Source organism: Gymnoscopelus braueri (genome assembly GCF_963280865.1).
Source record: "Gymnoscopelus braueri genome assembly, chromosome: 6".
In the NCBI taxonomy this organism is placed as follows: Eukaryota; Metazoa; Chordata; class Actinopteri; order Myctophiformes; family Myctophidae; genus Gymnoscopelus; species Gymnoscopelus braueri.
The window spans coordinates 45351703-45423791 of record NC_137607.1 but is presented as its reverse complement, the minus strand read 5'-3'; the positions used below and the strand labels follow the sequence as shown (position 1 = coordinate 45423791).

The 72089-nt window shown below is 43.8% G+C and overlaps 3 protein-coding genes across 3 annotated transcripts; 1 reads left to right on the top strand and 2 right to left on the bottom strand.

The window, feature by feature from the left end:
- Nucleotides 1-43657: 43657 nt before the first annotated feature.
- On the bottom strand, nt 43658-44404 carry LOC308086968 (V-type proton ATPase subunit D-like; the record flags this gene model as incomplete). The annotated part of the gene is made up of 1 exon (XM_080430610.1): nt 43658-44404. The coding sequence occupies one exon, from the start codon at nt 44402-44404 to the stop codon at nt 43658-43660; it is 747 nt and encodes a 248-aa protein (XP_080286736.1).
- A 700-nt stretch (nt 44405-45104) lies between these two features.
- On the bottom strand, nt 45105-45479 carry LOC308086967 (mitochondrial import inner membrane translocase subunit TIM14-like; the record flags this gene model as incomplete). The annotated part of the gene is made up of 1 exon (XM_080430609.1): nt 45105-45479. The coding sequence occupies one exon, from the start codon at nt 45477-45479 to the stop codon at nt 45105-45107; it is 375 nt and encodes a 124-aa protein (XP_080286735.1).
- A 1380-nt stretch (nt 45480-46859) lies between these two features.
- On the top strand, nt 46860-47969 carry LOC308086965 (fructose-bisphosphate aldolase B-like; the record flags this gene model as incomplete). Its single annotated transcript, XM_080430606.1, has 1 exon — nt 46860-47969. The coding sequence occupies one exon, from the start codon at nt 46860-46862 to the stop codon at nt 47967-47969; it is 1110 nt and encodes a 369-aa protein (XP_080286732.1).
- Between the last annotated feature and the right edge of the window lie 24120 nt (nt 47970-72089).

Genomic DNA, 72089 nt, shown 5'->3' with positions numbered 1-72089 from the left:
TGAGCAGCAGGCCAGAAGGGCCCTCTACTGATTACAAAAGACTGACCTGTGATTCTGTCTTATCCCATTCAATCCTAGAGCTCATCTACAAATGTACATTTTTTGAAAAAAACTTATGTTGCTTTATCAGTGGTTCTCAAACGTTTTCATGTCAAGGTGTTAAAGGAGCATTACACCCCTGGAAGAACTTGCAGTCACTCAATGTTAATCATATATATATTAATGATCTATTATAATATAGTAGATAACAGTAGCGAAATTTCAAATTTGCACCCTATGGCCAGAAAAATATAGAAGTCTTGACTTTGACTTGATGACTGGGGTTTGGCTGCATTACTACAATGACCACAATGCTTTGCGGCACTGCCCTTCCTTGAGGGGAGGAGGCTGCGTGGGGGCGTGGTCTACATTGTAACTTTCCCCTCCCAGTTCTCACTACAACAACATCAACAAACACATTGCAGACATTGGCCAGTGTTGCCATGTCTGCTTATTATAAGCGGCTGGTTTCTAAAATGTAGTTGATATTTGGGCTTGTTTCCAAATGTTTTGATTGTTGTTTAAACCAGTGGTTCTCAAACATGTTCATGTACTTTTCCACGGACCCTCATCTGTGCACTGCGTGCCAACATATTTGCCAGGGAGACCCTACCAAAAATGTGTTGTTAAAATGTTCCACATTTTGCACTTTTTCCCCCTCAATTTTTTTTGGAAAATAGCAGATCTATACAAGCTCACACTGCGTCACATCGTTACGCGTTGTGAGCTTGTAGATCGGCAATTTTCAAATAACCCATGTCTAGGTTTCAAGTGCTCCTGGCACAGGTATTTTCTTTTGGGCTTGTTTTCATATACCTGGTTGCTTATTTCTCTCACAAGATCTGGCAACACTGAATGCTTTAGAATGATGAATGTTACAACTTTTCCGACTTTTTTGTCTACCTTTGGATCACAAAACACGAGAAATCTGCCTCTGTTGAACCAGTACAGTTGGACCAGTAGGCCTACATTGCAAGTTTGCTATATACCAGGATGTCAGTATCATCATCACCGTGTCTTTGTTGCGCCAGCAAGGTGAAACTATAGTCTTGGCTGCTGTTGTATTGTGTTCTGTATTGATTTGATTGTATATTATAGTAAACTAAATATATCATGTATAAATTAGCATAGTAACACTAAACGTGTGTGTCTGTGTGCGCGCACGCGTGTGCATCCATTTTTTTTTCTACCACCATGTAGACAGTCCGGTGCTGGTGACGTGACGTCCATCTTCTACTTGGGAGTCGGGACATCCATGGAGATGCAGCATATATAGTCAACAACAATATAATAATAAAACAAAACGTTTCATACTCATGTCATGTGTGACTCCTTATCTCTGAGAGCATAATGTTTCACTGTCATTTCCAGTTATATTCTTTGGACTAAACATATAGAAAACATGGGCATTACTTTAGAATGACATGCTAATGTTCAAATACTCTTGTCATACACAGTGTAATCGTTTTTTTTCTCTTTTGTCAAATGAGACCGTTTCATGCTTTCAATTGGTGTATATGGATAATATTAGATTTTACTATAGCCTATTGTATCTAAGACTAGTGAAGTTGAATCCAATGTGCTGGGGTCCCCAGAAAAATTATGATTACATGTAGAAGTAAATACTAACAGAATGTACAAGAGTTTTTCACTATTATATCTGTAATGCTTACAGTCATGTAATTATGTACCATTCTGCCAAATGAAAGACCATCTCCTATCATGAAACAGTTCAAAAGAACCCTTATAGAATTGGGTGTAAATACATTTTGTCATTATACATGCTTACACAATGTAGAATATACCAATGAGTAGAGCAAGCAGTGTGTAAATGTAACCGTTTTATTTAGAAGACAAAAATATGGCTGTAGTGTCCCAGGTCTTCATCTGCAGTTCCTTCATTTTTGCAGGCTGATGACAACTTTCTGTCCTGTCATTGGAAAGAACACATTAGATTAGATTTAGTTTACATGGATATCATCCGACGTGATACCTAATTTATTCTTAGTTGCATGTGCACCAAAAATAGCATACCTACAAGCTCACAAAGTGTCGAGTCCGCGACGCGTTGTGAGCTTGTAGATCTGCTATTTTCGGGAACTGACGTCGTCATGTAGGCTACTGAGTAGCTCTGAAACATGTCAGTCATGGCGGAGCTTCAACCTGGTGTTTGCAATTTCTATATGTACAGACCTTACATCTACATAAACGTTCATATTTCAAATATAAAGTGCTGACCTCATGCCACGGATGTTACAATTTGAATCAGGTGGGTCTAAGTACCAGTATCTTCCGTATTGTTTAATAAAAAGCATTTTAATCCAATCGGTGGCCATTTTCTCCTTATGCTTTCAATTACGCGACCCTATCGGTTGGGATGTATATTGCACTCTGATACATTATACATCTAAGAGAAAATGGCCACCGTTCGGATTTAAATGTTTTTTTATTGAAAAGTACGGAAGATACGGGTACTTAGACCCATCCGATTCCAATTGTAACATCTGTGGCCACGGGGTTATATTTGAAATATGAACGTTTATGTAGATGAAAGGGTTGTGAATGGAGAAAGTGCCAAAACCAGGTTGAAGTTCCGCTATGGGCAGCAAAATCGGCGAAGTTCCCCTTTAAGACTGAGTTGTGTTCAGAACCCAAATGCAACCACTCAGGAGACAGGAAAGGGTTAATGCCTTGCGAGGCGTTTTAATGTCCAAAATAATACACAAAACTGAACATGTATAGATATATCTATATAAATCTACATGGATATACATATATAACTAGTGGCACAAATATATATGTATATATGTAGATATTATATAATATAAAACTATACTTAGGGAGAGTCCATGAGAGTAGTCAGAGTCCAAGCATGTGGTCGGTAGCCAAACAAACGATCCAGAGGAATGGTGGTGGCAAGCGGGGAGTGGCACTGCAGATCTGGAGTGAGACAAAAAACAAGCGATCAGAATGATTGCAGCAAAACCACAGAAAATAGCTCTACAGGGTACGGACAGCAACAATGTAGCTTCAGCTATACTTGCCAGGTAATTCTATGGGAAAATCTGGCAAGGGGCGGAGTCAAGGCAGGGTTCTTGAAGACTCTGGTGATGATGGGAAAATGGAAACAGGTGTGCAGTGCCACACCCAGTCAGCTTGCCACAGGGAGGAGAATGATGAGGTGAGCCTGAGTGTCTAGGTGGAAGAGTGAGAACGGCGCACTGGATTGTGCACAGGAACTCCAGACGTGGAAGGTGGAGGTGAAGGGTTCGAAACCGTAACAGGACCCCCCCCTCTACGGGAGCCTCCTGGCGACCTGCCAGGCGCATCAGGATGGTCTCGGTAGAACTGCCGCAGAAGCTCAGGGCTCATGATGAGTTTCCGGGAAACCCAACTACGCTCCTCCGGCCCATACCCCTCCCAGTCGACTAGGTATTGGAACCCACGACCATAACGGCGCACCCGAAGTAGCCTTCGCACCGCCCACTGAGGATGCCCATCGACCATCTGTGGGGGTGGGGGTTTAGGGGGTGGAGGTGTCAAAGGGCACGAGGAAACGGGTTTGACCTTGGAGACATGGAAGACTGGGTGGACACGCCGCATGGAGGAGGGAAGTCGGAGACGCACTGCAACCGGATTGATGATGCGCTCAATAGGGAATGGTCCTAGGAACCGGGGCGCCAGCTTCCGGGACTCCACCTGCAGCGGAAGGTCAGAGGATGAGAGATACACCTGCTGACCCACTCTGTACTGCGGGGCCTTGGTGCGCCGACGGTTGGCTCCTCGGCAAGCACGGGTGTTGGACCTTAGTAGAGCTGCACGGACAGTCTTCCATACTCTGCGACATCTTTGAAGATGGGCTTGCACAGAAGGGACGGCAACCTCAGACTCCTGGTCCGGAAACAGTGGAGGCTGGTATCCAAGGGAGCACTCAAAGGGTGACATGCCAGTGGCAGAACTGACATGGGCGTTCAATGAGTATTCCACCCAGGGCAGGTCCTTACTCCAGGAGGACGGATGGAGAGCAGAGGCGCACCGGAGGGCGGCCTCCAGGTTCTGGTTGGCCCGCTCTGCCTGTCCGTTTGACTGGGGGTGATATCCCGAGGAGAGACTGATGGTGGCACCGATGCCCTTACAGAGAGCCTTCCAGACCTGGGAGGTGAACTGGGGACCACGGTCACTGACGATGTCAGCTGGGAGTCCATGAAGGCGGTAAACATGTTCCATGAGTAGCTCAGCTGTCTCCTTGGAGGAAGGGAGCTTGGGGAGAGCCACAAGGTGCACAGCCTTGGAAAAACGATCTACCACCGTGAGGATAACGGTGTTGCCCATGGAGGGGGGAAGACCGGTAACAAAATCCAAAGCGATATCCGACCAAGGCCGACAGGGGACAGGAAGGGGACGCAAGAGACCAGCAGGGGACTGATGGGATGACTTGCCTCGAGCGCACACCGTGCAGGCAGTGACAAACCTCCGGACATCTGCCGCCACTGTAGGCCACCAGAACCGCCGGCGTACGAAGGAGAGGGTGCGAAGAACCCCTGGATGACAAGTAACTCGGCTGGCATGGCACCACTGGAGGACCTGGGATCGGACCGCATCAGGAACGTACAGTCGGTTGGGGGGTCCAGTTCCTGGATCAGGTTGAATGCGCTGAGCCCTCCTGACCGCTGCCTCGAGATTAGTGGTGACCACTACAATCACTTGGGAAGCAGGGAGAATGGTATCCGGAGTGATAGGATCTCTCTCCTCCGAGTGAATCCGAGACAGTGCGTCAGCCTTAGTATTCTTCGAACCCGGACGGTAAGTGAGAGTGAAGTTGAACCGGCCGAGGAACAGGGCCCAGCGTGCCTGACGGGAGTTCAACCGCCTGGCCGCCCTGATGTAAGTAAGATTCTTGTGGTCGGACCAGACAGTGCTGGGGTACTCAGCCCCCTCTAACCAGTGCCGCCACTCCTCGAAAGCCTCCACAACAGCCAGGAGCTCCCTGTTGCCGATGTCGTAATTCTCCTCAGCCGGGGTAAACCGGCGAGAGAAGAAGGCACAGGGATGCAGCCTCTCGTCGGAGGCAGACTGCTGTGCGAGAACTGCCCCAATACCAGTGTCAGAGGCATCCACTTCCACTACAAAGGGTCTTGAGGGATCAGGGTGGAGCAAGACCGGTGCAGAGGTGAACCGCTTCTTGACGCAAAGAGGACGTAAGAGTTGTGAGGGGGGCTGCCACCCTACTGTAATTTCGAATGAAGCAGCGATAAAAATTGGCAAAACCCAAAAAACTTTGTAACTGCTTCCGGTTGGCCGGTTGAGGCCACTCAACAACAGCCTGGACCTTCCGTAGGTCAGGCCGAGTCTGCCCACTCTCTATGATGAAACCCAGAAACTCCACAGAGGAGGCATGGAAAGTGCACTTCTCTGCCTTGATGAAGAGGCGGTTCTCCAGGAGGCGCTGGATGACTTGGCGGACGTGTTGGATGTGTTCCTCAGCACTCCTGGAGAACACCAGGATGTCATCCAGGTAGAGCACTACAAAGATGTCCAGCATGTCCCTCAGCACATCATTCATCAATGCCTGAAAGACTCCAGGGGCATTGGTAAGGCCGAAGGGCATGACAAGATACTCGTAATGCCCCCGGGGAGTCTTGAATGCAGTCTTCCACTCATCCCCCTCACGTATCCGGACGAGATGGTAGGCGTTCCGGAGATCCAACTTCGTGAAGATGGAAGCGCCCTGCAGAGGTTCGAAGTTGGAACTGATGAGGGGGAGAGGGTACTTGTTCTTGATCGTGATCTTATTAAGCTCCCTGTAGTCGATACACGGCCTAAGGTCTCCTCCCTTCTTCTTGACAAAGAAGAAACCTGCTGCCATCGGGGACCGAGAAGGACGGATGAGGCCTTCGGCCAGGCACTCGGAGATGTATTTGTCCATGGCTGCCTTCTCAGGGAGTGACAAGTTGTACAGTCGACTGGCAGGATAGGCTGCGCCCTTGAGGATATCAATTCCGCAGTCGTACAGACGATGAGGAGGCAGAGAACAGGCTCGGTCCTTACTAAACGCCTCACCCATGTCGTGGTAAGTAGGAGGTACCAGAGACAGATCAGGAGGAGAGGGAGTGTCTGTAGGAGGCTGCGAGGTGGAGTATGCAGCAGCACGGAGACAACGGGCATGGCAGGCGGTGCTCCAACTGAGGATACGCCCTGTGCTGTAGTTGATGTGGGGGACATGCAACTCCAACCAGGGTCGGCCTAGGATGAGAGGAGTGCCAGGGGAAGGTAACACATGGAAACGAATCTCCTCAACATGGTTACCGGACAAAGTCATCTTGAGGAGTTGAGTACGGTGAGTAATAAGGCCAATCTTGTGTCCATCAAGAGCAAAGGCAGGAATGGGTTCAGTCAGGGCAATGAGAGGAATGTTAGCCTGACTGGCCAATTGGAGGTCGATGAAACTTTCATCGGCACCAGAGTCAATGAGGGTGCCGACTGAGAGTGCTCCTCCCTGCCAGGAAAGATGGACCTTGAACATAGCCGGGCCGGTGGAGGTGGGGGAACGAGAAATTCGGCTCACCTGGAATCCCCTGGTCTCCGGTGAGCCTAATCTTTTGGCAGCTTGGGACAGCCATCCCTCAGGTGCCCCTTCTGCCCACAATACATGCAGAGGCCTTGTGTCCTCCGGTGTAACTTCTCCGCAGCAGACAGACGCATTCGGCCCACCTCCATTGGCTCTGCGACTGAGTCTGCGCCTGAGTCTGACACGAATGTCTCAGAAGGATGAGAGGGACTGGTGCTCTGACTGGGGGTCAACCGGGAGGGGCATTGAAGTGAATGTGCCCTGGTCTTCTTACGCTCACGGAGACGTTCGTCGACATCAATGGCGAGACTGATGAGCGTATTGAGATCGGAGGGCTTATCTCTAACTAGCTCGTCCTTCAGCGCCTCCGTGAGGCCCTCTCGAAAGATGCAGCGCAGTGTGGAATCCTCCCATCCCGTGCAGGCCGCGAGCGTGCGGAACTCGATTGCATAAGCAGCAACTGGGCGGGAGCCCTGCTTGATGTGGAGTAGACGTGAGCCTGCATCCTGACCAGCAACGGGGTGGTCGAACACCCTCCTGAACTCCTCCTCGAAGTTGGCATAGTTGTGTCGTGCCCCCGGGTTGGAGCTCAAGAATGACTGGACCCAACGAAGAGCCTCACCGGTGGTATGGGTGGCAATGTAAGCTACCTTGGCTGCATCAGTGGAGAACATGCTGAGCTGCAGTTCAAAGACAAAGTTGCACTGCAACATGAAGCCCCGATAGTCCGTAAATGCCCCGTCATAAGGCTTGGGGCTAGCCAGGTGAGGTTCCCGGCCAGGCTGGGCGACAGGCCCAGGAGTGGGGGGTGGTACTGGAGCGGTAGCTACTTGAACCGGCTGGGCTGGTGGAACTGCGGCAACCAGAGCAGCCAACTGGGCAGACATGGTGTGCATCTGTGTTAGCAGTGCCTGCTGCTGTTGCGACTGGGTCTGCTGCTCACCAGCAATGCCTTGCATCATTGTGGAGGCCTCTTGAAGTAGGCGGGCGTGGTCAGCAAGCACTTTGTCCTGGCGTTGGATAGCAGCACGGGCAGGGTCAAGGAGAGGCCCAGGTGGAGAGGTTCGCACTGGGGCCTGGCCTCCTGAGGGTGCTGGGTTCATGTTGGCCAGATTTTCTGTTAAGACTGAGTTGTGTTCAGAACCCAAATGCAACCACTCAGGAGACAGGAAAGGGTTAATGCCTTGCGAGGCGTTTTAATGTCCAAAATAATACACAAAACTGAACATGTATAGATATATCTATATAAATCTACATGGATATACATATATAACTAGTGGCACAAATATATATGTATATATGTAGATATTATATAATATAAAACTATACTTAGGGAGAGTCCATGAGAGTAGTCAGAGTCCAAGCATGTGGTCGGTAGCCAAACAAACGATCCAGAGGAATGGTGGTGGCAAGCGGGGAGTGGCACTGCAGATCTGGAGTGAGACAAAAAACAAGCGATCAGAATGATTGCAGCAAAACCACAGAAAATAGCTCTACAGGGTACGGACAGCAACAATGTAGCTTCAGCTATACTTGCCAGGTAATTCTATGGGAAAATCTGGCAAGGGGCGGAGTCAAGGCAGGGTTCTTGAAGACTCTGGTGATGATGGGAAAATGGAAACAGGTGTGCAGTGCCACACCCAGTCAGCTTGCCACAGGGAGGAGAATGATGAGGTGAGCCTGAGTGTCTAGGTGGAAGAGTGAGAACGGCGCACTGGATTGTGCACAGGAACTCCAGACGTGGAAGGTGGAGGTGAAGGGTTCGAAACCGTAACACAAGGACCCCCAAAATGATATGTATTTGGCCGCGGACCCCCATCTGAAAATATTTTGTTCCAGGGACCCCCGGAAGCAAAGATTTGAGTAAAAAAATTTCCTTTAAAAAAATATATATATTCATAGATTTGAACACATTTTCACGATTATTCAAAAATTGCAGATCTACAAGCTTGAGCTTGTATATCTGCTATTTTTTAATAGCTAAAGTATAAAATAATGGCTTATTTTAGCTAAAATCTAGAATGACACAGATGCATTCTCTGATTGAATGGTTTAAATAAGACTACATGAGACCTATCATATGCAGATATTTCAGATCAAAAGCTGCACCATATATACAGGTAATCACGCTGCATGGTCTCTTTTCTCTATATGCTGCGGTGGAAGTGGCTCAGGAGGCAGAGCGGCCATCTTGGATCGAATCAGAAGGCCCCCGGTTCATTCCCTGCATGGCTCCGTCTGAGTTCATGAGCAAGACCGAGCAGTTACTGTAGGTTGTGAATGACTACATGTATAGTACATTGTACGAGTGCGTTGGGGTCTACAGTAGTTAACTAGAAATGTGCTATGCTATATCGTCTCCAAAACTGTTACTTTTCAGGATTCAAATGCAAAAACAATAATAACGAAAACTAATTGTCGCAAAACGAAGAGAGGTTTCTGCCCGACAGCAACGATTTACATCACTGTTTGGTGATGTGCCACTTTTCTACAATGTTCCTACATGTGGAGATATGCATTTGAGATGCAAGATTGTCTAATTATTACTTCCTGTGTACATAATATGAGAGTAAAATGCTTTCATTTTGGTGACTCAAAACAGCCTTGTTGCAGCAATAATAAAACATCCTGCTCTCAAACATACAAGCTCTCAATGCATCTGTGACCCATTGAGAGCTAGTAGATTGGCTATTTGCGGTAATTATATTAAGATCAGAGCATTTGGAGTGGTCAAACGATAGCAATATGTTCAGAAGCATCTTCCATTAAATCCTAATAGTCTTGGATATTTCATATAAAAGCAACGGTTAAAGCCTCAATCTGTGATTTCAGTATGTAGACCAGCAGGAACAATATGACTAAAACATCATCATTTTACATATTGTGTTAATTGTTTAGGTCACACTGTTTCACACATTGCACATATAAGACGGAAGGCCATTCAACGTTTTTCAGATTTTATTTTGCTTTTATCCATGGCTACTGCACGCACCACGCCAGCATCTACTGTACGTACAGTATATCACGATGTATTTCACATAGTCAACACATAGCATGCTGGGTAGAATGTGTTGTATAATTGGCTGCACTTGTCTCTCTCTCTCTCTCTCTCTCTCTCTCTCTCTCTCTCTCTCTCTCTCTCTCTCTCTCTCTCTCTCTCTCTGGCATTGTGCTGGGGGGGGCTTTAACATAGCACGGACGAGGCCCTTTAAAGCAAATGCGATGTGAAAGGCAGGCAAAGGCGAGGGGACACAGCTGTCGGCGAGGCATGTCTTTTTTAAAGGCTGCCCCTAATGATTGGAGACAGTTGGCAATTACGTAAGTGCTCACTTTTAGGCCACTGGGCCGTGCACTGTGTTGTCCAGCCCCCTGGACCCGCCTGGCACGCACACGCACACACGCATGCTATGTGCACACCACACACAAACACACACACACACTCATCGTTGCTGTCGGGTGGTAACCTTGTATGTCCAAAACGTACTTTTCACAAACTAAGAGACGAAAACAGAACCTGTGTTCCACTGGATGTAATTTATTTATTATTTAGTCACAAGCTTGTGTTAATACTTTTCAGTGGCTTAATATTCATAAAATCCACAGACAGACTTACTTAACCACGTAAAAAAAAGGGGGGGGGATCTATAAGCATACAACAAGCCGCGATGTGACGCGTTGTGACCTTGCAGATCAGCTAATTTTGCTATTTCTGTGGGCAAGAAGTATGATGATACGAGGTTTCTGCCCGACAGTAACAACATGCAACATGGGAAGAGGAGGGTTGGTGGGTGAGGGGGGGAGGCAAAGGAGCGCCAATCTGGCCAAGAACCAACAGGGGAACGCATGATGCGCATGCCAACAGAGAGAGAGAGAGTCAGAGAGAGAGAAAGAGAGGGAGAGAATGAGAGAGAGAGAGAGAGGAATGGGAGATACAGTAGAGAGAGCGGGGATGGGGGGGGGGGGAATAGAAGGAAAGAACAAAGGTATAAAGTGTAAAGGAGAGACGCAGCGGAAGCAGAGATGAAGATGAAAGGCGGACGATGAGACAGAAAGACATGAAAGAGAGACGCGCGGAGGAGGAGGAGGAGAAAGGGGGGGAGGGGGGCGGGAGGAAGAAAAGGGACGAAGACGAGGGAATGAAATCCAGGGCATCTGGCTGTTCGCATGCAACTGTTGTATACAACATTTCCTTGTCAAGGAGAACCCCAACGTTTATATGTACTTGGCTGCGGACCCCCGTCTGAAAATATTCTGTGCCAGGGACCTCCCCCCATATGGGGCGGCAGTGGCTCAGGGGTAGAGTGGCCGGGTAGAGTGAACTGGAAACCGCAAGGTTCCCAGTTCGATCCCGGCCTGGGGGGCTCCCCCATGTTAGTGTCGAAGTGTCCTTGAGCAAGACGCTGAACCCCTAATTGCTCCTGATGAGCAGGTTGGTGCCTTGCATGGTTTCCTCCGCCATCGGTGTATGAATGTGTGTGTGAATGGGTGAATGTAATGCACAATCTATGTAAAGCGCTTTGGATAAAAGCGCTATACAAATGCACCATTTACCATTTACAAGATTTGTGTTTGAAAAATATTAAAAAATGTAAAATCTTGTCATGATTCTTTTCAAATAAGCGATGTAAAGGCGTTAAAGTGGCTAAACCGATTTTGACACTATATTATCTAACTTTGCTGGGGACCCCTTGAACCCCCCCAAGGACCCCTGGGCGTCCCCCGGACCCCACTTTGAGAAGCACTGTGTATACCTGTAGGTGAAGCTGTGGCCTTTGCTGCCGTATAATGTGAGATTGAATTAGACTTATACAGAATCAGTCATCAGATGTAGTTTAGCATGTTGTTATTAGCAACATGTCAGCCACTCCCTTGTTTTGCTGTTCTCCTCTAAGCCCGGAGCGCGTGGGGTCCCAACACCTGTTTCTCATCGGGACCTGGGAGGTAAACAGCTGTCTGAGACAACAAGATGGACACACGTCACACACACACACACACACACACACACGCACACGCACACGCACACGCACACACACACACGGATGCATGCTTACCAGTGTATGAACTTGTATACTTGCAATCACACACACACACACACACACACACACACACACACACACACACACACACACACACACACACACACACACACACACACACACACACACACACACACACACCTGTACACATACTGTAGTACTCAAGTGATTCTTCACCTTTTTCTTTTTTTTTCAAGGACAGTTTGATATGCATTAAACCCCCATTTGATGCACTGTTGTTACATCTCTCGGAACCCAATCTACACTGTAAAATCTCCTGAGAGTGTACAAATGGAACAAAACCGACCAGTGAGGGTCCACTTGGTTCCATTTTAAAATGAATTTGAAGTGTTTACTTCCAAGATAATATAGCCTTGCATTGTTCTGAACAGGAAATCATTTTTGCTCCCTTCACATATGAAATTTACGATGTGGCCATCACTGCTCACGTATGTCAATGGCTCCTTTACGGTGGCATGTATGTTGAGCAATACATCCCTTTGATATGTATTTTTTAGGTTAAAACAAAACGTTTTTTTTTGTGTGAAAAAATGTAAGCTCTATATTCTGATAATGATCATTGCTATAGAGTGTTTGTTCAGTGACTCCTGGTCTCTCCCGCTCTTTAATAAACAGAAAACACATTTTATAGATGGGTTACCAATTTCATCCAATCAGGAGAGAGTACCCATTTATCAGTGCCGTTTATGGTAAAAAACAAAACAACAACAACCAAAAAGATGTGGGGAGTTAGGTTTACAATTAGGAAACCTAACTCTAATGTAAAATGTTAACTTCCTGCTGATTTTACTATTTGAAGATCCGGATCCGGATCCGCGAATCCAGTCCGGGTTTTCTTCTTAATAAAAATAGCAAAATCAACAGGAAGTTAACATTTTTATATTAAAATAAAACAGTACTGGGTTTGGTGATGTTCTATAGTGTCTGAATGAACTTGGTTTGCGTTTGTTTAGGTGCTAAAAGAGTGACTTTGAGAGCTGTTTTACCGTACAATGTAAGTCAATGAGGAGCATATTTTGAATTATCAATTTCTAATCAATGGAGCAATTATTTTTTATTTCTTGTCCACCTTTGGAGTTACATCATGGCAAGGTAAATACACAACCCAAACCTCCACCAAAGTGGTCTTACCCTTTAATGATCAGATGACTCCCCGACCACTTTTAAAGTCCTACAGTGTGTACCTGCCCTTAGCAATCATCATGCTTTGCAATGATTGCAGAATATAGAGCTATTGAACACTGGATTGAAGCAAAAACAAACAAAAACACAAAAATCACTTTAAAGGACAACTTTGTTTTTTTTACAACAAGGGTTATTTTATTAGTTTGTAATATAATAATTAAAAGATGAGTGTTAAAAAAAAATCATGTATTGCTTTCTATCGTTATAGTGATTTTAGTGATTTTTAACTGGGGGGCGGGGGCATTCTGTCCATTGGTAAATAGTTATGAACGCAGCCTCCGATTTCCGTGAAACGTTGTACGCACATCCCCTCTAGGTCAAGGAAGAAATGCCACCCTAGTACCCTACATTTTTCAAATCAGCCTCATGGTGTCGCTGTAACAGGCAGATTCACGTTTTGGCCTATACAGTTCAAGGGTTATAGGCCAAAACGTGAACCGTGAACAAACTAATGAAATAAACCTTGTTGTAAAAAAACAAAGTTGTCCTTTAAGAAATCAGAGGCAGCATTGTAGATGTTGGTGGTCATACCTTGTATACAAGTTCTCGCACAACCTCTCTTCAAAAAGTTCTGCCACTTAAAGAAGATGTATTTGTCACTGACCCCGCAATTTCCGGGGCCTTGGTGCTCTTCCAGCTCACACAATAGATGGTAATAATGGTATGTCAGTGTCTGCTTAAAGCTGCATTCCGTAAGTTGTATGTCCTCTCCCCTCCCAATGGAGAGAGAGGTCATTTCAACTGTAACACCCAGGATTCGAACCCAGGTCCAATGCGTGGGAAAGCAAACATCTACCGCTCATGCAAGAGGGAATCCTCGCTCGGCATACAGATTGGTTAAAATAAGGTTTATTCATTCAAATAAGTTCCGGATTGCAGCTTTAAAAAAAAAAAAAAAGAACTGAAGAACTTCATTTACAGAGCTGCTGAGTTTTCAGTAAATGGTCGAACAGCCTTGTCATTTCACTCTACTATTGATTGTCATGTCTGGCTTTCACAGCCCAAACAGTCTCTCATTACCTCTCCTCCTTACTGTGTGTGTGTGTGTGTGTGTGTGTGTGTGTGTGTGTGTGTGTGTGTGCGTGTGCGTGCGTGTGCGCGTGTGTGTGTGTCAGCCTGTATGAGTGTCTGCATGTATCTGCGTGTGTGTGATTCACCTCAAGGGTGGGGTGGGATTTGGCAATGACCACATGGTGCCACCAGTACGACACATCTTCAGTTGTGTACCACGACCTCATCGGGTGTTTTGGCCGTTTATCACTTCCGTTCGTATGCCTCCTATGGAACTGTCAGCTCAACGATTTATTTATTTACGTACTTACTTACTTACCAAGCTATGAAAAAGTTGAAATCTGCAACACAATTTTATACAATGTAGTTGGGGGGTCCCTGCTTCATATCTCTCTCGTAGCCTGAAAAACGTTGAAGACCCCTGCACTAGGCCATCCCATCCAACTCCTGTTGAAGATGAGTGAGCCAGATGCGCACTGGAGGCTATATAGCCTACATAGCTGGAGGTCCGGAGCTTTCAAGAAAATGGGACTTGGTCTCATTCCTCAAATAGAATGTAGCTTATTATATTAATCTTACCTCATGTGGCTAGCCGCTGCTCCGGATCAATCGCCTCTCGGAAATTAGTCCTCTCCTTCTACATTCTAAAGTATTGCCTGTATCGGCTGTGGTACAATTTGAGCTCCTGGATAGTAGTGTGGAACTCATCCATTTCTGTTCTCAAGGTCAATATTGGGTGTACCCAAACACTTTCTTTTTATTATTCAATACATTTTCGGGTCGTTTATTTGCGTTGCGTCGCCCCCCAATGTGTAAAGACCTTTAGACTTAGTCTTACAACCCACCAGGATGTGTTTGAGTCCTCTCCATAGATGTGAGTTGGTTGGAGAGGGCAGGACATAATTTGTGGCTCTAGTGATGAAACGTAGCCTATTAGACTCCACGCTCCACAGCTCCTTCCATGTGATTTTCCTCCTCTCCACGCCATCCCACTTCATCCAGCGGCCTTGGGAGACTGCCTTGGCACACCTGACTGCTTCCTCCTGGTGTCGCACCTCCTCCACCACCATGTGCCGACGTTCGGTTGGAGTACGTAGCCTTTTGCCAAACCAAGGCCCCCTCTGTCATATTGGACATGCCCCACTGTAATGGCTATTTTGTTGGCTCCCAATTGCTCATCAAAACCCACTGATGCACCTATGTGGTGGCTCTACGCAGGCGAAATAACACATTTTCCACAGGTTTGAGTTGTAGTTTTTGTGTTGCTTTTACTCCAAAACATGATACAAACATTTCTCTGTCATAGCATTGTTCTGTGTGCTGCTGTGTGTGCTGTGTGTGCTGGTAAAAACCATTTGTCCCTCAGGTGCATCCTGTCTCACAATCACTTGTCTCCTGATGTGCCCTAGAGGCGTGCCCTTGGTGCCCACAAATCTATACCAATTAATCAATCAACTAATAAAACTAAACATGCTAAAATAACAACTACAATAATGATAATAAACAAAAACTGTGAAATGGCTTCTACACTCCGGCCCCTAATTGTGCAAAATATGAACACAATTACAAAAATACATTTCTAAAGAAGCCATAAACAAGAAAATTATTTTTCATTGGTATGTAGTATGTGTGTAGTATTTACGCTTGACTGAATCTTCTTTGTTGAACTGCAAAAAAGAAAGAAAGAAAGAGAAAGATGTTGAAAATAAAAGTTCTCTTTCACAGTCTAGTCTGTTGCCTCCAAGAGCAAACAGAGCTTGTTGACAGGTCTTTCCAGTATACTGGTTTTCGTCTGAAGACGTGCAGTGCGCACTAGGCCTTTGGCATCTGGTTTAGCCTCCAAAACTCTGCCCATTATCCATGAGCCTCTGGGAGCAGTAGCATCTGCAACGAGGACAATGTCTCCAGGAGTGAGGCATCTTTTTGCCTTTAACCATTTTTGTCTCTCTTGCATCAAAGGAAGATATTCAGAGACCCACCGCTTCCAAAAGAGATCAGAAATATATTGAACCTGTTTCCACCTCCTTCTGGCATACAGATCTCCTCGATCAAACAGTCCAGGGGGCAAAGCTGGCTTTCCTTTTAACAGAAGGATGTGGTTTGGTGTTAGAGCTTCCAGATCATTTGGCTCATCTGAAGCTGTTGTGATGGGTCGACTGTTCAAGATTGCTTCTACCTCACAGAGGACGGTTTGCAAACCTTCATCATCCAGTGTCTGTTGATGTAGAACAGAATTTAGCACATTTCTCACCATGCGTATAAGGCGTTCCCACACGCCTCCCTGATGGGAAGCTGCTGGAGTATTGAAATGCCATGTCACTCCATCTTGCAGTAGAGCACCTTGGATTTTTTCATTGTTTAAGGCAGCCAGGGACTCTTTTAGTTCTCTATTGGCTCCAACAAAATTAGTACCATTATCGGATCTTATGCTCGACACTTGACCCCTTCTGCAGATGAATCTTCTTATGGCATTGATACATGAACTTGTATCCAGACTGTATGCCACTTCGAGATGCACAGCCCTGCTAGTGAAGCAGGTGAAAATCACTCCATATCTTTTAATAAGACTTCTTCCTCTTTTTATGTCAATGGGACCAAAGTAGTCTACCCCCACATTGGTAAAGGGTCCTTTGTCCGGCAAAACTCTCTCCTTTGGCAAATCAGCCATTTTTTGCTCACCAATCTTTCCTCTTTGACGTTTGCATATGACACATTCTGAAATGATTTTCCTTGTTGCAGAATTAGCATTGGTGATCCAATATTTCTTCCGCAGATGGCAGAGCATGTGATTTCTTCCTCCATGTCCCAGCTGTTGATGAATGTGTCGAAGAATGAGTGATGAAACATAAAGATCCTTAGATAAGATAACAGGGTGTTTAGTTTCTTCTGGCATGGATGATCTACACAAGCGACCACCAACTCTCAGGATTCCATTTTCCAATACTGTATCCAGTTTATACAGCTGACTGTCCTTCTTGACACTTACAGCACCAGCTGACAATATGGCAATTTCCTCTTTGAACATTTGACTTTGTACAAAACAAATAATTGCCTTTTCTGCCTCGGCATGGTCTTCAGGATGCAAACTGTGCCCTTTGATTGTGGTTTTGAAGTTGTACATTCTTTTTGTTACTTCAATCTTTTGTTTTTCCAGATCCATTTCATCGACGCATACTGCAGCATGGATTTCCTTTCTTGTCTGTCGCAGCAACATGAGACACTGCTTGATTCTCAGAAACCAGGCTACAGCAGTCTTCAGTTTTGACCAAGTCGAAAAGTAGTTGATCAAACAGTTGGTATGATTCTCTGTGTTTGTAGCAATGAAATTGACTGTCAGGTCCCTTTTGACCTCTGGGTCTTCAGCAGCAATTCCATGGAATTCCAAGTCAGACTTAGGCCATTCCCCCCCTGGCCCAGAGAGAAAGCCAGGTCCATTGATCCACCTTTTGCTTGTCAAAAAGTCAGTGGCCTTCATCCCACGTGTAACGTCATCGGCTGGATTATCCTTTGTGCCAATATACCTCCACTGTTCAACACTGGTAGCTTCCCTTATGACTGCTGTTCTATTCGCAACAAAGGTATGGAACCTCTTGGTTTCGTTGCTGATGTACTTAAGTACTGTTGTACTGTCCGTCCAAAAAACGGATTTTTCCAACTCCAGCTGCAACTCTTTTCGCAGCATCCCATCAACCCTTACTGCTAGAACAGCAGCTGTAAGCTCCATCCTCACAATTGTGGTCTGTTTCAAAGGTGCAACTCTGGCTTTACCCAAGAGAAATGCAACATGCACCCTTCTGTCATCATTCTCCATCCTCAGATAAGACACAGTACCGTAGCCATCTTGACTGGCATCAGAAAAGTGGTGCAGCTGTGCACTACTGGGCTTGCCAAAGTTTCTGGGTTTGAAGCAGCGATCCACCTTTAACTCCGCCACCTTTTCAAGGCCGTTTAGCCATTCTGACCACTGCTTAGAGAAGAACTGAGGAATGTCTTCATCCCACGCACACTGTCTTTTGCAAAGCTCTTGAAGAATCATCTTGGCTGACAAAGTGTAGGGTGAAAGAAATCCCAAGGGATCATAAAGTGAGCTGACCACTGACAAGATGCCTCTTCTTGTCTGTGGTTGTTCTTTCATGATGGTCATAAACTGGAACCTGTCAGTCTCAACACACCACTGCAATCCAAGTGCCCTCTCCAATGGGAGACTGTCCTTATCCAAATCCATCGCCTTGATTTCCTTTGCTCTGCTCTCTTGTGGGATTGATAATAAAACTGATCGGCTGTTGCTTATCCATTTAGAGAGATTAAAGCCTCCTTTGCGGCATATAGCAGTTAGATCCTTAACCAGCTGTGTTGCCTCCTCCTCAGAAGGCATAGACTTAAGGCAGTCATCTACATAGAAATTGTGGTTTATGGTACTGACTACTTCTGTAGAAAACAGAGCTTGATTGTCATCTGCAGTCTTTCTCAGAGCATAATTCGCACAGCTTGGGGATGACACTGCTCCAAACAGATGTACCTTCATCCGATATTCAACCAGAGGGCGCTTAATGTCACCTTGAGGCCACCACAGAAAGCGAAGAAAGTCAATATCCTTTTCTGTGACTTGGACCTGGTGGAACATGGCCTGTATGTCAGCCATCACTGCAATGGGTTTCTGCCGAAATCTAATAAGGACTCCAATGAGGGAATTTGTGAGATCTGGACCTTGTAGAAGTTGGCAGTTGAGTGATGTCCCCTTGTACACAGCTCCACAGTCAAACACGACTCTTAGTTTTCCTTTCTTTGGGTGATAAACTCCATGATGCGGAATATACCACACTTTACCATCATTTCGATTCAATTGATCCTCTGGCACCATCTCAGCATAGCCTTGATCAATTACATCACTCAGAAAGGATGTGTATTCCTCATGAAACATCTCATTTTTTCCAAACTTTCTTTTCAAGCTCACAAGACGCTGCTCTGCTATGCAGCGGTTGTTTGGCAATATGGGGTTTTCATTCCTGAAAGGCAGGTCAAAGGAATAATGACAATTTTTCAACACAGAGGAGCTGCTCACAATGTTCATGAACTTAACATCCTCTCTTGACATTTCAGTTTGTTCTTCTGAGGTCTTCTCACTGAAGTCATGATTATACTGTTGAATGATCATTTCCTCCAGGTGTACAATAGAGATTCGATTTGTGGAAATAGTGGAGCAGCCTGTCTTGCTCCTACTGTCACCTCGAAGTGGACCATTGAGAACCCATCCCACTTTGGTCCTTATCGCATAGGGACCATTTCCCTGGCTATTTATGACTTCCCAAGGCTCTATAACTTTTGGGGCATTCGTTCCAATGAGCAGCTCAATTTGAGAGTCAATTTGATGTAATTTGATACTACCCAAATATGGCCATTGGTCAATATCCTCTTGCCTGGGAATGTTGCCCTCAGATACCGGCATGCTGCTGTGGGTGAAAACGTCAGGCAAGTCCACAAAATCATTAATGTCAAGGGCAGACACCTCCAATCCAGACACTATATGGGTAGAAAGTGTCTTTAACTGCCCCATGGTTCTCAACATAATGTTAGTTCTTTGTTTCCTGACATTCAATCGTTGGGCCAGGCCATCTGTGCAGAAAGTACCAGAACTACCAGGATCCAAGAAAGCATAAGTTTGTAAGATTTTATCACCTTTTTTGGACTTAACCTGGACTGGCACAATCGCAAAAGTACAATCGTCCTCACAACCGGCCCCAATATGGCCACATGATGTCTGAGGTGCAGCAGCTGCGTTGCTTACTGCTGGTTCATTGGATGGCTCCACTTGTTCCGAGGATTTTCCTCTATCCTGATGTTCAATATGGAGAATTCCTGGGTGCTTTTGGCTACACACATTGCAAATTAATCGATTTTCACAGTTTTTGCTAATGTGGCCCTCCTTTAGGCAGCCAAAACAGATCCTCTTCTCCTTAACGAAGTTGATCTTTTCCCGGTGTAATTTTCCTTTGAACTGGTAGCACTTGTCCAATAAGTGATTGCTCCTTTTGCAATACAAACAGCTTTGGTAAATAGGGGGAGGGGAGGAGTGTACTTTCTTCTCCACCACAGCAACATTTGTGGCAAAACTGCTTCCTTTGTGCCCCTTCAGACCCTTTATCTGACTGGGAGTGGGAGCTGCACTTCTATTTGAGGAAGCGAGTGGGGTGTCCTGTATGTTGCCAAACAATGGATCTGAAGCTATTCTGACTTGCTTTTCGATGAATTGAACCAGATCCTTAAACATTGCCCTTTGACCCCGTCGATCTTGCAGGTCACAGGCAGTGCTTCTCCATTTCTCCCGAAATTTATATGGCAATTTCAAAACAATGTTCCTCATGTTACATGGCATATCCAATTCTTTCATATGCATGATTTGCTCTGTTGCATTACAGCACCCACGTAAAAAGAGGGAAAATGCATGCAATGCCTTAATGTCATCACCTTTAATGGGTGCCCAACTCAAAGCTTTTTCCATATATGCGGCAGTGATTTTTTGTTCATTTCCAAAGTGCTCCTTTAGCAGATTTTTTGCTCTTTCATATCCCTGTTGAGGAGGCAGATGTTGACAGCTGTGCACTATTTCCTTTGGTTGATCCCTGGTGTATTGTTCAAGGAAATGCAAACAATCACCAAAGTTATCAGTTTTCAACTCAACACCATTTTCAAATGCTCGCATAAAAGCATAATATTGAAGAGGATCTCCATCAAACACAGGAATGTGTCTCACTGGAAGAGCAGATGAACGATTCTGTTGAACTAATAAAGATGTTATTTCATTTTGTTTTTGCATAATATTGACAATGTCATTCTGTTTGCCATCACACAACACAGGTGTTTGAGAAACTTGGCCTGACACTGGCTCTGCCGAGTGTCTTTGCATAGGAACCCTGTGCAACAGTTGTGTGTCATTGATTGTTCCTTGAGTCTGGGCATCAACCTTTTGTGAATTTGACATTTGTGTATTTGTCCTTTCTTTTGGACGAACAACCTGAGATGGCGCTACTGGTTCAATTCCTGTCATGTTATAGTTCACTGTTGCAGGATTATAAACGGCTGCATTGGGATTGAGCTGGTTTGTACTTTGAGCATGTTTTTCCAAATAAGATTGCATTCCATTTGATGCTCTTGAGCCACTCCTTGATACATTGTCCTCCAAAACATTGATTTTAGCATTGAAAGCTGCCAATTCTGTGTCCAGTGCTAGCTGTTCCCTTTGTCTTTTCACTTGTTCCCCTTGTCTCCTCAATTGCTCCTCCTGTGCCTCCAGCTCATGTTGTTTCTTTAAAGCGACAGCGCGCTCCATCAGAGCTGCCTTCTCAGATTGAGCTTTGACAAGTGCAGAGGTTGTTGTTGAAGTATGTGAGGTAAGGTTTGAGACTTGGTGCGGGACTTTGTCCGGCTTGCGACATTAGAAATACTGTCCTCAGGTCTTATTTCCTCATTTTCTGCCACATTTAGGCTAGCAGGGGTTTGTGCTGGTTGACCAGCCTCAAAAAGCCACTTTTTTACATCTTCTTTAAAACCACAATACAGTGTCTTTTTTGTTTCAAACCATTTCGCTTGTTTGGCAACCTCCTCCTCAGGCAGAGAAAACCTGAACAATGCATCATGTTTATCACTCATTTCATCCAAGCACTCTTTCATAATTTCCAGCTCAGATTGTACTTCTTTGACATTTTCATTAGAACTCATTAGCACTTTCAGTTTTTCCATGCACTGGCCAGCCTGTTGGCTTTTTAATTTTCTTATTTTCTGACATTTTTCTATATGCAAAGCCAATCCTCTCTGTAAATGTTGGATTCCTTTTTTCAGGTTGTATGGCTCCATCGCCCACTGTTTTCATGATGTCTGACATTTTGGCTTTTTACCACACAACTAAAGTGCAGTGCAATGCACAGTTCACAGGGCACAGTGCAGATAGCGACAGATCAAAAATAAAACGGCAGTGGCAAAACAACAGGCATGTCACAGATAAAAGTCCGACAGTGACAAAACTTGAATAATAATAATGGACAGCAATGCAAAAAACGTGTCACCAATAAAAGTCCAGCAGCAGTGACAAACACGAAAAATAATTAATTTTTTCCAATAGTTAATGCTGTTTTCCTGTACAGCTTTAGTCGTGCCTCGTTACATACCGCAATCTCCTTTGGTCTTGTTACAATGTAAAGCGATCTCCTTTGATGCGCTTCCAATCGTTCCTTTTTTGAGTCCTTTTGTCCTTTTGTCCAATCTTCCATAGGACATGGGTTTTTACTTGTGTAATGGCTATTTTGTTGGCTCCCAATTGCTCATCAAAACCCACTGATGCACCTATGTGGTGGCTCTACGCAGGCGAAATAACACATTTTCCACAGGTTTGAGTTGTAGTTTTTGTGTTGCTTTTACTCCAAAACATGATGAAAACATTTCTCTGTCATAGCATTGTTCTGTGTGCTGCTGTGTGTGCTGTGTGTGCTGGTAAAAACCATTTGTCCCTCAGGTGCATCCTGTCTCACAATCACTTGTCTCCTGATATGCCCTAGAGGCGTGCCCTTGGTGCCCACAAATCTATACCAATTAATCAATCAACTAATAAAACTAAACATGCTAAAATAACAACTACAATAATGATAATAAAAAAAACTGTGAAATGGCTTCTACACCCACTATATCCCGATGTCTGAGGGCGGGCTTTGCCACCGCAACTGCTGCAGCTGGCTTCCATTTCCTCCCTGTTGTCAGGGTTGGAGCAGCACCTCTATAACGAATGGATCCCGGGATTCTGTGAGAGTAATTTCCAGCCTTGATTTGGCACATTTTGCACTCCTCCACCAGGCTTGAGGCCGGAGAGGACTATGTTGCCATACAGGCCTATGCTGCTGAGGCATCTCGGCAGTCCAAGCCACTTCTTCACTTGTGCATTCACCAGTCTCTCCAGCCGATTGGCGTGGGATAGAGTGACCTCATAGACCTCATAGTCCGAACTGAAAGCACCAAAGCTTCAGCTTCCCTGGGAGAGCAGTGTTGTTGATCTGCTTAACCCATTAAGGCCGATTCTACAAATGCCGTCTAAATCAGTAGTTCTCAAACTTTTCGTGCCAAGGACCCCCAAAATGATATGTATTTGGCCGCGGATCCCCATCTGAAAATGTTTTGTACCAGGGACCCCCATAGGAGAAGATTTGTTTTTCAAAACCCTTTCAAGATTTTTCTAAAATCTTCAAAAACAGCAGATGTACAAGCTCGCAGCGTGGCACGAAGTGAACATTTAAAGTATGGATAAAGGGGTTAAAAAATGATTGCAATGCTGTATTAACACATTTTGCTGGAGACTCCCTGGAACCCCCTCACTTTGAGAACCCCAATTTGAGAACCAGTTCTAAATCCTGAAAAACGTATGTTGCTATAATATATACCTAAATTCTAAAATGTCACAGATACTTTCCCGGTTTTAATGGGTTGTTAAGGCCACTGATTGTATCTTGCCTGAGTTGTTCCACCTATACTTGGGAGTCTTTGAGGTCTGCGCTGTACCAGCGGCCAAGGCTTTTTAACCCATTCAATCCGGGAACGCATCTCTGTCATTTTAGATTTCTTTGGCTATTCAAAAATAGCAGATATACAAGCTCATAGCACGGCACCAAGTGCCGCACTATGAGCTTGTAGAACTTGTAGAACATGTAGAACATGTAGAATATTTTGTGCAAATCTTTGAATATATATTTTTTAAAGCGAACATTTGTAAAATATTTTGTTCCGGGAACTCCAGAGGCAAATATTTGATTTACAAATGTTCGCTTTGAAAATATATATATTCAAAGATTTACACAAATTTTAGATTTTTTTCAAAAATAGGAGGTCTACAATCTCGTTGAGCTTGTATATCTGCTATTTTTGAATATCCCAAAGAAATCTTAAAATGTCACAGATGGATTCCCGGTCTTAATGGATTAATGGGCTTCTCCAGAACTCTTGGTATTGGCTCGTTGTTGACGTGGAACCTCTCATTGGTGAGCTGGCCTTGGACAATGGAGATACTGAGGGATTTGCATGGGTTTAATCTCCAATCGTGGCCATTTGATGTTTCCCTGGAGTTTATCCAGCAGGCGATTGGTGCAAGCGTTTGTTGTTGTTATTGTCATAATTTCTTCACAAATATGAATAACATAAGATGAACAACATAATTTACTGGAATAAAGGTTACATATAAACAACCATAATAGCATAACGTAATTTCTTCCTGACTATTAAGCCATGTAAGCCTTAATATACTGTAATTGCCCTCTCCTGTCTGTCAGTGTCTGTCTGTCTGTGTGTTTCTATGTGCAGGGAGTTGCTGAAAATGAGCACTTGTGCTCAGCTACTACCCTGGGTAAAAAAAAAAAAATAAATAAAAATCCTACTAACACAAAACATACTGTACAAAACATATGAAAGTTTTTTTCATTATTATCCTTCTTTCAGGGCGAAAGATTAACTTTTTTATTAACATAATGAAAACATTTCATATCATCGTTTGTCGGGTGAAAACCTCATATGTTCAAAACTTACTTTCAGGATAAAAAAATTAAATAAAAATAAAATAGCAGACCTACAAGCTCAGAACATGTTGCATCGCTTGTGTTTTGACCATGTAAATTGGTTATTTTTAATAAAGCAGGGTATTAATTTACGAAAAAAAACGTAGTTAGTTAAAATATGGAGATACGAGGTTTCTGCCCGACAGCAACGATATATTTTGTATGTTTTTACTTAGTAGGAGAGGGCAATTATATCATACTAGGCTTAATAACCAGGGTTCCTTTTATGTGTCGTGCACCTGTGCATTCTTTGTACAGTGTAGCTACAGGGCATTCATGCATGTGTACATGTGCACAAGCACAAACACAGTACACACACATGCACTCACACTTCACACGCACGTACATACTGTACTGTCGGGTATATCGAGTGCAGGTCCTTGACACAGGAAGCTCTGATGGCTTTTGGCTTTATTAGCCGAGTCCTCCTCTGCGGCACTCGGAAAGGCCCCCCGCGGAGCCCACTCATCTGTTGTCAAATATTTATAAATGTCACGATGCTGAAGCCGCCATACAGTATAATGCAGAACCAAGGCTGCCAGGGGTCTCAGCTCTAAACCAGCGGGACGGCCGGTGAAGTCTTGGTGGTGGCTGGATAAAACTAATTAATGCTAAACCACATTCAAAGTTAAAAGTCTAAGCATTTATGTTAAAACAAAATGCCACCTACTGTAGCATTCCTATCCTGGACATGTAATAATAATACAGTATAGGCACGCATCCGGTGAAAATAGGTGAAAATAGCCAATCTACGACACGCTCACAACCCGTTGCAATATGACACGTTGTGAGCATTTAGATCAGCTGTTTTCGGTTAAAAGATTTGGCGTAGAGGCCCCAAAAAAAAAAGGAGGGGCCCAAGTACAGACCCCTGGGGGACCCCAATCAACGGAGTATATAGAGTTTAAGTCAGGGATGGCAAACTCATTTTAGCTCAGGGGCCACATGGGGGAGGGCCAGAGGGCCAGAGGGCCGGACCGGTACCGGACCGGTACCGGACCGGTACCGGACCGGTAAAATCATGGCATAATAACTAATAATAACAATAACAACAACTTCAGATAGTTTTCTTTGTTTACTTTACTTAGTCTTAGTTAGTACAAGCACATTCTGAAAATGTAAACTTCACAAATAGGTATGGCCAAATGGAGACATTTTATTAACCGTTTACCGTTAGGCCTTACCGATTAATTAATCGATAACCGTTAAGATTTTTTTTTTTTTGTGCCAAAATACATTTTATTTCAAAGGGGCAAGTCTACACAGTTTGTTTTGTGTCTCCAGCAGAGTTTCTAGTGTCTCTATCTCTCTCTGGAAGAGGTTGCACATGAACTCTGCAGCCGCACTGAGGCGCTCCAACACAAACAATACCAATACAAAGACGAGGAAGAAGAAGAGGAAAGTGGAAGTTACGTGTGGTTGCAGGTGTAGACTTGGCCAAAAAACAATTAAAACATTTTTGGCACTAAAAAGAAAAAAAAAAAGTTTAATTTTTTTTTATTTATTTTTTTAATGCTTTGCAAAATCATCTCGCGGGCCGGATTAAACTAGTTAGCGGGCCTGATCCGGCCCGCGGGCCGTATGTTTGACATCCCTGGTTTAAGTGGTTAACACACATTTATTTTAGTACATTTGAGGTTGTATTTACCTTTCAAATTAAACTAGATATCTGCACGTATAATATAATTCAATATTCATTCACCCATACTACCAATCCGTGTAGGCTACTACTGACATCTGTACTACTTCCATTGTATTTAATGTTATATTTATTGTACCGTTATGTTTATTGTACAGTACCTTACATGTACCTGTGCCCTTCCTGTCTGACACCTACAGTTCCCTCCAGGGATCAATAAAAGCTGATCTTATCTTATTTGAGTGGCAGTAGCTCAGGAGGTAGAGCAGCCGTCTTGGAATCAGAAGATTCCCGGTTAGATTTTCAAGTGGGCCCTGATCCAGAAAAGTTTGGGAACTGGCTGCTGTTTAAGGGAATTCAGGTTCTAACAGACTTGCTGTGTTAGCTGATGTAAGTGAGCGGGAAGGGGAGTGGTGGTGTCGGATCTGAAGGTGATTCACGTGCAGTATGTGATGGATAGTTTTATCAAAAAAAGATTTAAATCTGTTTTATAAAAGCAACTGGACCTTGTGTAAGTACTAGTGATGTGCGGGTCGGGTTTTTTTCATGACCCGCCCCGCCACGGAACCCAACCCGCCTCAACCCGCCCCGCGAACCCATATATAAATCTATGGCACAACCCGCCCCGCAACCCGCCCCGCGACCCGCGGTGGGAAAAAAAAGATAATCATCATCATAATAGCTCAGATTTATATAGCGCTCTTTCAAGTACCCAAAGTCGCTTTAAATGTCTACAGTAGCACAACATTGTCATGGGCTAGATAAACAAGCACGTTGTTCAAAATAGTTTTTTTCTTTTTTTTTTCTTTTTGTGAGAGTGGCTGACCCGCTCACCCGCAGCCCGCATAATTGCCTCTGAAATCCTGACTCGACCACCCGTGCCGCGGGTTGACCCGCGGGATCCGCGGGTTACGGGTCGGCCCGCTCATCACTAGTAAGTACCGTTTTAATCAGTGTGATCAGGGAGAGGTACAGGTACAAGTGGTGGCTTGTGTTTTGCTTGTATGGCATGACTTCACCACTTTCAACAATGTCATTTTAGGTGAAGATTTAGATTTATTCCCCCGCGACAAATTACGGATCTTTGCCACTGTACGCCGTCATACGACAAAGTATAAACTTAAAAACACTGTCCAACAAACAAGGAGCTTGCACTTATTCACTCAGACAGCCCGTGTCTCATTCAGTTTTGTACGAGGGGAGAGATTATCTCAAAAGATAAAAGTTTTACCCGAGGTTGAAAAGATTTGTCAGAGGAAAGAGCGGAATGAGACGTTTTGATCGAGATCAAGATTAACTTCAAGATTATTATCCCATTATACAAGTAGGAGAGAGTCAAAGTCTTGTGTTTCGGGTCCTTGACATTGCAGGGAAAAAAAGAAGAAAAAAAACAACACAGGGTCTAATAAGGCCGTTGCTTCCCTGTGCAGTCAGGAACATGGACAGGTGTTGACCCAGGCAGATAGACAGACACACGCACAGATTCTGTGTATTTATAGATGATTTACAGTATATGATTATATTATTCCATCTCTACGCATGTGTGAATGATACATCATACTGCAGGTATTGGACATCACTTGATTCTATAATCCAGGGATCATGAGTAAATCATAAATCATAATATTTGTTCTCTTAATAGGGCCCTTTGAACAAGGTGCTCCATCCATCATAAAGGAACAATGCCTGGGCCACTCACGCAGACAGCTGCGTTTGAGAAGCCCTGGGAATCTCATTTGCATGTTTACCCACTCATGAGGGCAAGTGGAACCAAACGGACCCTGACCCTTAATTTAACTGGCGAAGAGTGTACTACAGTATCTGTTTGTGTTTTGTCCATTTGTACACTCTTCTGAGCTAAATTACACTAAGGATTTTATATGTGTAGCCCTTCATCCCCCCCCCCCTCCCCCTGTGACAAGCCCACATTTCATCATCATTATCATCATGGTCATTATCATCATATCATCATCATCATCATCATCATAGCTTGTAAAATAATTCCAAACAGATTTACTGCCCCTCACTCCAATGAGGAGAGGCAAGAAAAAAGGAGAAAAAAAACAGATGCTCCAATTTTCAAATAAGAAACGGAAGACGAGAAAGAAAGTGGCAAGGCGGCTTGTCAGCGAGCGCTCGCTAATCTATGACGGTGGGGGATTTGAATAAGTCCTCGAGCCCTCCGCCCCCCCCCTCTCTCTCTCTCCTCTCTCTCCTCCCCACCCTCCTCTTCAATCCCTCTCTTATCCATCCCCACTCCCAGGCGCTCCACGGTCGCCTCTTCCCTCCACACACTCTCCCACCATCGCCACCAGCCACCCAGCCGCCCTCTCTCTAAGTGAGATTAATTTCAACATCATAAATAACTCCTAGCAGAGGGGCCCCTTCCGGGGGGGGGGGGGGGGGGGGGGGGAGTGCCAGAATCTCCGCCATGTCGACAAAAACAAATGTATTCAACTGTAGCCGACCGTTTCATCTGGTGACAACAATCCCCCCCCTGTTCTTAATCCTATCTGTTTTTTTTCTGTTGTCGTTTATTTCAAGCAGAACACTAACAAGGCAAGGAGCGGAGCAGAATCGTATTATTGTGACATAACGTATCTTCTCTCTCTCCATGAGAGCGCTCATCTTAAACTGCGAGCGAGGAAGGAAAGGGGGCATTTTGAAAGACTGATAGCATTGAATGAATGAAGATCTCATTCTTCACTCCTTCTCTTTCTTCAACCAACCATCTAGCCCCCACAGTACTGTGCTGTGCTGTGCTGTGCTGTGCTGTGCTGTGCTGTGCTGTGCTGTGCTGTAGATTCACTTCAGGCATCGAATCGATGTGAGCATGAAACACAGATACAAGTCTAGAGAAATACAATTATGATTATGATTGAAATGTTTAACAAAAAAAACTCCAGTTTAACAAAAATGATTGAAATGGAGTTTAACAAAAATGGAATAAATCTGCACTTGGATTGACTGGGTTAGCAAACTATTGATACATATAAATATATCCATAACAAGTAGTATGTACAGTCAATCACCAATAATAATACATACACCTGTAATCCGTGAACAGACTATCAACAGTGGATATGAGACGTACTGTATATACATGTATGTACATTGTCAGTCACCCTACACAGTGAGCATATGGATAATATATGTATAGTCAATCAACAGTGAATACCATTAGTGATGTGCTGTTATGTTATGTGCTGTGCTGTACCTTGGGAGCTAGGGCACTTGTATACCTTGTGACTAAATGGATGTATCTCAATTATTCAGGCGCATTTCATATCAGCTTTTATTTTTTTAAGCTGTGAGTCAGGATCAAAATTGGGTCATGGGGGTGGGAGTGCTGGGAAGGGATTTGTCAGAAGGAGTGTGGAATTTCAGCACCTTTTGACAAGAAGAAAAAAAAGTGATGACAAAGTCAAGATTCTTACACCTACCCTCTCAACCCCCTCCAGGAGGGCAACACGTTTGAAACGGTGTAAAAAAAAGTACAACATTACAGAATGGGTTTTATATCGTCGCTGTCGAGAGGAAACTTTGTATGTCCAAATCCTTTTTTATTATTATTAAAGATTTATTTCATAAAATAGCGAAAATAGACGATCTACAAGGACACAACTCGTCGCATTGTGACGCGTTGTGATAGTTGTAAGCTAGCAGGCTATAGCCAAATCCATTCAGGAGTTTTCAAGTGGTACATGTTCCCTTTTTTGCAGTGATAACACAAATCCTAGCAAGCGTTTAATAGTGAGCACTACACTATTCATTTCATAGCATCCTCATGTTATGAGGCCCAATATAATGCAAGGCCACAGCTCATTGGCCATGGTTAATTGATGATAATCACCTGATATTTCATTACAATCGCCTGTTGGTTACATTCATTAAAACATGAACAAGAGAAAATCTGTCCACACAGACATAATAAATAATAAACACCACACAGACTCATTGAGGTGAAAACAATACCGGCCACGCTGTCTCGGCTTTGTTGTATAGTAATCAGAGACACATACGCATAGAGACATACGGTTATGAAAGCTGTTTTGGGACTGAGATTATGATTATATGTAGGAGTTATAATCCCCCATGTCAGACATTTAGGCACATTGAGGCATTCATATGCCAAGAGCTCCACAAAGAGCGCATTTGGCTCTTTGTTCACCAGGCTGGATGGATGGCCTCCGGGATGAGGATCAGGCTGCTTCCAATGGGGAATGCAACTGAAACTGGGAGTAAAGCACATGGGCACTGTCCTGTCCTCTGTGATGTCATAGGCCTTCATACTGACCTGTTTGTTGCCAGTTCTGGACAGTTACAAGTAAGTTGTACATTCACATGAGTAGCCTAAATCAGTAGTTCTCAAACTTTTTCATGCCAAGGACCCCCAAATTAATATATATTTTGTCGCGGACCCCCATCTGAAAATGTTTTGTGCCAGGGACCCCCAGAAGAGAAGATGTGTGTTAAAGAATTCAAAATGATACAATTATAACATTTTTAAAACATTCTCGAAAATAGCAGATGTACAAGCTCACAGCACGGCACGAAGTGACGCGCTGTGAGCTTGTACATCTGCTAGCCAACATATAAATGGATGAAGTGGTTAAAATGATTGTGATGCTGTATTAACACATTTAGCTGGGGACCCCCAGCGACATTCCTTTAAAAAATACCATCCTCTGACATAGTGGTCACACAAGCATAGGACGGCACATTATTGTGCCGTCCTATGCTTGCCGGTCAGGATGTCTGTTATGCTTTGCTTTTCTGTTATTGCATTTAGGTGTGTGATATGCGAGTTCAGTTAAGTTTCTGGTTTATCAGTGGTGGCAAGTAACTAAGTAGATATTTTTTACTTATTATTTACAAGCTCACAACGTGCCGTGGTGCGACACGTTGTGAGCTTGTAGATCTGCTATTTTCAAAAGATCTTTATACATTTTATACATTTGTAAACTTGTGAAATGGGACATTCTGCATATTGAGTACTTAAGTATATTTTGATGCATACCTTTGTGCTTTTACTCAAGTACATTTTGAATAACAGACTTTCACTTTCAACAGAGTATTTCTACATTACAGTATCGATACTTTTAATTAAGTAAAAAATGTGTCCTTTTCCACCACTGTGGTTTGTTATTGCTGTCATGTGCACAATATTCCTGAAGCCCTTCCTTTATTTATTTTTTAACTTAACTTTGTTGTCACATCACATGTTTTGCAGGTGTAAAATAAAAATGGGTGAAAGTATTTGTTGTGTAGCTCCATGATTTGCAATAAGTAGATCTTGGTAGGCCAAAGGGCAGGAGAGCAGAGTTCATTTGTTTGGTGCACCAGCCAGCATGCTGGCTGTTGGAGACCAGGGAATGTTTCAGAAGCAAGACGAGTTGTCCCAAGTTCTTGCAGCCACAAAGGATTAATGTACTTTTATTTCCTTTGGGAAGAATTGGATTACTGGGCTGTTTGGATTATTCTGTGGAAGAGCTACTGTATTTTGGACCCCTGGTAAGATATGACCTTTTTCTCTTACCCTTTGTGCTGCACAGACATTAGAATTAAGTATTTTCTTTTGGGACATTTTTCTTTTCTTGGTTTCTGGATTCTGGGTTTTTTGGATTAACTTCACAAAGTATTAAAGAATGAACTGCTGACCATTTATTTTAGGAGATTTATTTAGTTTAACCTGCTGAGAAACTGCTTTTCATTAGATTTTGAAAAGGGCTTTGCATCTGAGGTGAACAGTATTACTGATGTCGATGTTAGTTTTGCACATTAAACCCATTTAGCTTTGTACGCCTGCTCAAATTATACTTTGTATTCTAATCCCCCCCCCCCCCCCACCCCCATCTTATTGCTATGCCTGTGTTAAGTGTTAAAGGACCACTCCATCCATTTTCAACCTATAATTGGTCCTCACTAATGCTTATTATAAGATGGCACCATTTCTGTCTACTCACTCTGTGTCTCATTGGTGGGCTGTGGACAGTTCAGAAACCTGCCTACCAGTGACATCATCGATGGAGATTCCAAGCTAATAGAAACTACAGCCTGTCTCTTCCTGGAAAAGTTAGCATGCTGAAATAGAAGCCATTGTTCTTGCATTAATTCAAAATCAAATTGTTTGAAATGTCCAAACCTGTCCACAGCCCTCCTCTGAGACAGTGCGAGAAGACAAAAATGCTCACTAATGAGCATTGGTGTGGACCAATTATACGAAGATGAGGTCAAAAATGGGTAAAGTGTTCCATTAAGTATCCCTTATAAAGTGTAGTAATACTGAACAGTATGATCGCCTCCTCATTGTCAGATGTTTGTGGCACACGAACAGGATAAAAGAAAAGGAACTCATTATCAAAGATAAACGTAGACATAAAAGGAAGTACATCAAGGTAAAACAGCATCCCTCCCCCCATCCCCCGAAACTCATTACATGCACTACATGCATTATACCCGTTTTTTACCATGTCCATGATGAAATACTATGATTTACTGTAGACATCCGCTGTTTGTAACACAACGTGGCTGTTTTTCACACCCGCAACTAACGACTTTTATTAAGTAGACCTGCTGGCATAACACTTCTGTCATCTGTGGCGTAGAGACGAAGAAAGGTATCCGTATCAGTTTTAAGGAGCCTTGGCTTATACACAGATCAAAGTGTTGGAGAGATTTAAAGGAAGTGCTTTATTCAGATTAGCGGCACTCAAGTCTACAGCTCTTAATCCCATATGAATGCCACCCAGTAAATTGAGATGTGATTTGATCTGCGGCGCTTTCTTAGGGTGATTATATACACTATTTCATGCTTGAGATTTCTCCCAGAATGCACTGCTAGTTGCGTGTCTGACTGCGTGTGTGTGTGTGTGTGTGTGTGTGTGTGTGTGTGTGTGTGTGTGTTGCTACATTGTGAGAGCTGCTTTCTCCCTTGCACACGCATGCACGCGCGCACGCACACACACACAGATTCATTACGACATTGGATTACGAAACGCATTAATTCATTGCTCACTTCTTAGAAGGGCTCGAACAAGCAAATAAACAAACTGGGGGGAAAAATAGACCCTGCAACCGATGCAAGTCTAAACAGGACTGACCTTAAAGTCAAACAAGCCTTCCTCCCCTCGCTTTCCCTGCATGCTCGACCCGGCTGCCACGGCTGAATGTGGTAAGCGCTCGTGTTCGGGTCTTCAATTTATTCGTCCGTTCGGCCTTGTTTACCGTTAAGAGGATGAAAATGAACTGCCAAAAAGCGTCCTATTCATAGCTTGTTTATACGTGTAACCCCCCGGGGACTGTTTGCATTCATCCACGGAAAACGATGGATGTGACTCAATCAGCTGAACGGCGGGCAGGGCCTCCCTGCGTCTTCATAAGCGGGTGTGAAGTGCATTTAATCAACCCGCTATCGCGTTCAGGTTAGGAAAGAAAATTGAAGCTCAATTTGGGATGGGTGCAGCGACATGATTGGTCATGTTGTCCCTGTCAGAAAGCTCTTGTACCACTATGAGGGTGCAAATAAATATATTCCTGTAGGTGTCACTGAGGCAAATTTTCTTGCACATCAAAGAGGCCCTTTTCCACTACACCAGTGTTGCCAGGTCTGCTTATTATAAGCCACGTTGGGCTTGTTTTTTTAATGTTGTTGCTTATTTTGGGCTTGGTTCCTAATGCTGTTTAAACCAGTGGTTCTCAAACATTTTCAAGTCAAGGACCCCCCAAATGAATTATGTATTTGTCTGCAGACGCCCCTCTGAAAATATGTTGTGCTAGGGACCTAGATATGCGTTGTTAAAATGTTTCAAAAATATTCCAAATCTTTTTCAAGATTTATTTTGAAAATAGTCGATGTACAGTATATAGGGTTAAAGTGCTCTTGGGCCGAGTGTAACCCGCACACTCGCCCCAAAACACACTCGCCCCCATTTTATTCACGGACCGCTCTCCCCCAGCGGCGGACCACTCGTCCCGCTTGGTGAGAACAGACTACAGCCCTTAATATTAAGTTAGGAAGTAAAAAAACGGCAAAAAAAACTGAGGTGTGCCGTCTGAAGCGGACTTGTGCGTGTCGCCGTGCCGAATGCCACGCCGTTTCAGTTACGCCCCGATCGTAAATCATTGTAAACCATCGAAGGTGGTCTATACAGGGCAGGGGACAGGTGGTCATTATGTGGTCGGCAGTCTACTCAAGCTCTGGTCTACCAGGCCCCACTTCTTCATAGGCCATTTGAAGCAGCCGACCCCAGTACGCACTACGCAGGCGGTTCAACAGCTTGAATAGATCACCTATATTCGAAACCTTTTGGAAAAAGTTGGAGATTTTTAACACAAATCTTCTTATGCGGGTCCATGACACAAAATCTTTTCAGATGGGGGCCTAATATGTTGGGGGTCCTTGACATGAAAATGTGTGAGAACCACTGGATAGAGGTGTGATTCTTCCAGCTTCATAGTTTGTACACACATTGTACAGTGTGTAACTTCATCATGTGACTTAGTCAGCTGGAGAAATGTGCTTTTATAATCCTGGCCCCTGCTGTTGTCATCTAGCCAAAAAAGGAGCACAATAGTTCAAAAGCAAGGCAAGTTTATTTGTATAGCACATTGACAAGTGCCTTAGCCACATGATCAGGGGTCATCCATCTGTCCGTACACAGACAAAAATGTGTCAAATGTGCAATTTTTTCAATGCGAAAAAAAGTATCATTTTTTGAAAACAAGTTTCATTATAGTATTCTTATTATGTTCATGTACTGTGCAATGAAAGCACAGTACTGATAAGAACCAATTATTTAAATCCCAAACACGGAATAGACTTGGACCATACTGCACTGATACCTGTATATATAGCCATTTTAGCCATTATAAAGTGAATAGACTTGGACCATGCTGCACTGATACCTGTATATATAGCCCTTTTAGCCAGTATAAAGTAAATAGACTTGGCCATGCTGCACTGATGCCTGTAGCACATTTTAATCGACACCATGGCACATTTAGGGGTCCATTAGTATAAAATGTAAGGCTATATACCACAGACATACAGGATTCAATCTTTTTTTTTTTTTTTTTTCTCTTAAATTTTTATCCCGCGATTTTTGTAACCCATTTTTTTCACCCGGTGCCAATTTCCTAAGTGATCCTGGGCACTACACCAGCCCTACACCAGTATTACACCTGTCACCCCACAGTAGGGAGGCCAGGGCCGAGCTCATGCTTCCTTCAGGCATGAGAGCCAATTGACCTTCTTGTCACCTGACAGGGGGGAGTTTCCCTGGTTGGACGTAGCGCGTGGAAGGAACACGTTATTCCAACCAGTTCCCATCCCCTCCATCAGGCGCCCCGGCTGTCATGGGGGAGGCGGTATAGTGACCAGGATTACTACATGTTTTTGTGAGGGTATTAACTACCCTAGGAGACACGGGGAGAACATGCAAACTCCACACAGAGTAGGCCCTTTCGCCAACCCCACCTAGGGTATGGGCGCTGATGACGCGGAGGAGAAGACACGCCCCCAGTGCCCACAGCGTCCCCGGCGGGAATCGAACCCAGGACCTTCTAGCTGTGAGGCCAGGATTCAATCTTAGCGGAATAGTTCCTCATCCGTTGGTCGTTGAATGAGCAGAGAGAGAGAGAGAGAGAGAGAGAGAGAGAGAGAGAGAGAGAGAGAGAGAGAGAGAGAGAGAGAGAGAGAGAGAGAGAGAGAGAGAGAGAGAGAGAGAGAGAGAGAGAGAGAGAGAACATCAGATAGAAGGAGGAGGCCTGGTTCCACCCATCACCCAGCCACATCCAACCAGATGGAGCTGATAGAGGTGAAGCTGATGGAGCGAGCTTACACTCTAGACAGGATATTAGAATGGACGTTTCCTTATTTCCCTCTGCCACGGGCATGGCCCTTCCCTGCTCATCTTTTCTGGGAGGACAGAGGGAGAGAGACAGGCAGAGAGAGGAGAGAGAGAGAGAGAGAGAGAGAGAGAGATAAAGATGTGAGCTGGGCTGACAGGCCTCTGGAAGGTCAGGGCTTTACATCTAAGGCTAATTTTGCGTAGTTGCTTACGCGGGCGTGACCGTGGGGGTGTGTTTGTCTTTTTGACAGTTTGCAGGTCACATTAAGGTTCAAGGTTTTATTTGTCGCATACAGTTAATACTTGTACAGTGAAATGCTAGGTTGCATATACTCCCAGCTACTGAGCAACAGATAAGGAAAGGAGAAGAAATCAGAATATAATGATAAATACAATTATAATAAAAATAGCCAAGAGATAATACGTAGTTAATAATAATAACAGTAACTGTAATAATAATAATAATAATAATAATGATGATAATAATAATAATAACAATAATAATAACTATTCTGAATGTTGTTTTAAAGATTGTTCTAACTGAAGTCGATGGCAGACTTAATATTAACTTGAATTAATACATGCATTTCTTTTTGGAAAATGTAGACTGTGTTATGTTTGATACTTATGTTTGATAATATCACTATTTAACATTTTTTTCATAGTTGGGGTCCCATATCCCCTGACTGATGGACAGTGGTTGGAAATGTGGGACTAGTATATATAATAATATATAATAACAGCATTAACAGCAGCTTCGGTAATGGCAACAGTAGTAGCAGCTTTTTCACTGAAACATCAAAATATGATGGAGTACGACTCAGAGATAGGACAGAGCAATCAGTACACATCTAAACAGAACAAATAGCGACGCTTCTCTCATATCGTTTTCATTGGTTCTGTGAATCCTGCGCGCGCTGCTAAGAGCCTCATCCACACTAAACTACCAGACCGGAGCTGTCCAAATGGGAGCAAATGTGGATGGATGAGTTTAAATCTACAATACCTCCAAAGCACACACACACATTGTCATCCTTATCACCATCGATCTTGATTTGAGGCAGCGTTTGACTGTCTTTCATTTCACAACCACACACACACACACACACACACACACACACACACACACACACACACACACACACACACACACACACACACACACACACACACACACACACACACACACACACACACACAAACAGTCGCTAGGCCTTGAAGCGATGCTGCGGTCCCTCTGGGAGGGGGGACAGAGAGATAGAGAGAGGGAGAGAGAGAGACAGAAAGAACCGGGGCAAGATGAACAGAGATAGAAAGAATGGAAGACAGACAGAGATACAGAGAGAGAGACAGATAGAGAGAGAGAGAATGGGGGAGAGAGAGACAGAGAGAGAGACGTCTCAGCAGTGAGCACCCAGTGCGGTCATATACAGATTTATTATTTGTGCAGTCGGCGAGGACATTTCACAGCTGTGTTTGCCTTGGCCCCCAGCGAGAGTATTAGGTGGCAGGGCCGAGGGTTGCAGATGTGATTACCCATTCACACATCCACCACCTCCTTGTCATCCCCCCCCCCCACCCCCACCCCAACCCAGCCCTTACCCTTCTAAAATCCTTTTTAATACCTCCTCTGACACCATTAATCAAACACCCCCCAAAAAAACTCCCAGCATGCCTTTCCCCCCAGGATCGTCATAATTCACGGCGCTCGACTCAAACGTCCACCTTATTGGAGTGGCTGTTTTTCCCCCTAACTACGCGTCATGACAGCTCCCCAATTAGGTCGTCTTGTGGGTGAAGTCAGTGCGCCGTGACTCTGGGAACACGTCCAACAGTGATTTTTTTTTGTGGGGTCGGTAGGGGTAGGGGGGTACGGGGGAGGTGTTGGATGGAAAGACTGACAGGGTTTGGCATTTATTTACGACCCAGTTGGCATCAGATAGAGTGTCTTTGTGCACGCTGCGCGGCCAGGTCCATATGCTCTGAACACAGTATAGGAACCATACAGTGCCAGCTCCGGCACACAAACTGCCTTGGCTCACATAGCCGGTGCCTGAGGGAGGATCTGGGAACGGCTTGGAAGTGGCCGTGTGAAGGGGAGAGTGTTCGGAGGCGAGTCGGGGGGGGCTATAGGGGAGGAACGTACTGTAGGCTGATATCCTTTTAAAATCTGAGCTTTATGAATGATTTCCCCACAGTAGGGGTTTTGTGGGGTTTCATTTTTATGACACATGTGCACACGCACGCATGCACGCACACGCACACGCACACACACACACACACACACACACACACAAACACACACACACACACACACACACACACACAGACAGAGCACACACACACACACACACACACGCACACGCACACGCACACACACACAACACACACACACACACACACACTTACTTTAATCGTTTGTTTCACAGGCTTTTTGAGATGATAGTTCCCTGTTGCAGTTTTGTGATGGTTTCTGATTTTGGATATCAAAACGTTTAATGCTGGTACAGCATTAAAGCCTCCTTTTAATATGTTATCTCCTTCATGCTAATCCTCCTCCTCCTCTTCTTCAAGATCTATTCCAGTCTCTCTCTCATACCGTACATTTGAAGTTTCCTTTCCCAACTGCCCCATTATCCTTACACATGTGACAGTTGCTCTGTCTCTCAAATTCTTTAAAATGACAATGATAAAAAAGAATAGTATGGCATATCTGTACATTAATATCCTATGCCTGTGTCTTGCTCACATTGTAAAACCTCACACGGTAGTTTTGGAGGAAGCACTAACTGATTGAACTGAGGGACTAACCAGAGATGGGTGAATGCGCTAAGCACTAAGCATTTTCTTATTCGAAACTGTATTGGATAATTGCCAAGCCACATACATTGCATGTTTATAGGGTTGTGTGTGCGTGCATGCGTGCTTTGATGCGTGTGTCAGAGAGAGAGAGAGAGGTTAAGAGGACCAGGTGCAAGCACATGCCCCAGATAGAAATGTGCACGTCACTGCAATGCAGCAGGCTGCCATAATTCCGCACTGTTTATACTTGACATGTTCCGTTTCACTTAGAAAACATGAGACCCCTCTCTCCCCTCTGACAATATATGGTCACGGGTCTTTAAGTACAACTCGACATTGAGTGGGCTATTATTGAAATGATTGGGTCCTAGACCTCAGACATTCAAGCGGATGTAATCTCATGTATTTTTAAAACACTGGGAAAGAGGTTCATTACTTAGGAGTATAAGAACCTAGCACATAGCATGCACCTGGTGCTATCTTGATTCTTTAGTCTTTTTTTCCCCCAGACCTTGTCATTGTATATGATATGAGGAAATGCAAAAAATAAAGAAACCTCGGTCACATAACTGATATTCTCAAATGCAGGAAACAAAGGTACTGTAGTACACTAAGGACCTCCAGTTTGTTAGGTCCAGCATTAGGTCCAGTTCATACCATTTATGTTTTTGTTTTATCTCAGGGACCCCAATCTGACTCTGACAGTAGACAGTTTGTACACTCTTACAAGACCCTTAAGGATCAATTTGGTTCTTAACTAAAGTATAAATAATTTAGCTGGGAACCCCCTCAAGGACCCCCTTAGAAGTCCCGGGACCCCACACAGAGAACCAGTGCTATAGAAAACTCCTGATCTGAATAGATGGAAGTGATCTTGACGTAGTGTAGTGTACAGCAGCCTCTACGTATTTGAACTTCCATTAAACTATTTCGGCTCATACAGTATAATATGATCTCACATTGTTTAGAATGTACTGTATGTATATACAGTATAAACTCCCCCGCAACTGTCTTACAGTCTCTTGTTATATATTGTGTGTTTGGACACCGCAGCCTCCATTTGCACACTGTAGTCTGTGCTATATCCGACAGATCGTAATCCCCCATACAGTATATTAGCCAAGGCTTGCTTCATCCTGCATTGCATTAACGTCAGATTTACACTTTTAAGTCAAACCCTTTGTGAGATACGACCAGTGCACAAGTCACAGCTGCCGTAAAGTACAGGAACTGAAAAATGCGGCGCCCCTTGCAAACTGTACCGTTGATTTGATTTGTGCCCTTTAAGTGCAACACACATCTGGTTGGTTTCCCCGCTGTGGGTGGGGGGGCCACAGCATCCTCCTTTCAGAGGTCTTTTTTTTTAGGGAAGATGAAAGAGACAGAGAAGGAAGGAGAGAGACAGTAACCATACGCAAGAGAGAGAGAAATCTGAGAAATACATTTGAGAAAGAGAAATACATGATGAAAGAGAGACAGAACCAGGAGGGGGGGGGGGGGACCCCACACCTGCTCCGAACGAAGGGCCCACGTTAGCAGGCCGACCTCTCAGAGCCTCCTGCTTTTCTCTCCCGCAGATCGCGACATATGTTTCAGGATGTCGCGCGCCTCGTTACGGTTCACATGTTTTATTCACGCTCGGCTGCTCGTTAACTATGTAAATCATGTGTCAGTTCACATGCGCGGACACAGCGGAGCACATATGGATGCACTTTTTACATGCTAATGAGGTCACGTCAGAATGTACGGGGCTGAGAGCTGCAACAACAGGAACTCTGCTGCTACAGGGGAGGTGTCAATTGGCCGTAGTTTTAATTAGGGCCTTGCAGTCTTAGAAAACTGTAACGTGGGGTTCACTCAATTGCATTCTCAAGTTTCCTACAAAAAATACCCAAATTGACCACTTAGTCCCTATTAAATGCATGTTGAAAATAGCTGATCTACAACCTTACAACACACGTTGTAAGCGTGCATATCTCCTGTGTTTTTAAATGTCTGCCTACTGTATTATGACATGCCCAAAACAAGGAGGCCAGGGTTTGTCTGGAGCCCACAGAAGAGGTTATGGCATGGCGACATGTAAGCTCGGAAAGCACATGCCGTGCCCCGCAGGCTAGCTCATGTGTTATGGAATATATGTACGCATGCATGCATGCACACATGGTCTCGCATATGGAATGCCCATCCATAGGGCATGTGGGCGCGCGGACACACAACTTGCTTATGCATGGGTAACGTCGGCGAGGATGCACAGGCATGCATAAGCACACACTATTGTACACGGATAGATTGGGGTCAGCAGTCAGATAAAGCTCTCTGTTCTGCGGAACTGGTTTCTAAAGCAGAGGCATGGATCTTCCAACCTCTCCTGCAGCAAATCCAACCCTGATTACTACTACACAAGTACAGTGATTAATTGATTGGTTAATAATATCAAGTTCCTGGGGGTTCATCTGGCAGATGACCTGACCTCCACCACCAACACCACGGCCATCATTAAGAAGGCCCAGCAGAGGCTACACCCTCTCCGGAGGCTCAAAAAGGCAGGCCTTCCTACTCCTCTCCTCACCACCTTCTATAGGGGCACCATTGAGTCCATCCTAACCCACAGTTTGACCGCAGGGCACAAGAGAAACATCAGCTGAACCGGGTGGTGAAGACAGCTGGGAGATCATTGGTGCCTCTGTTTCCTCCTTGTTGGAGGTCTACACAGAGCGCTGTGCCCGAAGAGCCACCAGCATCATAAGGGACCTCTCTGGGAAGAGGTACAGGAACATTTAAGGCCAGAACGAGCAGGATGCGAAACAGCTTCTTCCCGAGTGCAGTGAGGACTGTCAATTAACTGCGCCCCCTGCCAATGCCGATTCTGATGATGACTGCTACTACTACTGCTGTGCATTGGATTCACATACATCCAAACAATCAGTTTGTAATTTAACTGGCCTTAAACCTTGGTTGTTGCAAGAAATGCAGCTTTTTCTTAAATGTAATTTAAGAAAAGGTGTTTTATGAACCCTGCAAGGGCAGCCTGAAACATCCTTGATTTGGTTATTACTTTTAGTTGCATTCCATCTTGTCAGAAGTTGTTGACTACGGTTTGTCACTGGCCTTGGGTTGGAGGTTGGGGGCGGTACATATTTCCCACTCCAAGCTGAACCGAGGTTACAGCCATGCAAAGCTTCTCTGACTGTCAGTCAGACACAACAAAAGGCAATCTGTACCAAGAGTGTTAGACGCTGAAGTAATTTTGATTTGGACAATATATTCTGTGAGACAGTCTAAAAATGTGTCTATACAGCAATTTTGTCCATCTTTTTACATTTGTTTAGAGGTAAAAGTGCCCTCTCAGACGGTGAAATTGGAACAACGTCTGAGATGCCAACAAACTGAACAAGGAGTGTAACTGGACAATCTGGAGGTGGTTGCAAGAGGGGATGAGGAGGAGAATGATGGACACTATCCTGGTAAACAGTGTTGCAATGTCTGCCCATTATAAGCGACTTTGGGCATTGATTTTCTGTAAAGTTGCTTGTAAAAATGGTGGTTGTGTTTTTTTGGGCTTGTTTTTAAAGTGTAGTCATTTGGGCTTGCTTCCAATTTGTATTATTATTGTTTAAACCAGTTCTTAAACATTTGCATGTCAAGGACCCCCAGGGATGGTAGGGTTCAAGTAAGTAAATAAAATAAAAAGTTCCTATCACACAAAGATTTGGAGACCCCCCTGTAGTAACTCTGAGGACCCCTGGGGGTCCCGGACCCCCTGTTGAAGACCCCTGCTCTAAGTTATACAAGCCTTTGAGGCTATCCAACACCACACAGCACCATTCATGAAACAGAAAAGTCCTATCTGATTGTATTAAACAATGATGAACTCGGCAACATTTGCGCAACGTCCTGCATATGAACAATTTGAAACACAACACTGTACACAACTTGTAAATGTACCGAGTTACTTTCTACCACTGACATCACCGCAGCATCGCCATGATGTACTGTCAGTATTGTCTGGTCCTCCACAGAGACAAGAGCACACTCTGGGGAAAACAATTACCTACAACAACCACGTCATGGACTCCACAATGTGACAGCAATTGCAATGACTGCAAACGATGTGCTGAGACTGGAATATTTAAAAGCTATCCAATCACACACAAATGCACCTATAACAGTTCACTTACAGAACAAGCCAAGTGTAAACATACTCTACTATGTTTTTTAATCATAGTTTATTTAGTAATACACAGATGCTCTTGCTAGCAGCCGATTGTGGATGTGGGCAATTTGTGCCCAACACATTTGTAGCTTCAATACAGAAAATGAAATAACAAAACATTACAACATGTACACACACGCAAAAAAGACGCTTGTTTCTTATTTGCACAAATAGGCTAGACATTAACATGGCCTGGGAGGCACAGAATAAATAGGATGAGGGGTGACACATGTGACGAGCAATGTTGCCATGTCCACTTATTATACGCGACTTAAGTGTTTTTTCGGCTTCCTAATGTTGTTTAAACCAGTGGTTCTCAAACATTTTCATGTCAAGGATACCCAAATGAATATGTATTTGTCCGCGGACCGCCATCTGAAAATATTTTGTGCCAGGCAAAAAATATTAAAATGTTTAATATATTTAAATATTTCAAATATTTCACATTTCTTTCCAACAAAAAAAAAAACAGATCTACAAGCTTGCGACGCGTTGCAGCTTCTACTGTTGATATGGGGACCACCTGTGTGTGTGTGTGTGTGTGTGTGTGTGTGTGGGTGTGTGTGGGTGTGTGTGTGTGTGTGTGTGATAATGTGGCCTAGTGGCTTGTTTTGGGCTTGTTTTCATAGACCTACTGTATGTATACTTGTTTGTTTCTCTCCCAGAATTTGGCAACACTGGTGACGAGGTGCAGCTAGCTAGCGTGTCAGTCAAACAGCAGGTCCTCGTCTATCCCCTCCGTTAGCATGTTAGGGGGCTCGGCAATGGGACCCAGTGCGGCCAGACGAGCAGCGACCTCTGACTCTGTCCTCTCTCTCAGCTGCTTCTTCTTCCCCTGGACCTTCTTCAGCCTGTAGAACTCCTCTCGTTCCCTCTCGTCCAGCTCTGTGACGATGTAGGTGAGGGTGCGCTCGATGCGAGGCAGGAGCACATACTCAATGGCGTTCACGCGACGATTGGTAGTCTTTATGGCTTCATCCAGAGTGATGAACGACGTCTGTAAGGAGGCCAACTCCACAAGCAGCCCAACAGCGTTGGCATAGCTTCTTTTCGATCTAGAGATCTGCTCTCCTCCTCTAGCCAGACCGGTTAGCTGATAGCTGTCCCCGCCGTCCTGGTAGCGCTCAAACACGGGTAAGGTGACACCTGCCACGTTGTCCTTCCTGGCTCTGACTTTCACCTGGGCCTTATTCACATTCTGGAGTACAGTGGCGCTGAAGTCCCCTGCGGCGAATTTGGCTTCGGCTAAAGAGAAGGTGGCTTCGCTCATCACCTCTCCCATCAGGGTCTTGGTTTCAATCATTTTGCGTAGGACGGTGCGAAAGCGCATGGAGAGGGCATCTGCTTTCTTCTTGAGCAGTCTATGACCAGTCTGGGCCCCTTTCAGTCTGGCTTTCATGGTGGTCTGGGCCATTCTGGACGGGAATATGTCAATCCTGTCTTTTCCTGACATTTTGTCCTTCGGTCAAAGACGGCTGGATGGTGTACCTATTTCACCAGCTGGTGCCCCTGTGAATAATTAGATTAGAATGATTGATTGTACCGAAGTGATGGTGGTTGAAACTCTTGCCCAAATATGGAGATCCGACTCTAAGTCTCACAAGTTAGTGCATCATCAATATGATGTCGTAGTACTGACTGGACTCCCAAGTACACCGATATAGGTTGTGCTGAGGTTATGGCACTAAGTACTCTGACAACAGGTACTGACATCATAGTACATATAGTAACCATTGACAGCGGGTGCTGCATGGCTTTGCTGATTGGTTGGATGTCTGTCACGTCACTCTCGCCAAGCTGATTGGTTGAAACCCATACCGATAAATGGAGATTCCCACTCAAACAAGAGTTGGTGCATCATCATGACATCATACTCACGTCATAGGCTGACCTCTAAGCACTCATAACAGGTACAGGACAGGTACTGATTGCATCGTACATACAATGATACTCTTGAATTGATAACGGGTAGGCCTACTGCATAGCTTCGCTGATGGGTATTGATTGGTTGATTAAAGTTTGTATTGACATAAATGCATGTACATGAACATAATATATTTGTACATATCTGTCAAAAGGATAAACCACTAAAGGGTTCGGAGTGTGTGTGTGTGTGTGTGTGTGTGTGTGTTTTATAATATATTTATAAATATTTATTTATAAGCGTATTTATATATACTGTATTTCTTATTCTGGCGATCCATAATATCCTTTGCTTGATTTATCTTTACTGCCAGGTAAGGAGATCCACCTGTGTCTGGGTGATTTAGGATCATAAGTCTTCTGTGGGCATCTCTTATCATATTCCTGTTGGCTGTGGGACTGATGCCTAAAACCAGTGCAGCCTCTCTCGTGGTCATGTTGGCTTCAAATCCACCATTATAGTATCCTCCTCCAAAAGTCTTGGACCAGTTGGGGAGGGCTTGTTTCATCTGGGGTTCCATGTGTTTCACAGCCCGCATCACATAGCGGCCTGCAAATCCTAATGCCGCCAGTGCCAGTCCCACAGCCGCCACTGAACTGGCCATGTTTATGTCACGTCTTTACCCCCGTCTCTGTTCTAACCTCACCTTATGACCCCTTTGTCAGTTATCAACTGTCACAAGTTCAACCTACTTCTCATCGTTATCACTCGTGTCAAAAAAGAAAATGTGAATAACAGTGCTGTAGACTGTCGTAAAGACTGTATATACATAATGAGTGCCAATCAATCAGTGCTGATTGGTTGAAACATGTGTCACCTTTTGCCCATACATGGAGATCCCAAAACTCTCCCAAAGTTGGAGTGTCATACTTGACTACCATCATAGGCTAGCTCTGCATTTACTCTGAAAGCGACCCTGAAATAACTCTGAAATTGGCTAATGGAAGGGCCGACGGGCGGGCCGTGGCCATGTCACTATGACTCAGACATAACCATAAACAAACCGGTTGTCCAGAGCCACAGATCCGATCGCTATATGCCCATACTGTATGGTCAAGTGCATATATTTTATGAGACCGACCGACTTCAAACTCGGCACGCGCATAGGCAGGGAAATGTTGTGCATACTAGGCAAGGAAATGTTGTGCCCGGTCGAGTCGTTCGGATAGGTGGTTGTCCAGAACCACTGAGCCGACCGATATGCCCATACAGTATATGGGCATGCCAATACTGTATGTATATACTGAAGATATCAGGGATCTCCATATTTGGGCACAATAGGGACACAGACGGTTACAAAGGGTACTCTGACAATGCCCCTGACCCCTGACGTAGGCCTGACCCTCTACATACCCACTGACAATGGGTACTGCCCTAACTACTCTACATACAGTAGTACCTGCTTAAACCATAGAGTTAAAAATAATAGAGAGGGCACCCGAAATCTCCTCCCATCCACTTGCATTGAGTTGCTCACCCAGCGCATGGGCCTAAATCACCCCTTCTTCCGGGTTGGAAATTTGGTGGGCGCGGCCTATTTAGGGCCTCAGCGCGTCACAGAGGTGACGCGTTTTGCGTCACAGAAGCGCGCAGCCCCGTGCGCAAGCACGTGCGCACGCTCGTGAGTCGAGACCATTGGTCGAAACCGTTTTCGCTCTTTCATGTTGAGGCCCCAGGCCTGCAGTACCATGAATGGCCAGCATGTCCATTTGGCTTCAATGAAACCGCTGGGTTCTGGGGGCTTGGCTTAAACGGGTACTGTCCACTGCAATTGCATTTCTGACATCACAGTGACGTCAGATGTCATCGTCCAATGACGTCCCCAGTGCAGCTACACGCCCACTCGCGTCACCTTGAACACCTCCTCTTCTCTTTAAACTAAAATAGAATTTGTGACTGTTAGTCTTTTCTTCACAATTTGTCCTTTAGATAGTTGCCATTTTTGATTTTTTTAATCCAAGCTAAACTTTCCATAACTATCAACATGACTCATCAGTTCCCTTGGCTCTCTCCAGAGCAGAAGAAGGAGCTCAGTGACATCGCTCAGAGGGTGGTGGCTCCAGGGAAGGGCATCCTGGCAGCAGATGAATCCACGGGCACCATGGGCAAATGCCTGCAGAAGATCAATGTGGAGAACACTGAGGAGAACCGTCGCTTTTTCCGTGACCTCCTCTTCTCCGTTGACCCCTCCATCTCCGAAAGTGTGGGTGGGGTCATCCTCTTCCACGAGACCCTCTACCAGAAGTCGGAAAGCGGCGCTCTCCTCCCCGAGGTCATCAAGGAAAAAGGCATCGTTGTTGGCATTAAGGTGGACAAAGGTACAGTTGCTCTGAACGGAACAGACGGTGAGACCACCTCGCAAGGTCTCGACGGCCTCTCGGAGCGCTGTGCTGTGTACAAGAAGGACGGTTGTGACTTTGCCAAGTGGCGGTGTGTCCTCAAGATCTCAGATAGTTGCCCGTCGGCGCTCGCCATCGCAGAAAACGCCAACGTCCTGGCCAGATACGCCAGCATATGCCAACAGAACGGCCTGGTGCCCGTCGTGGAGCCCGAGATCCTGCGCGACGGAGACCACGACCTGCCGCATTGTCGGTACGTCACAGAGAAGGTTCTGGCCGCGGTGTACAAGGCTCTGTCCGACCATCACGTCTACCTGGAGGGAACGCTGCTCAAGCCCAACATGGTGACCGCCGGACAGTCCTGCACCAGGAAGTACACCCCGCAGGAGGTCGCCATGGCGACGGTCACCGCTCTGAGGCGCGCCGTTCCCGCCGCGGTCCCTGGCATCTGCTTCCTGTCTGGAGGCCAGAGTGAGGAGGAGGCCTCTCTCAATCTGAACGCCATCAACCAGGTTCCTCTCCACCGTCCCTGGAAACTGACCTTCTCTTTTGGCCGTGCGCTCCAGTCCTCTGCCCTCGCTGCCTGGCAAGGCAAACCTGCCAACAAGGAGGCTGCACAGAAGGCTTTCTGTAGCAGGGCTAAGATCAATGGCCTGGCCTCCACAGGGCAGTACACTAACACTACTGGCAAAGCGGGCCAGTCCTCCAAGCAGTCCCTCTATGCAGCCAGCTATAATGTCTATGATATATTGTGAACATTAATGCAAAAAATGCAACAAAAACAACGAACCCTAGCCCCCAGTATAGGGACACAAGATTCAAGTGATTAATAATAATATATCGGCATTTATATTGTGCTTTACTAACTACCCAAAGTCACTTTACATGGGGGAAAGAAAAGGAAAACAACTTTATTAGGAAAAACAAAACAATAAAAAGTTATATCCAAGGGTAAAATCACTAGAAATAGTAAAACAGGGGGTTGATAGGTTAGCGGGGGAAAGAAACATTGAAGAGGTGGTTTTTGAGGACAGTTTTGAAGTAAGGGAGGGAGGGGGTATCTTTGTGGTAGAGGAGTGCGTTCCAAAGGGAAGAGGCAGTAACAGAAAATGCCCTGTTGTCCAGGTTCGGAGCTGGGGGAGCCAGTTCGTTGAGTGCCTTGTAGGTGGTGATCTTTCTATTTGATTTATTTGTCCTTTGTTTATACATAAAATATTATGTTTAAACTTTTTAATCTTTTGAAATAATATATATAGATATATTTTAAACGTAGGAAACGGAAAAAAGGAGATATTTACCCGCGACCCATAAAAATTGGTCCGCGACCCGAAGATGGGTCCCAACCCACTGTTTGGCAAACAGTGCTGTAGAGGTCCACGTTTCTGATGTGGTCCTTCCATGAGACACTGTGCATAGAAAGTCAGAATTTTGATCTGTTTTCTGCTCACAGGATTACTTTATCATTATTTCCCTCATTATTTGAAACCGTGTGTGTGTGTGTGTGTGTGTGTGTGTGTGTGTGTATGTGGGTGGGGGGCTTTTGTCCCATATAAGAAGGGGCGGCTCCAAGGAGAAAAGGCTGGGAACCACTTGTATAGGGACACAAGGTTCAAGTGATTAATAATAATATATAAGATTTATATTGTGCTTTACATGGGGGAATAAAAACTACTTTATTAGGAAAAACAAAACAATAAAAAGTTATGTCCAAGGGTAAAATCAATAGAAATAGTAAAACAAGGGGGTTGAGATTTTAGCTGGGGAAAGAAATATTGAAGAGGTGGTTTTTGAGCAGGGTTTTGAAGGAAGGAAGGGAGGGAGGGAGGGAGGGAGGGAGGGGGCATCTTTTTGGTAGAGGAGTGCGTTCCAAAGGGAAGAGGCAGCAACAGAAAAAGCCCTGTTGTCGCCCCAGGTTCGGAGCTGGGGGGAGCCATTGAGTGCCTTGTAGGTGGTGATTTTTCTATTTTATTTATTTGACTTTTATTTATACATGGGTGAGGTCCCATTGAGATCTCTTTCATGAGGGAGCCCAATTTTGAAATGGATTCTTTGATTGAGAGGAAAGCGAGTGTTGATCAGGTGAATTCTGAAAATATTGGAGTTTATAGTGAGGACTTTGGAGGTGGAGCAGTGGTTCTTTTTCATTTCAAGGGCCCCCAGTTTGATAAGCATTAGGCCTCGGACTCCCATTTCATACAATTGTCTATCTCTGTGACCCTAATCTACAATATAAAATCCTAACTTAAGGGCCGTTCACACTGAGCAACTGTAACGATAACTATATCGTGAATTATGTGAACTCTGCCATCCACTTGACTTAGAACGATTTTATACTACTATATTTTTATAGTTATAGCTATAGTGCTCAACGTGAACAGCCCTTTATGTAATTTTTTTTCTCTCACATTTGCTGGTGGTGAATAAGAGGGTGATGGTTTCCATTGGTTTGAAGAATTTGCTGATGGTGGAGAAAAGCGATGTGGCATTTGTTCCTGCCAGATGGCGTTACAGTAGTCAAGTCCACTGAAGATGAATACATAGACACATTGGCCCTTAATCCTTTTTTATTTATTTATTTGTTTTTGCCTTTATTGCAGTGTAGAGACTAGAGAGACATGTAACAGGGAGGGAGAGAGAGAGAGACGGGGAGTGACATTCCGCAAAGGTCATCCGGGCTGGGGAATCCAACCCGGGAGTCGCTGTCAGGCACCAGAGCCTATGTCAGGGGTGGGCAACTTTGATGATGGAGTGGGACACTATATTTCCACACTCACTCCAGAGGGCCACATTGCATATACTGTCGGGTATTTTATTTTTATTTTTTACTTTTTTCGTAAATTAATGCCGTACTTCGCCATACTATGTCACACAAAAGTAGCAAAAATAGCCGATCTACAAGCTCAAAACGCATCGCGCTGCGACGCGCTTTGAGCTTGTAGATCTGCTATTTTTGCTATTTTTGAATTGGAATCCAGTTTTTTTCTTTTTGCTATTTTTGAATTGGAATCCTGAAAAGTAACATTTTTATTTAATTTCAAATGCATTTAGTTATACTTATGTTAACTTTATGAACTTAATTACAAATACATTGGACATAAAAAAAAAACATGGTCATTAAGCTGCTAATATATACTGAAGTAATTACAGTGGGTCATGTTTGCATGTTTGGAATTGTAACAGCTGAAATCAATAATATATCAGTTTTCCGATATTAACCTGTGGGCCGCAATAAGTGAAGGTGGGGGCCGCCAGTTGCCCATGTATGGCCTACGTGGTACGTGCCTTATCCACTTGGCTATCAGTGCCTCCAGACCTTATCTTTGCTGTCGGGGGCGAGAAACCTCTTATCTCCATATTTTAACTTTTTTAGTTTTTTCGTAATTTAATGCCCTACCTGATCATACTACAGCGTCACACAAAGGTACCAAAAGTAGAAGATCTACAAGCTCGAAACGTGGCGTGAAGTGCCACGTTTTGAGCTTGTAGATCTGCTACTTTTGCTATTTTTTTATTTTCAATCCTGAAAAGTAACAGTTTTGGACATAATGAGGTTTCCATCCGACAGAGACGATACATGAACTCATTCCCTGCCAATGACGTCTTTTGACGGCTGTTTTTTGTAAGCCCACACCGCCAATGACGTCTTTTGACGTCTCTTAAAAACATTATAATAATTACAAAAATATATATATTATTTATTTATTTTCCCCCCGTTTTTCACACAGAACCAGGAGATAACGCGATCCAAAGATGTACTGCTCCATTCACTTCCTGGTTAAAGTATTAGGGGAATATTCTGAATCTCGGCTCTTGTGTTTTACTATGTATTTTTGAGCGAAACATGCAATTTTCAACTGGGTATAACAAGCGAACGGGAATCGCAATGACATTTTTTTTTTCTTCACGGAAGCACAGTGAAACCCTCCGTGATTAGCAACCATCAGGGGATCGATCATACTGGAGATAAATATTCTGTGACTACTTGAAAAGGTAAGAAAACCGGAAAATCCTGGCAGTCTGGGCTTTTTGGGCTATTTAGTGAATGGTAGTGAATGAGTTAAGGTGATAATAGGCAGACTTTGTAATTGTCTTAATGTGGCTGTTGAAATTCAGGTCCGAGTTCATGACTACCCCATTATTTCTGGCTTGGGGTTGTGTTTTTTATCAGTACTGATTGAAGCTGAACACTGCTTTTTAATTGTTCTTCCTTGGCTGGCCCCAAAAACGACCTCAGTTTTGTCTTTTCAAATGAAGGAAATTCTGGCACATCCGATAGTTGATTTGTTCAATAAATGTACAAAGCACATTTTTAATACAATTCAAAGTGCTTTGCAAAAGGTATTTCAAAATAACTAAATAATCAAAGGGTTATTATACTCATTTCAAGCTCTCGTGTTTTTGTTCTGGGACTCCCCAAGGCTAGCTTTTCGTGATTCACAGTTCAAATATCCTTCTCTCTCTGACCTTGTCTGTGACCTGTGGTGGGTAGGTCCCTGTAGAGGTCCACGTTTCTGATGGAGTCCTTCCATGTGACACCTAGTGCCATTCGTAGCATTCTTGTGTAGACGACTCAGCATAGAAAGTCAGAATGTTGAGCTGTTTGCTGCTCACAGGATTACTTTATCATTTGTTTAACTCATTATTTGAAACCTTGTGTGTGCGCATGTGTGGGGGGCTTTTGTCACATATAAGAAGGGGAGCTCCAAGGAAAAAAGGTTGGGAACCACTTGTCCTCTCTGAATGTTGTTCTCAATTATTTTCCCTATACAATGTGACTTTTTAACAACAGCAGAATGAAGTATACGGTAGTTGCCATCCCCATCGCCAGTGCAGTCAAACTAAGTAACAAAGCAGTCAGACAGCATGTTTTTCTTTGCATTGCTTATCATTTCAATGCCTCCGTTTGTTGTGCATTCATAGCCGGGCCGGTGATGGCTCTGTGTGCGTTTAACCTTCACACTCGGCAACAGCAGTCTATTCCAGACATCTCAAAACAGACCCGTAGGGTTATTCATCTGGAGGCCTTGACAAGCTGAATGGCTTTAAAACCATTATTTGCTTACTCTAGCCAAAGTGTCACACGGTTGGCATACAGTGGTAACCGCTAAAGCAATATTGACTCAGAATAACTGCGTGCAAACTGCAATTTCCATTCATAACTACGTTTTCTTTTTCGCCCTGAAAACGCACTGCTTTATTTAAGAGACTATTTTGTGACAGACTCCAGTTCCCACACTACTGAAAACATAATGGGTTTCATTGCGCCTGAATAATTTTCAATAAACCTCATCCTATCATTTGAACAAGAGATACTTGAACACACATATATATATATATAGCTCACATACCGTTTTGCCAATTTCCTAAGTGTGTGTGTGTGTGTGTGTGTGTGTGTGTGTGTGTGTGTGTGTGTGTGTGTGTGTGTGTGTGTGTGTGTGTGTGTGTGTGTGTGTGTGTGTGTGTGTGTGTGTGTATGGGGGGGTTGAAATGGTGCACATGGTGCTGCCGACTCTGAAACAGACAGAAGGAAGAGACAAAAAGAATGGGAAGGCAGAGAGAGCGAGAGAGAGCGCTGTCTCCTTGTTGCACAGCCGGTCACATCTGCCAGAGTCTCGTATATGGCGCGCCTCCATCTTGCCTTGCGTGACCCTTTCTTAAAGTACAGGCTCTGAGTTTTTTTCTCTTTTTTTCCGGCATAAAAATAGTCCCTGCTAAATTCTACACTCCACTGCATGAGTTTTCTTTTCTTTTTTTCCCACTCTTCCCCGCTAACACTAACACGTTTTTCTCACACCCGTCATTGCACATTGCACCGACAGTGTGCCAGAAATCTGCCCAAAGGTGTGTGTGTACCAACTAACCCACCAACCAGCGTGTATGTTTACCATAGCTTCCAAAACTCATCTGCAGTCACCAAAAGAAAACTCAGAGCGTGAACACCGGGGAGAAAAAAGTCCTCTAAAAAAAGTATACAAAATACTACATGTAAAAGTCTTGTATCAGACATTTTCCTTGAGTGAAAGTTGAAAAATAATGGCATCAAAATATATTTGGAGTACCAAAGTAAAAGTACACTGTACACTGTTTCCAAATTGGTTAAACTTCTGCAGCTTGTAGATCTGCTATTTTCTAATTGTAAATATTTTCTAATTGTAATAGTATAAAATAGGGCTTACATGGTTAATGTAGGATTGATTGATTGTAAAAACAGCACGAGTACAGTCAAACACTTTGTCTAAAAGGTAACACCAAAAAAGTCCTTGTTTCCATTGGGGTCCTAGGATTTGTATTAATAATCTAATTCTACAAAGTAACTAGTGACTAAAGCTGTCAAGTAATTGTAGTGCAGTAGTTGCCTCTGAGATGTAGTGGAGTAGAAGTAAAGTATAAAGAATTGAAAAATGGAAATATTCAAGTAAAGAAAAAGTACCTAAAAACCTGTACAGTAGTACTTGAATAAATGTACTTAGTTACTTTTCACCACTGGAGAAAGAATGATCATTTCATCTCAGCAGACGTTTTCAACAAAAAACTGATTTTGAGGTGTAAACATATTTTTTTGTTATCATTACAGTGTTGCATCAAAGAAGAAGAAAAAAAAACAATCGATAGCAACATTTCACTTCACAATAGTCGTGTTCCAGTGAATCATCTCGTAAATTAACCCGAGGGAATATTATCATTAAGCACACAATAATACTGTGTTTGTACTTGATTAAAATCCGACTTGTGCGGTGTTGTTCTGCATTATGAATGAATGTGATTTTAATTAATTTGATTGATACAATGTTCCTCCTCCGTGATATTCATCTGTCCGTATTTGATACTGATTATGATTTCCTCAAGAACACAATGTTTTGTAGGCAGAAAATCACAAAAGGCTTGAGTGGTGGTAATTCATAAAGCACTTAGCTTGGCACTTTTCATGACAATGATTAACCACCCTCTATACTTAGTCCTTGGTTCAGACTGGCAGCCCACATCCATGCAGCCCAAATCAGATTTCCGAGTCGGATTGGTTTTATGCAGTCTGAACAAGGTTAAAGCTGCACTATGTAACTTTCCTCTTCTACCCTGGATTTGAACCCGGTTTCCTGTGCAAGTGCTGCCATTTTTACCATTGAGCTAATAGAGCCTGCCTGTTTGGGGATACATTGAATCTTTCTTGACCATCAGGTCACAATTCCTGTCAGATTCTGTGTCTATAGGTGAGACATGACCTTTGACACGATCTAAATGTCTCAATAAAAGAGCAGGAAGACAAAGTACAACCACCCCAATTGTATAAGTTATATTGTATTAACATACCCTAGCATTAAAAAAAAACATTTTATTCATAAAAAAAAGTTACATATTTCCGCTTTAAGGAATGTGATTCAAATAGTGGATGTAAAGCTTTTCATTCATATGGTTGAAGTGAAACTCTTCAGTTAGGAATGCCTTTCTACACACATCTTGTTTTCATCCAGCAGATCAAAGCACATCGCCACGGATGAAAACCTCATATGTCCAAAACTGTGTTTCGAGCTTGAAGGTCTGCTACTTTTGATGTTTTTGCGTGACGCTGTAGTACAGTATGATCAAGTAGGGCGTTAATTTACGGAAAAAAACACAAAAAGTTAGAATATGGAGATAAGAGGTTTCTGCCCAACAGCGACAACATTAAGGCTGCAACTAACGATTAATTCCATAATCGATGAATCGGTCGATTATTTTAACGATTAATCGATTAATCGGATTATCGCACTTATTTAGCAATTACCTTATAATTTTGATTTTAGGTTGTTTTAGCATCTTTATCTAACAATAAAGACAATACAGATGAATAATTAATTAAAAAGTACATGTTATACAATTTTGCTCAGCTGCTGATTAAGCTACTACCCATAAAATACATATCAAAATAAATAAAAGACACTTATTTTTTTTTCGATTATCGATGATCAAATTCGTAATTCCATTCGATTAATTTAGTAATCGATTTTTAATCGATTAATCGATTAGTTGTTGCAGCCTTAGACAACATATGACTTTGATGCAGCTCCACTACCTCGTACTGTCCATACGTCCTGAACAGGTTTCTACTGCTGAGCTAATGCAGAAAGCCCATTTGGGGCGGAGGATATATTGCGTTCTGAACTTAATGCAATATCACTTTTTGAAACCAGTAGGACCTCAGGATATATGTGTCTCAATTAGAACAGTAGACCAACTACAACCACCACAGCCGTGTTAGTTATGTGTTAACATACTCTACCATACACATCGCATTTTATTTACACAAAACAAATGTACGCATTGTAGCTTTAAGCCATACTTACTTTATACTTGAATTAATCATGATAGACCATACCCGTAGGGGGATATGAGCACCCAAGCCCCGGTGAAGGGCGCAGGCGAAAGTACAGACCTTGCTGCTTGTTTCTCGCGCGAAACCTGGCAACGTTATCTCCCATTGTTTGACACATAATGGCTAATAAAAAGATTTATTAGCCATTGAGATTTGATGAAATTGAGAAACGGGCTTCGCAGTTAAGTTCAGATGGTAATGGGCAATGGCTGTGTGCAAAATCAGATCAAGTGCTCCAGCCAGTGAGGAGAAACGGGCACACACCCACCCATGGCCACAGAGGTTAGTCAAATTATAGTTAGATTATAGTTAGATAGTTAGATAGTTAGATACAATGGTGCCACACGAAGATAGACGATCGCGTTGCATCACTTCCACATTTTAAAGATTTTTGCCAATAATGACGTGCCCAAAAAAGGGGACGCCTTGTTGAAAGTGGTTAATCGTTTGATCTATGGGGTGGGATTGCAACACGTGCTAAAAATAATTCCCTGGGAAACATGAAGAGACCTCATACTACTAGGCAATAAAGCATCTTTATTTCCCACCCGTCATCGTGGTCTCGACACGTCTGTTAATGTTTCAGCGTTATTTTTGGCATGGCGTGTAGCAGCAGGGCAGGACAATACTGCAGACTGTTGCTTTGTGCACATTGTGATGCTTTCACTCCAGGTGGAGTCCGTTTGTTTGGCAAACCGGCAGGTGTTTGGTTTTTATTTGTGTGGGAAAATCCTGGGTTTGAGTGTGGTGATGACACCGATGACCAAATGCTGGTTTTCTCCACAGGTTTTCTCTGCTGTTTCCACCCATTTACGGTTGAAAGTGGTGTTAAAGGCAGTATTTTTTTTTTAACTGACAGAAAGCAGACTTGGTCAAACAATTCTGCTGTGTGTCCTTGAATCCTTTTTATAGCCATACTATTTATTTATTTTTTCTTTTTTACAACAGGCGCTTAATTGGGGTTGAATCTGGAAATATGTACTACAAAATGCCAACAGGCTTTTATGATCTATAGACAGATGGAGAGACAGAGACAGAGGGGGTTGGGGGGGACACCGATAGGAATTCGTTCCCAAGCTAGTGGCAGATTCTGTAAATTAGTCAAACAATTATCCTCATTTCATTATTGTGCAAGATGTTATCTAGTTAATAAAACCATAATTTTCTACATTAATGACATTCCCTACAGTGACTTGGAGAAATGTGATTATACTATGTATACCTTTAACCACTAATGCCCTACTTTATGCTTCGTCAAACAACGGTGTTTGTGCGCAAATAGCAAATCGACAAGCTCACAGTAAACTTTGTGAGCCTGTAGATCAGCTCTTTTAACCACTTTCTAAATACCCAAAATAGGGATATGCTCAGTGGTTAACTTTGTATGGACACATGTTCTCAGATATTTATGGATCTATTCTTATCTAGAGGAACTTACAATACAAACATAAAACATCTTCTTATAGTTGTACGTTGCTGTAAGTATGTAATAAGGGTGACCTGGGAATTCACGCCTGTGCCACATGGATCTTATCCGTGTTAACGATTTGAACATGTGTGTTTGTGTGTTTTTTGTCTTTGGCAGCGGTTGGGGGTCTTACTGGACCCCCACCAAAACAAAACAACTCAAAAAGGCGCCACAATCAGCAGCATGTGGTAGCAAAATGCAGCTGCCCCACTAATGAGATTTTAAAATGGGCCATAATGCCCCCTTAAATGGCCCCTCCATGGAGAATTATATGCTTCATATGCTTATTTAGAGCAAGAGGGTGTGTGTGTGTGTGTGTGTGTGTGTGTGTGTGTGTGTGTGTGTGTGTGTGTGTGTGTGTGTGTGTGTGTGTGTGTGTGTGTGTGTGTGTGTGTGTGTGTGTGTGTGTGTGTGCTGTATGTGTGTGTGTGTGAGTGCATCCATGCAGGACTGCATGTGAGTGTGTGCTGTATTCTGCATGCCGTGTGCGTGCGTGTGTCTGTATGTGCACGTGGTGTGTGTATGCATGCCCAGTGTGTGTCTGTATGCGTAGTGTAATCTGTGCGTATGCGTGGCGTGTGTGTACTGTGTATGTCTGTACGTGCATGTTGTCTATCTGTGTGTGTGTGTGTGTGTGTGTGTGTGCGTGTGTGTGTGCCGCATGCCGTGTGTGTATGTCTGTACACGCATGTTCTCTATCTGTGTGTGTGCGTATGCATGGCGTGTGTGTTGGGGGAGGGGGGGGGGGGGTATTGCGCGCTGTCTACACACACTGGGTTATCAGGCAACAATAGCCCTACAGCTGTCCAGATTGTTAGACTGCTCATCAGCCCATATATACTGTCTGTACATCAGACCTTCAATCTGACACACAGCACACACAGCCAATTACATTACAATACCAACCAACAGCTCTGTTTCTAAACACTGGATCCATGATAGAGGCCGGGAGGGGGGAGGGGGGGGGGGGGCATTCTGTGGAATTATTCATTGTCTCTTATCGCAAAGCTGTGAAAGTCTCATATAATGTCATCCAACAAGGAGTTATATTATCGTTACTGTCTTTTAACCCGTTCAATACGGAAACGCATCTGTGTAATTTTTTTTATTTTAGCCATTCAAAAACTATTCAAAAATAGCAGATATACAAGCTCATAGCGCGGCACCGAGTGCTGCGCTATGAGCTTGTAGATATGCTATTTTTGCAAAATCTTGAACATTTGTGCAAATCTATGAATATATATATATTTTTTAAGGGAACATTTTTGACTAAAATCTTTGCTTCTGGGGGTCCCTGGAACAAAATATTTACAGATGGGGGTCTGCGGCCAAATACATATAATTTTGACCTTGACCTTGACATGAACAGGTTTGAGCACCACTGATATTATAGCAACAAAAGTGTTTCAGAAAACTGTTCTGATTTAGAAGACATTATTTTGTAGAATCGGCCTCAGGTCTTAACACATCCACCGCCAAGGGCTAATCTCATAATGTACTCACCAGTGCCAAGGTTTTATTGTTGTTTTTAGTTTTTTTCAGGTCGCCATAGGCCCCGTTAAAATCCTTTAGATTGCCCGATCCAATGTTTGTAAACAACGGGCACATGTCCTGGTGTCTACTCGTCGAGACCGCGTGTCAAACGGAGCCGCCATGTTTGAGTTCTGATCGTTTAAGTTAACATGGGAAATGCGAGGATGAAAAACTACATGTCCTGTACAGCTTTTACAGGGGTTTATGTGTACGACTTAGAATGGAGACAGACGGGAAACAAAAAACGTGATCGCACTTCCGGTCCGATCGGGTGGTGTTACACTGAAAATGGTCCCCCTAGAAAATTAAAAAAAAAAAAGGAAAAAGCACCACAGCCCGTAGGCTACGGGATTGGCGCTTAACCGTTGGATTTAACGGCCCGTAGAACTACGGGCCCGGCGGTAAATGTGTTAATGGGTTAAACCCAGTGATTCACAACCTGTGGGACGCGAGGGTATTATTGCAAGTCGGCCCCTCAAATAATTGGCAAAACACTAAGATTTAAATGATGAAGCGATAGATCATAAGATCTATAAGATTAATATGATCTTAAAGTATACTATGTTTGTTACGGAGATGTCTTTATATGGACATTTCCTTAAGAGGAATATATGAATGAGTTATGAAGCAGTTCTGCCCGAGGGCTGCCCTAATATGGTGAATACCAAACCACCAGTATAGGCCAATAGAGTATTGAACTCAGTAATAATCTGTGTTAAACATTAATATTGATAATTGAGAGAAGATAGTATCGCTTTGACCGAAGACCCTATCACCTCGACTGACTAAATTTTGTCCCGTCGATTACTCTGGCAGCCATCTAAGACATTAATTCAACTTCTTAGAGAAAATCCACTATATGAGAATACCGCCCTGACCAGTGGCACTTGGGAACGTCTGCTACCAGCACTAATAATATATTAGTCCTATATTCAAACAAACATGTTCTGAAAATGAGCCATTTATGCTGCTATATTGACCGATTCTGTCATGCACCTTCAGGTAGTTTAGACTTTAATATAGATATTATATTATATATTTTTAACACAGATCACATTTAACATTGAGTTTTAATGTCTTAACCCATTAAAACCGGGAAAGCATCTGTGTAACCACTTTAACCATTATTTTATAAATACTTTGGCTATTCAAAAATCGCAGATCTACAAGCTCGGAGCTTGTAGATTTGCATTTGTGCAAATCTTTTACAATTTTCACGATTAATATATTATTTTGCAGATCTACAAGTTCGTAGCACGGTACTCGGTGCCGTGCTATGAGCTTGTATATCTGCATTTTGAATAGCCAAAGTATAAAATAATGGTTATAGCTAAAAAAATAAAAAATGACACAGTATGCGTTCCCGTATTGAATGGGTTAACTCTTGAGACTGTATAGCTGCTGTGTTGGTTTTAGCGCACAATTAATTTCACATGCCTTTTACTTTGTAATTGGTATTGTTGACAAATAAAGTTAAACCTTGAAACCTTGAATGCACACGGCCCACCCATCCACCGGACCCCTTAGCACGGCAGCCGAATGAGCCCAACACAGGAATGTCTGGTGGAAAGTGGTTCAAAGTGATCATAAATGTGGTCGTAGCATTAAAGCTGCACTATGTAACTTTCCCCTTCTACCCCGGATTTGAACCCGGTTTCCTGCAGAAAGTGCTGGACACGACCTTTGACACGATCTAAATGGGTCAATAGAAGAGCAGGGAGACAAAATACATACCACCCCAATTGTATACGTTATATTGTTTTAACATACTCTACCATACAGATTGGACATGTACAAGTTGGACTAACATACTGTAGATGGTGCTAGGATTCACCTAAAGCATATATTACCATATATTAGTGTAGGAACACTGAATTGGATAAAAAAGGAAATATCCCTAATGAGTATTCCAGTGCTTGTTGAGACTTGAGCCATTCTTTGTTTAAGCACACATGTTTATAGTGGCTGCTGTCATGTAGATAACTTTTTTTTTTTTTTTTCTTGTTTGATCTCCTTTCCACCTCGCCCCCCCCCCCCCTCTCTTCTTCTTCCCTTTCTTTTTTTCCATGGAAATAACGATACGATGGGAACTATGCACGAAAACGAATTTCACACACTTTTTTACTCCTTTAAACCTGTGATGTGACAATAGAGCTGATTCTGGTCAGAATATGCATGCATGCGTTGGGGGGGAGTTTAGCATGCATGTTGGGTATGCAACGCTGTCCCCACGCCGACCTAGACCTTCACTCACTCAGTTCAGCACTTAATCAAGCAGAGCGGCGCGTGCAGCACGGCAGTAATTGCAGAGATAACACTTTAAATGCATTCACTGTAGAACGAATGAATGCAGAAGGAAAACACACAGGCAAGACAGTCAATCAAATGCTGTCTTTAGTCCAAGAGAGGGGGGGGGAGGGAGAGAGAGAGAGAGAGAGAGAGAGAGAGAGGGAGAGGGAGAGGGAGAGAGAGAGAGAGAGAGGTCTGCTTGTTACACATCGTCGCTGTCGGGTAGAAATCTTGTATCGCCATAATTCAACTTTTTATGTTTTGTTCCTTAAATTAATGCCCGACTTCGTCATACTCCAGTGTCAGACAAAAGTTAAAAAAACTAAACAAAAACAGATATACAAGCTCACAATTTGTAGTGATGTGACGCGTTGTGAGCCTGTAGATCTGCTATTTTAGCAAATTTTTAAAGAAAAATAATATATACAGAGAAACTGAAAGTGGTTGAGTCTTTCTGTGGGTTTTATTAATATCTAACCAATGAAAAGTAGAGCTTGTGACTACATAATAGCTACATTGGATCCATTGGAACAGGTCCTTTTCCATGTCCTGAAAAGTAACTGTTGTGGACTTACAAGGTTTCCACCCTTGTGTATCAGCACAACGACATACAATAAACAGCATTTATCTCTTGATTGGAGGTCCTGTTGTTAACAAGCTGAGAGGAATGGTTATTTAGGGGAACAAACAGCAACCAGCTGGGGACGAGAGAGAGAGAGAAAGAAAGGTTACTTTATACTGAGAGAGAGAGAGAGAGAGAGAGAGAGAGAGAGAGAGGAGTATGATGATGAGGATGATAGAAGCAGGTGTGGATAGAAAGGGACTGAATTTTCTCATTGTCATGTGTGTGTGCACGTGCGTGCATGCGTGCATGTGTGTGTGTGTGTGTGTTTCTATGTGTGAGAAAGACAATACTAGCGGTGAGCACTGGCTGCATCCCTGCTGCACCCAGAAGACAGAGCAGATATAATGAACATGGGAGTTTGAGGGGTAGTGTGCACGAGTGCATGCAAATGAGTGTGGTGGGTACGTGACGTGCGTGTGTTTTGTGTGTGTGTGTGTGTGTGTGTGTGTGTGTGTGTGTGTGTGTGTGTGTGTGCGTGTGCGTGTGCGTGTGTGCGTGTGCGTGCGTGCGTGCGTCTCACGTCGTATCTGTGCATATATCTCAATGCGTCAGTGTGTGCCTCAGACTGTGTCTCAGACAAGTAATCACTGTATCCGTCCAATGAAAAAGGACACTGTGAGAGGGTGTGTATATTCATGTATGTGGGTGCAAGAGAGACACACACAGATAGGCTACAGACAGAGGGAGAGAGAGAGAGAGAGAGAGTCTGGTGTGTGAGGACATCTTTTGTATGAGATATGTATGCTCTTTGTGGGGGGAAATTGAAAGACATTACCATGAGAATGGCAGGACGGCGGCTGCTTCTCCGCGGCGTCACGTGAAGCATTACTCAAAAAGAGCATAGATTGTTGATGTCGGGGCAGAAACCTCCTATGTCCGTATTCTAACTTTTGGTGTTTTTCCCCCGTAAATTAACGGCAATATACTTGATCATACTACAGCGTCACACAAAAGCATCAAAAGTGGCAGATCCACAACCGCGTTTCGAGCTTGTTAGAGCTGCTACTTTTGATACTTTTGAATTTGAAATCCTGAAAAGCAACAGTTTTGGGACATATGAGGTTTCCACCCGACAGAGACGAGATGTTAAGTGACAGCCAGCCCATTCACAGCCCATTCACAGCCCCACGCTGCTGCTCCAATGGCCGTGCCAATAATACTAGAGAGAGAGAGAGAGAGAGAGAGAGAGAGAGAGAGAGAGAGAGAGGCTTCTTTACAGCCCTTCACAGTGGTGGTGGATCCACTCCTTGACCGTCGTACGCACAGATAAATCCTCCTCAGTGTTCATTTAAAGATGCAATTCATTATCCGTAACTTCTATGTCCTTTACCCGCCCGGGGTTTCCGAAACCCGGGTTTCCCCGCCGTGCAAGCGTGGAGATCTCTACTGCTGAGCTAAGATAGAAAGACACGTTTAGAGAGATGATTACGTTTTGAGCTTCATGCATACGGTGACCCAGGCGTCCCGGTTTGCCTTGTCTAGATTTAAAGCTGGGTAATCTGGGAACCTGTTCGGTAAAAAAATTAATGTTATTGTTATATGTTATGTTTTCGCCTCTGGGGGGCACCACCTCCTTTTCTGTGCAGAAACAGGAACTCAGTTTGGCGCCTCCCCTTTCCTAGTCCACTTCCTCCCTGGTGTTTCTGTGTTTATTCCAACTAACAACAACACTACAGGTTTAGGGCAGCGGTGCTGACAGATTCTGTCAGCAGAGATTAAAAGCCGAGTCCCGTCGAATGTCTCTGAAACACTAACATTTTCAACATCCACAACCAAAATTGTCCGGTTTCTCACCACAATTAAAATAATTTCAACTTGTTTTGAGTGCTGACGTTTATAATGTTCTGCTCTGTTGAAAGCTGCAGTCACTGTTTGTGCTAAGTGCTAAAATAATTGTGCCCCATCATTCTGATGAAAACACCAGATGAAAAGAAGCAAAAATAGCCGCGTTTCGAGCCTGCAGATCTGCTACTTTTGATGCTTTTGTGTGACTTGTGTTGAGCTGTAGTACGATAGGCAACAGCAGCGATAGGAGAAGTGGGTGCTGTTAATACATCACACGGGGAGCAGTTAGGGTTAAGAGTCTTGCTCAGGGACACTTTGACACATACTGTAAGAGTAGGCCCTCCGGGGGGGCGAACCGGGGACCTTCTGATTCCCAGCCTGCCTGTCAGCTATATGGCCTACGGCCCCAATAGCCTACAGCTATGGCTCTTCTATTTCTCAATAGAAGAGCAGGTAGAGCGACTACAGCCAAGTGCTGCAATGGTGTTAAGTTATTGTTGCTGTCGGGCAGGAACCTCTCCATATTTTAACTGTGTGTGTTGTTTTTTTTCTCTGAAATTAACGCCCTACTTGATCATACTACAGTGTCACACGAAAGCTATTTCTTTCATTCGAACCCTGAAAAGTTACAGTTTTGGACATAATGAGGTTTCCACCCGACAGAGACGTTGTATTGTATTAACACACTCTTTCATACAGATTGGCCAAATAACATTTTATTCACAAAAGAAAAATATGGCAGCATGCAGTGTTCATTGATACACTCTCTGAGTTACAAATCGTCTCTGTCGGGTAGAAACCTCATATGTCCAAAAGCAAAAACTGTTACTTTTCAGGATTCAAATAGAAAAATAGCTAAATCTGCAGATTTGAGCTTGTGGATCTGCTACTTTTGATGCTTCTGTGTGGCGCTGTAGTATGATCATGTAGGCCATTAATTTACGAAAAAACACAAAAGGTTAGCATATGGGGATAGGAGGTTTCTTGCCCGACACCAACGAAATGGATAAATGAACAGGATTTTACGATGTACTCCTTTACCCAGAACACCCCTGTTCTTTATACCAACAGCTTGTCCTTTTTTAGCCTCTTTATTTGTACATACACTACAGAAACTATGTTCTGTGTTCTTTGCTTTGATGTGCACCTTTTTTTATTCCCTGCGTCTTTGCGTATGTGTGTGTGTGTGGTGTGTAGTGTACTGTGTGTGTGTGTGTGTGTGTGTGTGTGTGTGTGTGTGTGTGTGTGTGTGTGTGTGTGTGTGTGTGTGTGTGTGTGTGTGTGTGTGTGTGTGTGTGTGTGTGTGTGTGTGTGTGTGTGTTTCAGTGTGTGTGCGAGCCTGCGTGCCTGTGGGTATCCCTAATTAGAGAGAGTGGTTAAGGCCTAGCTCTTGTTTTTAAGATCCCATTTCAAAGCTCCAAGAACACAAGAGGGGCTTATTTTGGGTCAGGAACGTGTTGGTTTTTCCCTAAACTCAGCTGTGCGGCATGCTACACACAGACGCAGACACACACACACACACGCGCGCACACGCACGCGCACACGCACACAAACACACAAACACACACAGTGTAGTTTGTATAACTATACTCCTGAGGACATTAACATTTTAGGACGTATATGGCGATTTTATAAATGCCATTTTAATAGTTCCTTACCGGGTTTTTTAAAAACCCTTTAGCCAAAAATAACTGATCTTATAACAGTGAGCTTGTAGATCAGCACACCGGCGTGGATCTAAGTATAAATGAGGCATAACTCATGTGTGTAATCATAACCCCAACCTGAATCTTTTTACCTAATTGTAAACCTAACTCCCCACATCCTTTTGGTTGTTCTTGTTGTTTTTACCATAAAACAACCATTTCTCCTGTGAGGACCTGGAAAATTGTCCTCTCAATGTCTATTTGTCACATTCTGCTATACTTGTGGGGTCATTTGGCCCTCACAAGTATAGTTATACAACTACACGACACACACACACACACACACACACACACACACACACACACACACACACACACACACACACACACACACACACACACACACACACACACACACACACACACACACACACACACACACACACACACACACACACACACACACACACACACACACACACAGAGAGAGAGAGAGAGAGAGAGAGAGCGACAACACACAACACGACTGACAAACAGGAACGCCTGAGACTGATATGTCAGCTAGAATAGTGGTTGGCTGTTAAATGGCGGAGCAGTGCGGGGCTAAGATGGTTTGGCATATTCAGCTGTGTCCGTGTGACACATATAATGATGATGCTAATTGATTTAGTGTGACTGTTGTTTAGCTGGCTCGGCTGCCTTTGAAGAAAGGAGGGGGATGATTAAAGAGGGAGGGGAGAGAGAATAGAACGCCATGAATACCTTAAAAACTGACAACATTATGGCCTTCATTGTAAATACACCGGAGGACTTTTTTGAGTCCAACATCGCCCCCCTGTGGGCAGGCAGGACTCTACACAGAGGGCTCATTAGCAGCATCATCAGCTTTGGTGCAGATGGGGAAGGAAGGCTTGTTGAGAAATCAGGTCAACTGAAATTTATGTATTTTAATAATAATTCAAAGCAGCCTTCTAATTGTGTCTTGGGGGGATGTGTTGCCTTATGTACACACAGTATAGCGGTTACACCCATGGATTGCTTGTATGTGTGGTTTAGCCGTGGCTTTTGCTTTTAAAATGTGTGTCTGCTGTGTCCTTATAGTATTTTTTTTTTGTATCTTTTTAGTATCTTGCCTCCACATGTAGCCTACTACTACGGCACCGCAATGTCAAACGCATGGATGCCAGCGTGACACACGACATACACAACCTATCATTTGACTTTTTGTTTTGCCGGACGGACACACCCTGGTTTTGAACAGAGCGTCACTGTGCACACAGGGTGTGGCTGAACCACTTGGAGACGGTTCAGTGTCAGGATAAAGGCACCACTTTTATCAGTGGAGGACACAAGTATATATACTCAAGTAAATACTCAAGTATTCAAAAGTACAAATTACAGAGTACATTTGTATTTGTAATATCAATAGCACTGCTATTTTAGATCTGCTATTTTCCACTATATTTGAAATGTAATTCATCATATATTTGTATACGTTTCGGTCCCAAGAGTGCCTTTGAAATGTAGTGGAGTGAAAAGTACAATATTTCTATCTAAAATGTAGCAGAGTGAAAGTCATCAACTTAATAAATACATTATTTTACTGTCCATGACTTTCCACCAATACATTTGTGTTTAAAAATTCAAATTTATGCAAAATATTCCAATACTATGTTAGATTTAAAAATATATATATTCAGAAATAGCAGATGTACAAGCTCGCTGCGTGGCCCGAAGTGACACACTGTGAGCTTGTGTATCTGCTATTTTTGAACATTTTTGAACAGACCCCAAGGACCCCTGGGGGTCCCCGGACCCCACTTTGAGAACCACATTCCTACACTGTAATGACACAGTAAAGCCTGAGTTATACAATTGATTGCGCTTTGTGTCTCACACTGAAAATACCAGATCTACAAGCTCAAACATCTGCAAGCTTGTAGAATTTTTAATTTTTCGGTGCACTGACAACATTGTACGACGAAGCATAAATTAGGCATAACACAATATTCAATTTTTTACACATGGTAGCCACAGGACATCATACACTACACAATGTAAGTGGATGAGGTTGATGAAAGGGATTATTCTTTGACATTCGGTGCTGTCATATAGTCCAACAATAGAACAGTTACATGGCTGATTATGGCTGATTTGGTGTAGACATACAAACAGGGCTAAACTCACTTGGTACATTACATTGGTGAACATGCATACATTCAAATCTTACAGATTATTGGAACGTAGATTACACTGGGCTATAGATATTAGATAAAGCCCACCGTTTAATACTAAGGAAATATATATACATATTTAAATGTTAGTGTGACAATGTAGGAGAAATAGCGAGTAGCCTGCAGACTTTCCATACCACTACACAGACATGGAATAATCTTAATGTGATTCTAAACCATCCCTTTTAATGGAAATTTCCACTGAGAGACACATCCCTCAGCCTGAGACTGCTCCATGAATCAGGCGGGGCCCACACATCCATGCCACTGAGCTCTGACTGTTAAGGGCGTTTCCTTTTAGCCTGGTGAGGATGCAGAGGAAGATGCTGCCCTCTAGTGGCAAATGCTATGGTAGCACCTAACGTGGTAGCAAGCGATACCACTCACCACTTCTTATTTTAAATCTGCATCTAGCTGTCTAAATGATTTACTGTTTTTGATGTAATTTCTCTGTTGGATACATATTTTTTTCTTCATTCATAATGTATTTTTCTGCGTTTGATTGCTTGACAGCACAAGTGAGTCAAATGCATATCGTCTCTGATTGTTGGAAACCTCATTTGTCCAAAACTGTTACTTTTCAGGATTCAAATAAAAAAATAGCAAAAGTAGCAGATCTACAACCTCAAAACGTGTCGCGTCGTGCCGCGTTTCGAGCTTGCAGATCTGCTACTGTTGATACTTTCTGTTGTTGATACTTTTGTGTGACACTGTAGTATGATCAATTAGGGAATTTCCGAAAAGTAAAAAGTAAAGTAAAAATCACACCCAGTGTGAAGTGGGCGGTGTGGTCATCACAGTGGTCATCACAGTGGTCATCACAGTGATGGAAGCTCACTTTTAAAAAAAGTGTTTTTTTTAAGTGCATAGTCCTATTATTAGTTTCATCATGTGTCTCGCTAGCCAATCACAGTGCTGAATAGAGTCAGCCAATAGAGTCAGCCAATCACAGTACAGCTAGGGTGTACTAATGAGGTGTCCCAACCCCACTTATAGGGGCGGCTACACCGCCCAAAAATATGGAGATAAGAGGTTTCAGCCTGACAGCAACAATATGACATCATTTGAGAAACAATAAAGTCCTATACTGTAAATACAGAGACCATGCAGTCACTGAGAAGTCACAACTTGAGTCCTGCAACGTGTCGGCCTGTCACCATCTGAACCTCCAGGACTAGTTTTTTTGACAAATATAATTTAGTTGTGGTATTATTCACATAGGATTGTATAGAGACAGGATAGAGAGATAAAGAGAAAGAGAGAGAGTCTTCAGTCGGACCCAGGAAGGACATTGCGATTATGTTAATTGACAAACTATCCAGTCATCCACAGGCCCTTGACTGACACCTTTAACCACATAAAACCCTATTTTATACTTGGCAGAAAAATAACCGATCTTCAAGCTCACAACGCATTGCAATGCGATGGGGGGGTGGGCTTGTAGATTGGTTATTTTCGCCATGTTTGAAAGTTTGCGGCAACAAAATCTCACCCGCTTAAAATAGCGATGCCAGGTTGAAGAAGTGTTTAATTCACACCGTGACACCTATAATAAAAGACTCTCTGCAGTCTCAGACTGAAATGACAGCTGTTACCTCAACCGTCCTCCACCTCACCCCACAATATTACACCACCCAACCAACCAAGCATCCAGCCAGCCCCTCAGCCATTGTGTGCTCTGTGAGGTGCAGCAGAGCTTGGGGAGGGGTGGAGTGGGGGTCGGGAGGAGGGGGGTTAGAATGAGACAGATGAGCGGTGATGCACTGCAGCGATACGGCCCTGTGCATGGCGGTGTGCACGCCACCACGTACCGCACGCCACCACCACACCTACAACCTTCTGTCTCCTTCAGCCTGACAGGGGCAGAGCTACAGTAAATGATAGTCCCCCCATCCTCCTCCGACCGACGAACGGCCCACCGCCCCGCAAAACGATTTGGCCCAGACCTCCGTCTCTCTTCCTGGCCCCCCTAATGGACCCCTGATTGGTGCACCGTCCCTGTCCAGTCCCTACACTAGCCTACCTCCTTCCCTCGGGATCACGCAGACACACAGGAGTGGTCGTCTTTTTAGGGGGGTAAAAAGGTTTGGGGGGGAAGGGGGGTGCTAAGAAAAATAGTAAGGTATTATAGGAGGTGTATCAGGCACACACACACACACACACACACACACACACACACACACACACACACACACACACACACACACACACACACACACAGGCATGAACACACACACGGCATGCACCTAGGGTAAGAGAGGGATGATAGAAGGAGGAGAGGATGGAGGGATGATAAGTGAATAGGAGGAGAGGATGGAGGGATGAGAACAGATGTGAATAGGAGGAGAGGATGGAGGGATGAGAACAGATGTGAAGAGGAGAAGAGGATGAGAACAGATGTGTGAAGAGGAGGAGAGGATGGAGGGATGGGAACAGATGTGTGGAGAGGATGGTGCAGTGGGTTTCTGACCTGCAGACGACCCACATCACCGGGTCAGCTGTGTCACATTTCTCATTTGCTGCGTCTGAAGTAGGTGCGTGCGTGTGTGTGTGTGGGGGGGGGGGCTTGTGTGGTTCCCAATTTGGCAGTTTAACGTTGCCCCAACCTTACCCACGCACACAGCCTATTAGACAGACAGACAGACAGACATTGAGTCAGACAGACAGACAGACAGACAGACAGACAGACAGACAGACAGACAGACGTGGAGTCAGTCAGTCAGATAGACATCGAGTCAGTCAGTCAGACAGACAGACAGACAGACAGACAGACAGACAGACAGACAGACAGACAGACAGACAGACAGACAGACAGACAGACAGACAGACGTCGAGTCAGTCAGTCAGATAGACATCGAGTAAGTCAGTCAGACAGACAGACAGACAGATGTCGAGTCAGTCAGTCAGATAGACATCGAGTCAGTCAGTCAGACAGACAGACAGACAGACGTCAAGTCAGTCAGACAGATAGACATCGAGTCAGTCAGACAGACAGACAGACAGACAGACATCGAGTCAGTCAGACAGATAGACATCGAGTCAGTCAGTCAGACAGACAGACAGACAGACAGACAGACAGACAGACAGACAGACAGACAGACAGACAGACAGACAGACAGACATCGAGTCAGTCAGTCAGACAGACAGACAGACAGACAGACAGACAGACCTACAGACATCGAGTCAGTCAGACAGACAGATAGACATCGAGTCAGTCAGACAGACAGACAGACAGACAGACAGACAGACAGACAGACAGATAGACATTGATTCAGACAGACATCGAGTCAGACAGACAGACAGACAGACAGACAGACAGACAGACAGACAGACAGACAGACAGACATCGAGTCAGACAGACAGACAGACAGACAGACAGACAGACAGACAGACAGACAGACAGACAGACAGACAGACAGACAGACAGACAGACAGACAGACATCGAGTCAGACAGACAGACAGACAGACAGACAGACAGACAGACATTGATTCAGACAGACATCGAGTCAGCCAGTCGGGACAGATTTATGAGCGTATCAGGGCCATAGAGAAGCATTCAACCCTGAGATGGTCAGCCTCACAGCCCATCAGAGGAGCCCAGGACAGGGCAGGGCAGGCAGATGGGTGGAGGCTGGGGGAGGGTGGGGGTTGGTGGGTCGGGGTGACACATGCTCTTCCTCAGCTGATGAAGCCTCAAAGTCCCATTGAATCTCAAATGTAATCAAATGGGTTTTTAAAAAAAATGACCACCGCCGGCTCTATGGCTCCCTGCAGAGGTCTGCTTTCAAGGACCAATATTTGGTTCCAGCCACACATACTTTACAGGAAGAGGGGACAGCATTCAAAGTGACACCAGCGATGGGGCCATATGTGTACACAGTATAATTTTAATTTAATTTCAAACCTTTATTTATGCCTCGAAAGGCACTGAAGTTACCCTCATTTACAGTGACGTTGAGGGAACAAAAGAAAAACTTAACAGCAGCCAGCAAACAATGAAACAAACAGACAGGAAAACACATAAAAACAATAACTTATAAAAGAGCTTGGATACTAAAATATATCAACATGAAATACTAAGTAGGTTAGAAACAGATGCACAATGGAGCATGATCATGGATTTGAACTGTGCAAACGATGGCATAGAAACAAACTTTAATTTAACTCGGAGAGTGTAATGGACCCGTAAGGGTCCATTTGGTCACATTTGTACACGCTCTGAGTCATAAATGGATAAATGAACACTGAGGATTTCACTGTGTAGTAGTATAATGTGACATTTTGTGTGAACCCATTAACTGCAGTGGGACCTTATTCGGACGAGGGTAAATACTATGCTGTTAGGTGGATAAATTCAATTATTTTTCCTCATGATGGACTGCCGTTCAAATGACTCAACGTGAACGCATCGCACACACTGCCATTCAACTGGCAAAATGGAACTGTAATGACACAGTTATTGTTGCACAAATAGGTGTGCGACAATAATGCACTATAAAGTGGAAAACAAATTGGATCCCTGGAACAGCATCTCATATCTATGGTGCACCCTATATCTATATATCATTGTTGTCGGGCAGAAACCTACTATCTCCGTATTCTAAATGTTTGTGTTTTTGGTAAATGAACGCCCTACTATCATACTGCAGCGTCACGCAAAAGTATCAAAATGCTGCGTTTGGGCTGTTTTTGAATTTGATTCCTGAAATGTAACAGTTTTGAACATACAGTATGAGGTTTCCACCCGACAGAGATGATATGTACCTATGTACATAATTCACTGTTGATACTCGGTACATACATACATACCTGCTATACACCCATTTTACTGGGGATAAATTGCACATGATATTTATTTATGCCCGGTCAGTCCAAGTGCAGATGGCCAGGTCAGTCTATATTGCCATTTTTTATTGGGGATAGAATGTGCGTGATAACCTCTAC